This window comes from Lygodium microphyllum, chromosome 6 (genome assembly GCF_053477565.2).
Source record: "Lygodium microphyllum isolate KBCC chromosome 6, Lygodium_microphyllum_v1.1.10, whole genome shotgun sequence".
NCBI classification, from domain to species: domain Eukaryota; kingdom Viridiplantae; phylum Streptophyta; class Polypodiopsida; order Schizaeales; family Lygodiaceae; genus Lygodium; species Lygodium microphyllum.
In genome coordinates, this window is record NC_141140.1 from 4,382,478 (window position 1) to 4,454,566 (window position 72,089).

Consider the following 72,089-nt stretch of genomic DNA (forward strand, 5'->3'; position numbering starts at 1 on the left):
CATTCCTTATCCACTCAAATACTATCAGTAGCTTGTACAATGGTCTAGCAATCAGTGCATAATTCAGTACAAAGCGTCGATAGTATCCCATATGGCCTAAGAAACACTAAATGCCCTTGTAGTTAATGGGTGGTGGTAGGTCGATAATGACCCTGACTTTTGAGAAGTCACTGGCAATGCCATTCCTTGACACTATGTGCCCTAGGATACATCCGTGCTTCACCCAGAACTAGCACTTTAAGGGGTTCAACGAGAGGTTATATAACCAACACCGTTCAAAGACAGCTCTCAACTTTTCTAAGTGTTCGGCCCAACTAGATTGTACGCAAAAATTGTCTACGAACACCTCTAGCTCGCATCTAAGCATATCCTTGAAGATGGTGCACATTAATTGTTGAAAGATCGCAGGCATATTCATTAGCCCAAAGGGTATCTTAGTGAAGATGAAAATGGATTACACCTAGGAGTTGAGTGAGTGCATATATTTTTTCAAAGGACTAGCCTCCAACTACACATGGGCTCCGCTTGCATCACTAAGATTTGGAATCTATCACCATCATTAGAGGACACCTCACCCTAGCACACAAGTCAATATCCACATCATGGTGTCATTTGGATCTTACACAAAAGCTTACAAGCATGGACCCCTTCTGTCACATGCTTATATGTATTTATATATATATGGGGGACTAAAGTCAAAGTAGCTTTTGGAAGCCGTTTTTTATAATCTTGATAACCCCCAAGAAAAAGCGAATTTCAAGAAAATTCTCGCACTACTCGATCGATTTTGACCTGGTCTACAAAGTTGCAGAAGAAACTTTTTTCAAATTCTTCACAGAATTGAAGTTACGAAGGCGTAGACTGCTGGCTACATGCAATTTTCTTCTCTCTTTCACCACATCAACTTTCCACTCTATCCTTCTTGTAAATATATTATAATAATGTGCTTTGGGCACTCACCTCTTGTAATCTAGCTCCATTTCTCTATTTTGTCTACCACCACCCTTGGCTTCTTGCATGATGACCAAGGTGGGGACTTGTCCCATCCACTATTCTCCATATTTTCAAAGATGCCATACATCATCTAGGATTATGTTAATCAAGAAGATTAGCTTATACTAAACGCTCATGGAGGCTATATAAAGAGCCCATGGAGAATGAAGAGGGAGGGAGGGAGGACAATGACAAGCCCATGAGAGCACTCTAGAATACCCTCATACTAGTCCATCTCTTTGAGGTGAGCTATGAGTGAGTTCTTTTATTATGTAGCATAATGGCAAGCTTCCTCTATCTCTTCTCCTATTATCTCGCTCTCCTCTCATCTCTCTCTCATATTCTAATATGGTGTCTAGTACATATATTCTCTCTTGTAAATTTGTGTCTTGGTTCTCTTGATTCTCTTTGAGAAAAAGGATGTCCTAGCCCATCCTCCCTTTGGCTAGGTGGTGCCCCTCTTTAGTTCTCTTAGTGAGGATTGGAGGTTGGATGGGTAGGAGGCAACCCGTTCATCATTTCAGCCCTCATTTTTGGTGCCCCCGCTGAGGACATTCTCAACCACAATTCTCTACCTCCTTATGTGGGACGATACAATACATGGTGGTGCATCCTCTACAACAAGTTCCCCAAGTGGCTCTTCCTCAACGCCTTCAGCAACTGTTTTTGAAGCTGGTCGAAGTCCATGACTCCCACAATGGTCTCCCAAGGAAGCCCAAGAAAGGAAGTATGCCTATCGGATGACGGCATATATGCGGGTAAAAGCTGTTCACCTTAGAAATTCCATTCTCTCACAACGGAAAAAATCATGTTGCCATCAATTGCTAGGTTCTCATAATTGTGGTGAGTGTTTTGCAAACAAAGTGAAGGCCCTTCCGAGAGGTCCTCATCTCCAAATCATCAAATCCCTCTCTCTCTCTGGCCTAATCCACATCAAAGGAGGACAACTATGCATGAACGGTGTGGAGTTTTGTAGAAGTGCAAAGTATGGAGACTACCTTCAACTGTTGTTCGCTCAAAGGTGGGGTGTGGTTGAAAAGGTGGCCATCACACCTTATGAAATATATGTCGCCATGGATGGACACACTAAGGCAAGAACAATCACTGGTGAGCAAATTCTTTGTATAGTAAAGTTGGTGGGTTCCAGAAAGAAACACTCTGGGGAAAATCCTTCATAATTCAAGAAAGTGCATTCCCTCTACTCCCTTAAGTAGTCTCCACTCATGAATAATAATAATGGCCCAAATTTCTATACCTTCCACTCTGTACAAAATATCCGAGTTAATGTATGCATCAGTAGGAAGATTTTCTTCCAGCAGTGCCTTGTCACGTACTTTGGGGCTGAAAGATTAAGGGAGATTCTTGTATCACCAGAACCTATAATCTTCCCAATGCTAGACTACAATGAATCCTTCAATGCACATGTCTTTATCTTATTATAATAGTTTCTCATGAATCACCACGAGTTGTATGGACCTATCCGTCCACTTGCTATGCAAACTGTGCATATTGTAGCCAGCACAAAGCTTAGATTCCAAGGCATTATTAGAAGCATACTGGGGCCTAGACGTCTTGCTGAAATCAATGCATCTGTGAACCCATTCATCCTTCCCCTCATAAAATACAACTTAAGTCTAGATGTATTCATCTTCGTACTCTACTAAGGCAACATGGTATTTCCAAGTTTTTTTGGGCACAAAGGGGAGAAAGCTCTAGACTTTTTGGATGACTTAGAAATGGCCTTCCTAGTCACAGGTCAGGATGATGAAGCGACCAAAGTACGAGCCTTCCCTTTAGTTCTAAAGGGTGATGCTCGAGTGTGGTATCAAGCTCTCTCGGAGGCTACAAGGGGTAATTGGGAGGATCTCAAGACCGCATTCATGCACAAGTACCAAGACATAGAGCCACCTGAAGATATTTGGAGACAACTCTTAGATCTTCGCCAAAACTTACCAGGGGAGTACCAAGCATATGAAGGCATGTTTATAAAATTGTGGGATAAATGGACAGCCTCCTTAGCCGAGGAAGAAAGAGTACCTGGTTGCCTTAAGAAAGATTGTTTTCTAGCCGGACTCCATCCTCTACTAAGGGAGAAGGTCAAAGGAAAGTTTCCCACATCCTATGAAGAATCAATTACTTATGCCACGGAGAAATATAGAAAATTGAAGTATCAAGCCCAGTTGAAGGGGGGAGTTGAGCCCACGCAGGTTTTTCCAACCATGCCAAGGCCTAGAGAAATAGCAGAGGCCCCACCTGAACCGGAGATGCCACAGCAAGAGCTCCTACAATGCACTACTAATCAACTTGAAAGCCTTTCGTTAAATTTGGTGCAAGGAGTATGACCCCATCCCCTCATAAATGAAGGCAATCGAGGTCCAAAGAGACAAGAAAGAGAGTATGTTTGCTATAATTGTGGGGAGACTGGCCATGGTATGTACTTTTGCCCTCATCCTAGGCGTTTTCCAGGAAATGGTTTCCATCCAAGAAGGAGAGGACAACAAATGACACCACCTAGGGAAAGGTTTGTTCCACCGAATCCAGGGCCTCCACCACCGGTTCAAGTTCTCCAGCATCCTCGACCACTTGCAGAGGTGCCGCCCTTGCCTGTCCAACCGCCAGAGAATCATGATGTCAAGATAATTAGTTTAGATGAGAGTGATGTCAAAGGGAAGGCCAAAGTAGTAGAGGTTGAAGCAATGCCGGTGAAGAAAGCCCGTAGAATTGAGAGAATGGAGCCTACACCACGAAAGGAGGTTGAAAATATGGAAGAGGAGGCAGAGTCATCAATGGCTGCAAAGACACGCAACAGTAAAAAGAGGAGGGCTCGCTCACGTCGACACATTGAGCCAGATGATTTTTCCCTGGGTAAAGGTACTAGAGTTTATGATTTGCTTGCTGATGTGAGGAATCAAGGGCCAAAAATTTCATGGCCACAATTACTACATCTATCTCCAACAGTGCGACGATAATGGTCAAAGATGGTAAGCATTAGATCCATGAAGAATAGACATGTGAATGCAATCCAGACTAGAAAGATGAAAGATATTGTGCCTCTAGTGGAAGCCAAAATCAATGGGCAGAGAGTGTCAAAGACATATGTGGATGGAGGTGCAGAGATTTGTGTCATGACGAAAAAGTTGATGCATCATTTGGGATTAGAGGTAAATGAAACTACTAAATTTGGGGCCAAAATGGCTAACAATGTAGTAGTAAATTGTTTGGGAGTTATAAAGAAAGTCAAGGTAAAGGTGTGTGGAGTGCAATTGGAGCCTGACATGTATGTGATGCTAGTGAAGGGGGATGGCTATCCACTCATTCTTGGGTGACCATGGCTAATGGGAATGAAAGCCAGACAAGATTGGGAGACAGGGGCTTTAGAGCTAAGGCCACAAAAGGGGCTACAGAAAAAATGGAAGAGCACTATCTACAACATGAAGGAGGGCCGACAGGAGGATCTTGTGTTAGAGACCACCGCTGATGAATGGAGTTCCAGCGAGGGTTGGTCATCTATGACAGAGGGAGAGTCTTCTAATGAGGAGGAAGAAAGCTCTCTAGAACTAATGGGGATTACATTAAAATGGCCTTCTAGTAGTGAAATTCCGTAGCAGCTTCCAAAGGTCGAGAAGGAGGGGTTAGAAAAAATGTTGGCTAAGGATCTATCAGTTGAGGAGAAGGCAGCCTACATGAAAGCAATGATAAAACACTCTGTACTTTTTATTTCTGATTATGAACACATCACAGGTGTGACAGCAGTACGACATCACATTAATCTAAAAGAGGGAGCAAGGCCGGTGGTGCAGCGACTACGACGGTTGGGAGTAGTTCAACAAAACGCTCTACTCACTAAGGTGCAATGACTTTTGAAGGCAGGCTTCATCTATCCAATAGGGGACTCAGAGGGTTTCACCTGTGGTGGTGATACCCAAGAAGAATGGAAAATGGAGGATTTGTGTGGATTACAAGCCGCTAAATGCTGCAACTAAGAGAGATCACTTTCCTCTTCCCTTTCAGGATGAAATACTCAACGAGGTGGCCGGGCATGAGAGATACACTGTTTGTGATGGGTATTCAGGTTATTTCCAGATCCGAATAGCTGAGGAGGATCAACAAAAGACCACCTTCATTACACCTTGGGGTTGTTTTGCTTACAAAGTAATGCCATTTGGATTAACAAATGCCCCAGCTACCTTCCAACGATTCATGAATTATGTCTTCCAACCATATTTTGGGAAATCCATTAGGGTCTTTATTGATGATTTTTGTATTTATAGTTCTAAGGCTCTACATCTAGGGAAGGTGGATGAAGCTTTCAACCAACTCGCACAAATGGGGGGGCAATTAAACCATGAGAAGTGTCGCATTAGCGAAAGCAGTGTAACTTTATTAGGGCATGTCGTAAGTGAGAGGGGCATTGAAGCAGATCCAAACAAAGTTAAGGCTCTATTGGCGGTGCCATCACCATCTTCTGTGTTGATTGCTTTGGCAGTAGTCTAGGACAGTCAGGAAATAGGTGTGTGATTCCACACTCGGTGCATCAAAGGTTAGCTTTATCCTTGTTTCCTGTTCCCTTTCCGGGCAGCGTGATGAAATATGCCCTGGATGACCGCAAATCCAACATGAGATTGGATCTTGGCTTGGTCCTCCAAAGCCTCTGACTCTTCCTCTACCTAAGGCCATCACCGGTACTGGTTGGTAGTCCATCAGGACTGGATTGCCTTCCTCATCATAGGATATGTATGGGTTCACATAGGTCTCCTCTTCACTAGGTTCTTCCACATAGTGAACAGGAGCGTCACTCGGTGGATGGGTTACATAGGGCTCTGGTGGTCTAGATATACCTGTTGGGTTCATCTCTAGCCTAGGAATGGCCGGTCTTACATCATTTGGTGCTGGAAGCGCCAACTGGGCTCCCTTGCCAAAGAGGTTAGGTGGCCTGTTGCCTAAGTATAGAGGGTTGTATTGCTGCGCATATGGGAATCTCCTTGGCAGTCTACAATGTAATGCATCATGACCGAACCTACCGTAGTTCAAGCACGGCCTAGATCTAGAATCTTGGCACTCGACTGGGAGGTGGTTACCACCACAGTTTATACATTGCACATGTGACCGCACAGGTTTTCTCATTTGGTCTTGCAATCGTGCAAGCTCCATTCTCACCTCAGCCAGCTCCTGGCCTTGGTCAACACTCTTTCCCTTAGCATGTATGCTAGAGTTCTCTCTCTCTCTCCTGAAACTGTTGACCGCTCTGGAGCTCTCTGACTTGTATTATCCCAACTGGTGTTCCTCATGCTTCGCTCCCTAAGCTGATCGTCCACCCTTATTGCCTCTTCAAAGACTCTAGCCAACACGTCTTGGTGTAGAGTGGAGTTACTAGCCAAAGCCTTGTAGAGCTACTCACTTTGAATTCCATTTATAAATACCATAGACACAGCCTTCTCATTAGGTCGCTCATTTGCAGGGATCCTCTTAAAGAGGCTACGCATATGAGTGACATAGTCCCTTATGTCTTCCTTTTCCCTCTGACTAACATTCATCAACCGGACGATGAGATTGTTAGAGTACCCTGTCTCAGAGAATCTCTTGATAAAGAGGTCCTTAAGACGAGCAAAGTTATTGCGCTCAGCTGCATCTAGGCTAGTGTACCAAATTCTCCCCTTATCACCTAAGTACAGACCGAAAGCTTGAGAGCATTGTGCAAGGTCCGTAAGACTGTTTGCTTCGAAAACTTGTTCAAATTGCTCCACAAATCTATATGGGTCATTGCTAGGTTCATACTTGTCTAGCTGCTTTGCTACAATAGAAATTCTAGATTGCCCCTTTGCCTCTTGCGTGACCCTTAATCCTGAGAGGAATGCGGTGGCTAAGGCTGTTGCGCTTTGCTCAGGGAACGTATTGTCCATGAGCCGCTTGGCTACGAGTTCACTCAATGATAAGTCAGCCTCTGCTGCTCGTTCTCTCTCTGCATTTGGCCCTGCTTTGGCTACACCAACCAAGGCTATGTCGGGCCTCGTACATGTCTACATCTTGTTGGAGTTTCCTAGCCTTTTGCTCGTGGTTATAGGCAATTATGCCCTCTAGCGCCTTTCTAATCGCCTTTCTTTCCTTTTCTAGGCTTGCTACCACTTCCTCTACTGGTCTGCCCTGAACTACCATCCTAGTCAACAAGTCGTACTCATTGACTAACTCCTGCACTAAGACTGGAAATTCTCCCAAGTCCAGTCGGTCCTCTCCTTATCTGCCTCGTGATCCTGACATTGCTCCCACTTCCAACTCCACAAGGTCGTCGATCAATTTGAGTAGCTCTGGATCCTCTATGTTGTTGCCTTCTGGATCTTCGAGACCTCTTAAGGTCCTACTGATGGGGCTCTCAGGCACCCAACTATGTTTTGGGATCTTCTCCTAATAGTGGGTTCTTTGATGTTATTATATCTCCTGATGAGTTCCTTGTCATTGAAAGCAGTTGTCAATCTTATTCACAAGTTGTGCTTCGTGCTTTCTAGTGCTCATTGCGAAAACAAGCTTTTTCTTTTCTTGTAGTGCACCTTTGGTGATAAAATCAAAAGTGAGGTGCGGATGCAGGAAATGCTCAATGAAAACTCCACTCTTCCCCTCACGTTTGTAGCCTGATATGGCTCTAAGCGTAGGTTTTGGCTGATCTAAGGTCTTCCTGAAAGTCCATGCTACGTTCTCTATTCTGCTTCAGGGTTGGTTGGTTGGTTACCGAAAGTCAAGTCAAGTTCTAAATTCGGTCCGCTCAGTGTCTAGCTGTTTGGGGTCAATCCTCGGTTATCATGTCTGGTCTCTGGCTTCTAAGGGCTAAATTGGGTTTCCAAGGGGGGTCAGAGATGTGAACAGGGTGGCCAAGACTATTAGGTAGGTTCAAAAACCCTCTATTTTAAGTTCTGGTAAAGTGGTCCGATTCTCAGAATCGGACCGTCTGATTCTGGGAATTGGACCGGGCTGGTCTGATTTTGAGACTTGGACAAGGTGGTCAGATTTTGAGACTCAGACAGGGTGGTCCAACTCCTATGATAGGACGAGTGGTCCAATTTTGGCATTGGGTCCCCGACTACTAGAATTGGATCAGACAGGGTGGTCCGATTCTCGTAGTCGAACGGTCCGATTCTCACAATCGGACGGTCCGATTCTGGGAATCGGACCCAGAAAACTTGGTCCGACTACGCAGACGACATTCCGCAAGTTGCGCGCGATGACTCAAGCTCAGCGCCTACTCCATGGAATCATCGAGTGCCTTCCAGATAGGTGCAAAACACTACAAGGAAATGCCAAACATACCTGGAATCACTGTGGTGCTCGAATCGAACGACACTCTAGAATTTGTGCCCCTATTTCCCTGTTTCCAGTAGCAGTAGAACCCTTTCTATTTTCCTTCTTTTTCCTATCCTAATCTTAACCTAATGCAACAAAAATCAAAAACAGAGATGAAGATGGATAGTCCTACTCTAAAATTCAACAACAAATCAAAATACTTACTCGCTCCAAGGATTAAAACCTCCTAAATCTCATAACTATCTCGAGCACCAATTCGGGCTGCAAACCCTACTTCTATGCTCGATTCAATGCGCGTGGCACTCGAGGCTCGATTTCGTCAGTCTCGACAACGGAACCAAAATGAAGGGGAGCTACGGAGCTCTAACCCGAGACCTACGTACCGCTTATTGATCAAGCGTTTCAAGCCGAGCGGCCATGGCTACCTCTCACATAGCCGACGTGCAATGCCTACCTTACAGGTGTAGTGAGCTTACCTTGATGCTCGATCGAGTTCCCTCCTCTCTCTTCCACTCTGGTAGCTCCACGATCCTTGCGGCAAGCTCAAGCAACCTCAAGCCCTCTCACTCAAGCTCCATCCTCCATAGCCGTAAGAGAAAAGAGAGGAGAAGAGAATAAGAGAAGATGAAGAGGGAAGATGGGGAGCTTCTTCTCCACGATCCCTCACTCTCACACACTCACTCCCTCAGTCCCTCACACTCCCTCAATCCCTCACTCAAGCGCAAGCAAGAAGGCAAGAAACAAGAGAAGAAGAAGAATAAGCTTTGGCCACACACAAGAATGATCTGCTCATTTACTTTTGAACTTTATATACATGCCCTACTTTTTGGGCGGTCATCCCCACTTTTTACATGGATGGCCATTAGCCTAGGCCCTCTTTTCCTATTTCCCACCGTTCTAACTTATCCCATTCCCAACTAGTACATACAATTTGCACAGGAGTGAGCCTAGCACTCTTTTACAAGGATTTGGGAGCGCTTTCACAATTAATGGTGCGCTTTTACTCTTTTCTTTTCTTGAGGCGACATTGAGGCCTTGTGGAGAGGTTGTCATTCAAATTTTTCAGGGTCTTACTTCTATTCGGGGCGCCTTTTCCTTCCTTTGTCCTGTGCCCTTTTGGTTATCTCCTTTTTTCATTTTCTCGCTCCTCTGCTCCATTTTCCCGCTCCTCTGTGCTGCGATAAACACAAAGTCTATTTTTCCCTTGAAATTTAGATTTTTTGGTAAATTTTGAGCATGTTTCTCAGGAAAAATCCACCACTCACATGTATAGGTTTACATAAGGCTCATCGCCGCTACGCTCGTCCACATAGTGGACTGGGGCGTCACTCGATGGGTGGATTACGTAGGGTCCAAGTGATCTAGGGATACCTCTAGGATTTATTTCCATCCTAGGGATGGGTGGCTTAGCATCATTAGGCGCCGAGAGAGCCAATGGGGCTCCCCTTCCAAAGAATTTCAGTGGCCTATTCTCAAGGTAAGGTTGACCATAAGGCTATGGGTATGGGAGTCTCCGAAGTAGTCTACAACGCATGGTGTCATGGCCGAACCTACCACAATTAGCGCAAGGTCGTGACCTAGGTTTCTAGCACTTGTCTGGCAAGTGGTTTCCACCACAATGCATGCATTGGACATGTGGGCACATTGGCCATCTCATCATCTCCTGTAGTTTGGTTATGTCCATCCTTATCTTTGCTAGCTCTTATCCCGAATCAGTGCCCTTCCCTTTGTCCCTACGCGCTTGGGCTTGCTCTCTCACTTGGCATTGAGGCCCTTTTAGAATTCCTAGTACTAGACTCTTTTCAAGTCTCTGGAGCTTCTTTTCTTGAGGTGGTCATCCACTCTAATAGCTTCCTCAAAGACCCTTGCTAGTGCATCTCGCTGCAAGCTCAAGTTGCAAGCCAAGGCTTTGTAGAGCTCTTCACTTTGTATTCCACTGATGAATACCATGGATACCGGTCTTTCGGTTGGTCTCTCACCCATTGGAATTCCCTTGAAAAGGCTCCTCACATGGGTCATGTAATCTCGAATATCCTCTTTCTCTCTCTGCTTACATTCATGAGTCGCACTAGCAGATTATCGGAGTACCCAAGTTCAAAAAAATCTCTTAATGAAGAGATTTTTCAAGCCATTGAAATTGGCACGCTTTGCAACATCCAAACTTGTATACCAAGTCCTTGGACTTATCATCTAAGCACATTCCAAAATCTTGGAAGTGTTGAGTAGGATTGATAAGGCCATTGGCCTTGCAGACCTGCTCGAACTATTCCATAAAGCTGTACAGGTTGTTATTTGCTTGGTATTTATCCAAATACTTTGCCACCATAGGAATTTTTTATTGCCTCTTAGAGCCTTGGTTAACCCCTAACCTTGCTAGCAATGATGTTGCTAATGCTGCAGCGCTTAACTCTATTGCCGTGTTATCTAGCAGTCACTTCGTGCGCAGTGTGAGGTCTCCCTCTAGTGCTCTCTCACTCTCCGATCGATTTCTGCCTATACTAGGGCTAGCAATCTATGGATCTATTGCATTTCCATGCTCTGGTGCAAGCTCCTAGTTTGCTTATCCTGATTGTATGTAGCTAGGTCTTGCAGAGCTTTGCATGCCAGCTTTTTCTCCTCCTCAAGATCTATTATGATGTCCTCTACAAGTCTGCCTTGGTGTTCTAGCCGAGTTTGAATATCGTATTTGTGCACTAACTATTGGACAGCCTTAGGAAAATTGCCTAGGTCCAGCTCTTCATTGCTTCTATGGCCTAAGCTACCCTCTCCCATGTACAAAGCTTCATGTTCTGCCAAATTGTCAATCAAGTTGATAAGGCCGGGTAGATCCACTTCTACGATAGTGCCTATGCTTGTTGCTTTTTGGCTTTTTGGCTGTGTTCTTTACTTAGGCCTACCTTTGGGGATTCGATCACCCTTCTATGTCTTTGGGTCTTCTCTTACTGGTGGGTTCCTTCAAGGTCTTAAGTCTCGATTGTTGAGATATCGAGCTCCACTCGTGATATGCTAGGGTGACCGTTGTGCATTTATGTCACCGACTTGTTAGTTGCAGATGCGATTGGTACACCGCCCATGAATAATAGCTAGATGACAGCTATCCTTATCTACTCTAGTTCGTGGCTCAGTTAGTATGCCACCTTAGTTAGCTGTTTTTGGTTTGAGACCCATATATAGGGTTCTTCTATTTCTTTGTACTAGAGTTCTTTTGGCTTACACAAACTAAGAAGAGGAAAACTGTTTTCAGCCTCCACCTTTGTGTGTATTCCCCCATTGTGCAAGCAAGAAAGCTACAAGTGAGACTCCTTCCTTCTCTCCCACAATCTTGACATCGGTGAATTCCTTGTTAATTGCAACCAGTCCTCAACTTACCCTCACTCTGTGCTTGTGTGCATGTGTGTTCTTTTCCATACACTGTGCGAAATCAATCTTTTAGCTCTTTTCAAGTATGCTTTGAGGGATGGAAATCAAAATGAGTGAAAAAACAAAGTGTCTGGATGGCTCTAGCACTCTCGTCATGGGTTTGGCCTGATAGGCTTATATGCTCGTCCTCATTGCTTCATAGGATTCTCTGTTATGCCCTCCGCTCAGTCATGATTCATTAGCGCTCTACGACTCCACTTGATATGATTGATGGGCTAGATTGCTAGATGGTTGACTAATGTCACCTCTATGCCTACATCTCATTGATTCCTTTGTTGCTTGTGCCAAAAAGGTATCTCAAGCGTCTGTATGGTCTTCGGATGTTCATACGGCTAGTGTCTAGGTGGTTTGGTCCAAATTTCAAAAATTTTGGGAAAAATCAAACTCAGCCCAAGAGGTCCAAATTGCAGGGGCCGACTAACTAATTCGGACGGGCCAAGTGACTAATTTGGACGGGCTGAGTTCCTAATTCAGACGGTGGAGTCTAGTGTCCGAATGTTCCTAGGTTGAGTGATGGGCCATCCAAGTGTTTGATTCGGACGGGGCCGAGCAATGGGTTTCTGAGTTAAGTGGGCCGAGGGCCAAATACAAGAGCGGGCCAAATTTCCACATGTCCAAGTCGAGTGGGCCGAGGGCCGATTCTAGGGCTCGGTCCAAAATCGGTGTAATTTGGATGGGTCGAACACAGCATATTTTTTTCGAGTCGATGAAAAATTCGTCGCACCAAGCGATTGTGGGCTTCACACTAGCTGAGCACCTCCAAATCCTACCTATGCATGAAGGAGAAAGTATGGGTGTACCTGTAGTAGGCAACAAACTTTTCGACAACGCGATTGAAGTGGGTCCACATAATGGAGCTCACGCTCACTCTCACTCTCTTAAACAACCAGGGTTTCAAATGAGCTCCCCCTTGGTCTCCTGGCTATTAAACTCGTGTTTCACAAGGTTCTTGCCACTTCTACCCTCTCGCTTGTTGACCTTAACCCCCTTTAACACTCCTTTCCATTTTTCCCAGATCTGTGCCATGTTTTGTCTATTTTATGACAACAAACCCTATGCTTTTCCATCCAATCTCTTAATCTTAACCTACTCTAAATTCAACAATAATAGAAAGCCAAGTATTGGGATGATTTTTCCTACTCAAGAAATCATCAAAAACCAAAAATACTTACTTGTAGCATGGATTAAAAACCCAAAACCTCCTATCTATCTCAAGCTCTGGTTTGGGGATGAAACACTTACTTCGATGCGCGATTTGAAGCATGCAAGTGCTCAAGCTTGAATCCATTGGTCTCAGCAACAAACAGAACCAAAATGTAGAGGCGAGGTCAACAAGCTCAACCACCAAGACCCACAGACTGCTTATTGGTCAATCATTTCAAGTGAGCACTAATGGCTACCTCTCACATAGCCGACACACTATCCCTCTCTATGAGTGTAGTGAGCTTACCTTAATGCCCGATTGAATTGCTTCCTCTCTCAAGCACTCTGATAGCTCCACGATTCATGATGCACACTCAAGCATCCTCAAGCCTCTTCCTTCAAGCTCCATCCTCCATAGCCACGTGCGAGACAAGAGAAGAGAAGAGAAGAAGAGATGGTGGAGGGATTCACCTCCAAGATCTCTCACCCTCACACACTCTCTCCCTCCCTCACTCTCATTCCCTCCCTTTGTTGAGATGGAAGGCTCAACAGTGTGGACATTGATGATGGACCACCTAGCTAGATGAGTCCGCACGTCTATACTTAGCATATTGGTGGTCATTATGATACTCACATGGCCACTGACTTATCACTTATTATATTTAGTTTATTATACCTACCTACAGCTGGCAAAGATATAGCGCCAGTCGATTGGTATAGTCTGTTATGCACTGTTTGACTTAGTAGGCCACTTTCCTTTATGTTGTATCTTATCTATACTTTTGTACATTTTATAGTGTGTGGAGAAAGAAGAAGAAAAAATCAGCAAGGAAATGTTTTGGCCTCCATCTCTCTTCTTGTGTTCTTGAGTGAGCTTCCTCTTGTGTATACAGTGTGTGTTTGCCGCAGCAGCTATCAAGCAAGTCCCCCCACCACACGATTCTTGCCACCCTCAAGCACTCACAAGCAAGCAAGCAAGAGAAGAGAAGAGAAGAAGAGAAGAATAAGAGTCCACTTTTCCACACACCAAAGAATGAGCTCTCATTCACTTTTTAAACTTTATATACAAAACCCTCTTTCCCTTGGGCGGTCATCTCCTTTTTACATGACCAACCATGGCCTAGGCCCTTTTTTCCATTGTTCTTTTATCTTCCTAGCTTCCTTCCTACCGTTCTTCTAGCTTTACAATTTGCACGGCCGGTGCTCTTTTTTTACAAACATTTTGGTTGCACCTTTGTATTTAAAGATGTGCCTTCTTGCTTTTGGCTTCTTGCGGGTTCCATGGTTGTGTCTTGTACTCCTGGTGGTTGTTCCCATCCTTTTAGATTTCTTTCGAGCCCACTCTCTTATAGGGCCCCTTTTTCGTTTTTCCACCTTGCGCTTTTCCTCTTGATGCCTCGTTTTCCACTTCCTTCGCTTTGTAGTAAACAAGTTGCCTAGAAGCCAATCTACATGAACTCATCGTCCCAACACCTCACACCCTAGGCTTAGGAGACAAAGCTAGTGCTACGGGAGCCAACAAACGGTCCAAGCTGCAATGGGTGTCCAAAGCCCCATTGTGCGCTCAAGGCTACTACCACGAAGGCGACACATGGATTTGGTTGCTCAAGTCCACTAGTGGCACTTGTGTCCAACAACCTTCCAACCTACCTCCATGAGACTGTGAGCTAGCTAGGTATGAGAAATGAACTAACCCAAAAAGAACCAAACACATCGAGCCCCAATACTATCAATGAAAACCGCAATCTGTTGCATCTGAACCGACTAAACCTGACACTTCTCATGTTCCAGCTGCTCCACAAGTAGACACCAACACATCAACTGAGCCGCGAGAGCAATCCATTGTAAAAGTGGCCGACAGACACCCCACTGAATAGCCCATGAGCACGCATCAGTAATTAAATTATCCATCCGACCAAACCCCAACCTCCCACTACAGGCCTTAGACACTCCTATAAGTGAAGATCCATCCTTACTTTGGCCTCAAACCTAGCTAGGAACATGGGGACAACCTAGTTACCTACATCAAGCTCTTGGACACTAACTTCACCACATTTTCTAAAAGCCATTAGCAACAAAAGTACGCTCCTTCCCATGCACTTGGGAGAAATATGAGTTCACGTTTGTTAAGATTCCTAAGGTGGCCAAGGACTTGATTGCGAATGAGATTTCTTGAGAGCAAGCTCTCAAATAGCGGTTGCTCACTTCCTATAGCAAGAGCAATATCTTTGCAACAAACCAAGAACTAGAAGAGCTGAAACGGTTAGCCGACTCTGACTCTTCCTTTTGGCGAAAATGGTATACTCTCCATCTCCAATGGGAATAAGAGGGCTGCCAAATTATAATCAATGCCAAGCCTAACCTACATTACCCACATAGGCATTAGGCCTCAAAACATGGACCGTCATGCCCACTTAGAGTATAACCCATAGTTCTATGCTTGGCTCATGAAGCAATTAAGAAAATCAAGCAAGTGCTTTATGCCCTTAACCCTTCACCCTCCAATCCTAGGAAGGATTTTCATCATTCCCAGGGGGAAGGAGATAAGGTGGAAAAGAAAACACGACTTGAACTTCAGAACTTCAAATCAAACTTCAAAAGCAAATAAAGGACAAATAAAGGAAACTTATACTTGAATAAAACCTTTTATGGAATTCGTGCTTGGAATGTGTGGATTGCTTGAAGTATAAAAAGTTTCCATTCCTTACTAGAACATCGCACCATTCCATAGGGTTTGTTCTTAAACTTTTTCTTTTCTGCAAAAGGTACTCCCAAATGAGCTAATTGTAAGCTATTGTGTCATAACACGAACTCGAGATGGCAGGCCAGCTTTTGTTCTCATAGGAAGAGCGCAACAAGTACCGATTGGCCACCATTGAAACTTCTTTTTAAGCCTCCCCTTTCACACTTTTACTTTTTTGAACTAGTTTGGCTTAAAGACATGTTCACACCTACATCCTCAAATTGGTTTTTTTTCAATCTCATTTATATTGTCATGCTATCTCAAATCGGCCCAAACTATATAAATTGCATCTATGTAAATATGGCTCATTAATTCTTGTACTTTACACATGTAGCCATTGGGAAATCTTGATTTGTAAGGAGTTAGACATTGCTGTGGAAAATAACCTGGTAAGACATCTCCGTAAAAATCATGGCTTCAACTTCCAGCATCTCACTTGGCATTGAAAATTTTGAGGGTGGTGGGGAGAAGTATCATACTAGGGCAACTCAAATGCAGTTTCTACTCGTGCTTAAAAAATCAAACACTTATCCAAATGCAATCACTGCAAGAAGATTGGACATTATAAAGAGGCATATAGGATTTTAAAAAATCAAACTTCATGGAGGAAAAAAAGCAAGGCAAAAAGGTAGAAGGATACCTTTTCTGAAGACAAAGAGCCTGACCACCCACTAGCAGTAGCTATAGAATGCATCCAGTGGGGGGGTGGGGTGGTAATTGTTGTAAAATCAATCAATATAACCACTTGATCACCTTGTAGTAGCCAAATAAGGTAGGAAGGGGGGAGGCGAGTGTTGAAATATTTATACTAGTGGTGTCTTCTTTGTTTGCAAATGTAATATGAAGTAGACCTTAGAGTGTGGAGAGATGAGAATGATGAGTTGAATGGATAAGGATCTGAGGTGGCAACTCAAACTGGAATCAATACAATATATACAATGTACTTGTGTGCCTATTTAAGAGGCAAGCTCTATGCAATGATGTGTATGGTCTTCTTTGCTTTCTCATACTTATGGCCTATCTTGTCTATGAGCCTCGATGAACCTCTTTTTCTTTCAGGATGTTGCCTACTCACTAAAAATGGTGGATTTCTCATTGTGTATGGTGATGATACAAGCTACTTAATGGAGTTAGCACTTCTTTCCTTCAACAGATTATCAACTCATATAGCTTCTTTTAAAGACTTTAGCCAATACATCTCTTTTCAAACTCAAATTGTTGGGCTAGGGCTTTGTAAAGCTTTCATTCTTGATTCCATTTATGAACAATATTGACATACCTTTTTGCATGGTTCACTCAGCTATAGGGATCCTCGTGTAAAGACTTTATATGTATGTGATGTAATCATGGATTTTCTCCCTATCCTCCCCTGACTCACATTCATGAGTTTGACTATGAGATTGTCTGCATATCTTACCTCTGAGAATCTCTTGATAGAGGGGGTCCTTGAGTACATCAAAGTCATTACACTTGGCATTATCTAGGTTGGCAAACCAAGTTTTATATTTTTCTCTAAGACAACCTAAAAGCTTCAAATAGGTTGTTTACTGAAGTGTGCAATCAAGCTCTCTCATTCAATCACAAATTTCCCACTCATTTAGTGACCTTCTCTTACTCGATGATAGTGTATGAAATTTGTAGGAGTTATCTTGGGTCTAATGGGTTGAGGTCATGGTCTTGAGATCTCATTGGTTTCCCAACTTGACTTATGCATGTAATTGGGATACTTACCGTAACACATCTCATTGTTGATCTATTTACACAACGACCAAGTCAGTGTTAGAGTTGGTGCTAGCGTGCACAAGCTAACCATATATTAACTTCTCTCCTCATGATGTGAGATGGATTGTCGTTAAGAGTGGTCAAGCGATTAAAAGCAAAGGTTTCAAGAGCACCTTTGATTGAGAGATCAAGCTAGATAACTTTTACCCCATGTCTCAATGTTGGAATGGCAATTCTTTAGTTTGTCTATTGTGTAATTGCAAGTCTTGATGATGAGAATGGTTGCCCTTTAGGTGTTTTCGTAAGTTAATTTCAAGGTGATAATCTAAAGCAAGCTACAACTAGGGGTTAAGAGTTTCTTGATAGACCAAGTAATTGGGGTCTTGCTCTCTCCCTTCCTGATGGAGTGGTCAATGGACTCGAACACATGGTCTACTTGGAGCATAAGATTCGAGTGATTGATTCCGATGCAGTGCTTGAAAGCTAAGACGTTCGATGGAGTGGGAAGGAGTGTTTGGGATGCAGAACCCAAAGGCGTGAGTGTGAGAGTTAAGGGTTATGAAATCTGAGTGCTCTACCCTCAAAGTTGCATGGAGTCCTACAAAAGACTATGGAGACATTCCTTCATGGTGGGAATAAGCATTCCTTCATGGTGGGAGCGACCCCTTCTTCCTTTCTATGGAGACAATGCAGAGGCGGTTTCCTTGGAAGATGAGCTGACAGGTAGATGAGATTATGGGTTGGTGGGTTCACCATGGTGATTCAGAAGAAGAAGAAGCAGCAGAGGAAATTGCATGGATACCCCTTTCATGGTGATTCAGAAGAAGGCGTGCATGGTCTTGCTAAGCTTCCCATGTTAGGAGCGCGTGTGCGATTGCAGGTCTTGGGTGAGGCTATGGTCATCGTTGCAGCGCACCGCCATGTGTTTCTTACGATCTATGAAAGTCCTCGCCTCGCCGTGCTGCATTTGCATCAATGCTCCTTTGCTTCCAAGCAAGATCCTCAAAAGCTTGCTTTTATGCTTTCAAGGTGATGCTATGACCACATGCTAGTTCTAATGACCCAAATCTTTGATGATTTCAAGGTGATGCTTTTGAATGCAAGGGAGATGCTTTCAATATGATAGTTCAAAGCAAGCTTTTGAATGCCCACGATGACAACCTATGGTGATTGGGTCTATTCGAAGTTTTCAAATGAACTAGGCGCTCCATACCTAGATTCTCCTGATGCTTTGCACCAATGTTTTCCCAATCCTTTGCACTAGGGTTTGAAGGTACATCTCATATGGCAAGAGGATTCATGCACAGTTGATGTAAGGAGCATAATCTAAACTTTGAAAGCTTTGGCAACTTAGACTAATACAATGTTTAATGCACAAAAATACAAATATATGAGGATGTGGTACTCGTATATAGGGAGTGGAAGATTATCATCAATATGATCAAGCTTAAACTGTATCTCTAAAGAACCCTTATGATCGTTTGTCAAAGTTTTTCAAACACAAACATTTTAAACAGTAATTTCTATTCACATTGAGCCTATCATGGTGTATGCATATTATCCACGTACATTAAGTTTACAACATTATAGAAATTTGATTGCCGTAAACTATATTAAGTATTACTTCTTTCTCCTCCTCCTCCTTTTCATTCTATTATGCTGATCTTTATTTATTTGTGGAGGTGTTTGTGTGGGATTTTCAATATGTGCAAAGAATATGTGTAATCTATGTGTGTATACACACATGTCTACATGTGGGCACTTTGTTTCTTTCAATGATGTCCATTTGTACCTCACAAAAAACTTACAATCTCTCCAATAACCTTGTTAAATCAATACATGTCGAGACTTTCATCTCTCCCTCTCAACATTTATACATTGTTTATAATGCATCTCTCTCTCTCTCTCTCTCTCTCTCTCTCTCTCTCTCTCTCTCTCTCTCTCTCTCTCTCTCTCTCTCTCTCTCTCTCTCTCTCTCTCTCTCTCTCTCTCTCTCTCTCTCTCTCTCTCTCTCTCTCAAATGTAGACACTTTTACACACAATGTTAATCTCTCCATTTTCCTCTCTCTAATAGATAGGTGCATCAAAAAAAGGATCCTAGTGGTAAAACATTAAACTTGTATTTATAACAATAATGCAATAGAAGAACAACCAAATCAATAGTTTAAGTGTATACATTGTTTATAAAGGACACACATACACACAAAAGTAGCCACTTTTACATGCACAACATTAATCTCTCCCTCTTTCTCTCTCTAAGTGAATAGTTTAAAAGTATCTCTCAAATTTATGTATCTCTCAAATTTATGTATCTCTAAGTGAATAGTTTAAAAGTATCTCTCAAATTTATGTATGGGTAAACACTACTTTATAGAACCCTAAGTAGATGTGATTATTAGGTGCAAAAACCTACTTGTATGGTCACTAAATGAGATTTAAAAATGCTACATAGTATGGAATTTATGGATGTGATGTAGGATTTCTAAAGCCAAAGACATAAAATAATGACTATGAAATTGAAGTCTACCCAATGCAGAGCACTTAGCATTAAGCTCATAAGATTCCTTGTCTTTAGCATCTTTAAGCTCCTTTCCTACAAGTTTGGCTACTAACACTTTGCAAACATCAGCGTTTTAGCAATGTCATTGGCATGGTTGGGAGCATGTGATAATGTCCAATGCAATGGACATGACCACCCCTCTACCATGAATTGGTAGAGTGATAGCACTTGTCATCACCAAGTTATTGTGTAGTTGTCATATGATGTTGCGTAATAGCATCATGACACTATGCAAACTTGTGGTGCACAAAAGTTACTATAGGACCACAACACCATTCATCTGGATGTTTACATCCTGGGAGTTGGTCTTCATGGTGGCTTGTAAGAGGACATGCGTATTAGAAAGCCATAATTATGCTACTCCTTAGTGTATTAGAAGCCTAAAGATGGCAATGCTCTTCCTTCTGCTGTCTTTGGCCTTCACCTTGTTGCATTCCTCGTCCTCCTGCTTAGGCTCATGTTTGGCCATGAGACACAAAAATAATATATGAGAAGGAGTACTAGCTTCCATCTCCTCCTTAACACCATTGTGGAAGCTTATCGCTCAATCACCAAGACCTATGGACCACTTATTGCTTCAAGCATTTCAAGTCAAGTGCAATGGCTACCTCTCACATAGTTGTGCACACTCACATGTACGGGTGTAGTGAGCTTTCCTTCATGCCCGATCGAGTTGCCTCCTCCCACAAGCTTTCCAGTAGCTCCACGATCCAAGGTGCAAGCTCGATCCTCAAGCTCCAAGCTCCAAAATCCAATGTCACGTGTGAGACAAGATAAGAGAAGAGAAAAAGAAGAGAGGAAAAGATGGAGGGCTTCTCCACCAAGGTCCCTCACTCTCACACACTCACTCCCTCTGTCAAGCACAAGCACAAGCAAGAAGAAGAAGAAGAAGAAGAAGAAGAGAGCTATATTTTGGTCACACACAAGAATGAGCTTCTTCATTCAGTTTCCTTTTTATACATGCCCCACTCCTCTTGGGGGACCTATCCCTTTTTTACATGATCGGCCATTTTAGCCTAGGTCCTCTTTCCCTATTCCCTTCTATTTACATTGTTCCTTCACCCATGCGTGTCTACATTTACAAATTGCACAGGAGCGAGCCTGGCACTCTTTTACAAGGATTTAGGGTGTGCTTTTATAATTAAAATGTGCCTTTCCCCTTTTGCCCTTGCCTTAGACTTTTGAGTTTGCTTCTTGTGCTTTTGGCTCTTTTCCTCCTATTTTTTCATTGGGACACCTTTTTTCACTCTATCCTACATCTTTTTAATTTTCTTTGCACCCGAGTTAACACTACCCCATCCTAGCCAAGTGCTAGTTTGATGGCACTTGTTAGTGAGGGCTCATGTTATGGAAGGTTTGCCATGTGGGTCAATGATGGGATTTTGGGGAGATTGGATGTGAAGAAGAAACATAACAAGATGGATGAGAGGTTGTAGAGATCAAGGATAAATTGGGTGGGTAATGGGAGCCTCTGATGTCAGAGGTTGATCGCTTGTTGTCAAGTGTACCTGAAAAGGAAAAGGAAGTGCACTATCGGGGGGTGTGTCTACCTCATCGTGCAATGCATGGTGTCCATGCTAGTGGAATTGGGAGTTGGATTATGATGTTGTCCCACACTTAAGGACCTAGTTCGTGTACAATGGGAGGTGTTGTATGTGTGACTTAGGGAGACATGTCTCGAGTGGGAGCTCCCTAGGTGTATCTTACCCTTGTTGTGCCCCAAGTATGTGAAGTGGGGGAAGGGGCTAGGGATACAATTATCCCTCGGTGCAATGTCTATGGCACTCTGATGGTATATGACAATCCCATTTTCTCATTTTCTTGTATTTCAGCTCTATCGTTTCTTTGCCTTCTTTCTTTTCTTGTCTTGTCTTTTTTTTGACACTTAATACATGGGGAGAGAGCATGCTAGATGTCATCCCTATGCTCTTCAGGAGCTACACTATAAGGGGGGTCTAAGGGACTTGGTAAGAAAGGGTCCACTATGCAAGTAGCCCTTTATGTTAACACGTACATTTAGAGGTGTCCTTTGATAGAAAGGGGTGGCTACATTTGGTGAAGTGGCTATCATTCATATATTCCAGGATGGCCATGCAAAAAGAAGCCAGGAGCGTATGCCTCATCATTAGACAACGGGCTATCATGAAACTATCAATTCTTGCATTTAGATTAAAAAAAGGGTGGAAGGAGTCGGCCTCTTTCGTCGTGGACTTTTTCTTGAGTAAAATCTTAAGTACCCTAAGATAAATACATATAGTAATAAAGGCAAGATTAGGGCATGCTAAGAACTGGTCAAGGAAGTGCATGATGGATGGGTAGATGTCCCGTTCGATGAAGATTAGGCACTCCTCTAAACTTTGTAGATCCTTGGAAAGTCATACCTGCCATGCATATCTGGGTTATAATCTATCCCTATTCTCTATAGACTTAGCATGTAGGTGGGATTATTGCGCTCGTCTCTAGTGTGCTACTATAGAAGGCCATTCAAGCATCAAGGTTGGAGTCCCAGATGAGTCGCCGCTATTTCGATTGGGCTTCCTATCCACTAATGTTCTTTAGAATCTCCCAAACCGCGGGCTCTCTTTGCCACCTTGTGGGGTGTCTTACTCGTTCCTTTGTCCACCTATTCCCTAGACTTTGCGCGAGATTGATCACTTACTCCACCACCCTTAGAGATAGAACTTTTTCTAAGGAACAATGGTATTGGAAGAAGAACTCAAAGGGTTGGCCTTGGTTTTCCCATTGCTCCCAAAGAGCCAGTTCCTAGGCCCAATTTACAGGGTAGCATTCCTCTCTTTGTAGAATGTGGACCTCAGGAACTTGCTATGGCCTTGCTTGGAGTCTCCTTTGTGCTAGGTCCACTTGCTCTCTCTACTTGTGCTTCCTTTCTAGAACCTCTGGAGGGGTGGATTTCTCACCCTACTCTTCCGTTTGTGTTTGCACTTGCTGTACGGGGCTTGGCACTTGCAGCTATTCTTCATCTTGGCCTTGCTCAAGTCTGGCCCTTCTTTGCTTAGCAGTTTTGTCGAGACTATAGTGGGTGGTTGAGCTGGTTTTTTTGGCTCACCAAACCCTAATTCTTCCAACTCCATTATCGAGAGCCCAACCTACCTCATGTATTGTCATTGTTGCTCCGTGCTTAGGTTGGTGCTCTCTTTCAGTACTCTTTCATGGTGGCCACATCTCAGGTATCATCTTGTAAGTTCTAGCTTCCTCCACATCCCTTCTATCATATCTCACCCTCAGCTTGGGTCACAACTAGGGTCACATGCAGGACCGTGTTTAGGAAGGCCTGATGTTGGACCTCAAGACCTTCTCACCTGCTTCTGCCCTTGCTATTGCCATGACTTGGTCACTTTCTGCTAAGGCGAGGTGTTTAGCAAGGTCTTTGAGTCTTCCAGTGGTCTTTTTCTCCCAAGCCTTAGCCATTTCGCTCGTCCTCTCTATGCCCTCGTTCTGGCATTGAGACAGCATCGTGACCTTTTGTACTAGTATTCTCTCCACCTCTATCTCTCTCCAATCCCTCCTCCAATTGATTTGGATGAAATCTATTCTTGAATGCTTTTCCCTTTCGAGCATCTCTTCCCAATGTGAGTTCAAATGGTAATGTCTAAATGTGTGTCTGAATGAACCACTCGACTCACTTCATTCAATTCATATCTTGAGAGTCCCTCATTAAATGGCCATTTATATCTCTCTTTTTTGAGAAGTGCTAGCTCCAGTAGGTTCCCAAAGGCCTTTCTCTCTTGGACAAAAATTATGCCCTCCATTACTTCTAGGCAAGAGAATTTCTCTTTCTTCGAGTGGTTATAACAACATTCCTTTGCCAACTCAAAGCATATTTTTGACATTTAATTTCCATTGAGAGATATCTCTCTATTGTTTTTCTATTTTTTTGCTTTGTTTTATCCCTTTTTTGGGTTTATTAACTCTTTTTAACTTTTACAACTCATTTCCTCTTTCATTTGAGTGGCTTTAGGACTAGAATAAGTTGCACTTAGATGCAACTCCAAGGCTCTATCCAAAAGGAAATTATTGCCTTCTCTCATTTGCCTCTCAAGTCTATCAAGTGTGAGCAATAAAATGACATTAAATACTCTCTCCTAATTTAGTCATGCATTTTTTGGAAGCAAGTGATATGTTTAAAAAAATCTATCTTTTATCGATCTCTCACTCACAAACCTTAGCATGTCTCCTACTATTCCTATGCACAATACAGAAGCGAGTGCTTCAAATGCCAATTCTACCCTCCCAAAAACAAAACCAAAATTTTGAGCCAAAACCATGCTCAACGGTAAGATAAGTGTGGAGCTTTTATCGTTTCAAGGGTTGGACCATCCAATCTTGACTAACTCTTACCTAGTCACTCATCTCTCTCGTCCTAACCGTAGTCTACTCTCACAAACAAGTAACATCAAACCAGTAGTTTCAATATTTTAGTATAGACACATCTCAAACTTGCAAGCCATTATAGTCTCATTGTGAAGATGATGATGGTCCATTGATCCTTGTGCATCCATCTCAGTCACCAAGCTCTTGATCAAAATGTTCATTCGACCCCCAAACTCAAGTCGCCATCAGAGGAAAAATGCAAAGAAAGGGAAAGAGCACTTCACATATTGACCCTCATACTCTCACCATTGTACTCTCTTTCTCATTCCCTCTCCCACACTCTCTCTCAATAGCAAGCAAGAACCACAAACAGTAAGCATAGAAAAGAGAAGAATAACTTGTTCAAAATCTAGCACACACTGGAATGAGCTTTTCATTCACTTTTTCAAATTGTATACATGGGTACTCTTTGTAGAGTTCCATTTCCTAGTTGGGCCCCCTATTGCCCTTTTGACTCTTTGATTGGCCCTTTTACATAGGGATATTATAAGTTAAATTCTTATTACATGTCCAAACATTGGGACACCTCTTTTTCAACTAGCAGATTAATTCAATTTACATGTGAGTAAGCCCAAATATCTAAGATGGAAGCAATGGTGGGATAAAAGCTAGAAGCTATGGAGTGTAAGAGGGTTGAGAGAAAGAGCGTATCCAAGAGCACCTGCATCCTCCTTTTGAAACATATACACATAGACCTACTAATTTTTAAATATTGCATGATACTCTTTATTGTCTCCCAATACTTTTTGCTAGGGTTTGCTATATACTTGCTAACAACTTCCATTGCACAAGAAATATTTGGATATATAGTAATCATGGTGTATATCAAGCTACCAATTGTGCAGATGTGTAAGGAATCTTTGCCATTTCAATATTTTTCTCATCTAACTTGGTCCTATCCTCCTGGCTAAGTTCTATATATTAAGGCAATTGAATATCAATAGCCTCTCTCCTCTCCATATTGAAACACTCCCATATCTTCCCAATGGATGCCTTCTAAGATAAATCTGTTGGGAGTAAAGGAGCCTGTGCCTAGACACTAATGTATTACTACATTGATGATACCTACACACCTATACACTGTAGGTGGCAGACACCCATCATTGTCACTTCATTCTTTATTCTTTCAATGACATTTGAATAAAGGGAAGTCTAGTCACACATTGTGATTGTTGGAGTTTCCACATATTGTGTGTGTGTCTCTCTTACGCTTGCTCCTTCCACCATAGCTCTTGCTTCAACTTATGTACTTTCACTCTGAGCTCACTCCTTTCAATTGGTATCAAAGCCAACCATTTGGGGAGCTTCTTCATCTTTTGCTTCAACTCAAATTCAAAGCTTCAACTGAGGGTTTCATGTTAGCCATTGTTTCTTTCTCTCAAGGTATGCATTGAGTCTTATGGCTTGTTCCAGCTTGTTGCTCCGCGCTCGTTGAGGTGCTCCTAAAGCTTAATTGAGCCTTGTCAAGTGCTTATTGAGCTGAGGAGCTGTCATTTTATCCATTTTTAGTGGACACAAAGCATGTTATAGAAGCCGTGCATAACTATGACAACTTGATAGCAATGTCGTATTTTGGCCATAACTTTTGCATACATTATCAAATTTAGGCATTGTACAGCTAGAAATGAAGAGGGCAATGAGAGTTAATTTTGTGTAGTTTTCTATTCTCTATTTCAAATAGAATAGAATTGTTTTGGTTTGGGCAATAAGCAATAAATTCCATAATGCATGTTTGATGCTTTGGTGATGCTATTTTGGTGCTTGGATGGTGTGATATGCTTTTGCGATTGATTTGAGCTTGAAATAGCTCAGATTTCACTATCTATAATAATAGGACAACAAGCATTTACCAGTGAAAAGCTTATGGATAATGCTTATTGATATACTACTTTAGTGCTTATAGGATACTTAGTGGATATACTACTATTTTGATTGGATAATCAGTGGTTACATACCTTGGTTGCTTTAGTGGCTTATGTAGTTATGGGCTTGAAGAATCTATTGGGTTTTATACTCACGACTTATGCTTCATGTATCTTGGATACTCATATGTCATTTCAAATGATGTTTTGAGCTTTTCTTGCTCATTTGGCATTCGACTTTTGCTTCAATGGGAGCTACTCAGCTTTATATATTGAGCCACATTAGCACTTGGATGTATTGTAGAGAATTTGGTTTATGTAGTTGAACTTGAACTTATTACAATGACATAGTGGGACTCATTGTGACATGTACATGCTCTCTTGATATTTACAGATATAGTTACCCTATTGTGGGCTAATTTGATCCCTTGGCTTGGGCATGGTACTAATGTATATCAAGGTGTTGTCAGTGGTGTTTATATGCTTCTAGGTTATGTATTGAGCTTTACTTAGTGGGTTATGCATCTAGAAATTCTCTTCATTTACCCTTGAGACCTACCCTCTATATTGTCTTTATGCCTATTGTATACGTGGTTTCTGACACACTACAATTGTGATAGTCTTTAGTGACAATTTTTCTTGGCTTCTTCCCTATTGGTTGCTCTCAATTGGTTGTTGGCATATTGCTACAATTTATTACAGCAACCTATCATTTCAGTTTAATGCATTCTATTTGAGGGTGGTCACCTAGACTTGATAGTCTTTTGCTTACATGTTGTAGATAGCTCATCACTTTGGTAGTATCTCCTATCTCTTGCTTGATTTAGCAATGGTTTTGGAGCTAATTTGTAGGGTATTACAGTACCCTGCTATCTTGCTCTTCTTTGTACTTGCTTGATCTCATTATGGGTAGTGGTTCTCCTGACAATGCTATCTTTAATATTGAGAAATCGGATGGGACCAATTGTAGCTATTGGAAGACCCACATATGGTAGATTTTAGTAAAAAAAATAGCAAGTTAGGCTACTCAAAAATGGGGCAGCCAAAAACTCAAAAACATTGTGGCTAAGGATTCAAACGAACTAGATGAGTTATGCAAATCTACGATCATTTTATCACTCTTTAATATTTAATCAGGTTCACTATTATGTTGACTACATATGAGCTTTGGACACATATTAAGAATCTTAATGACAAGCAGAGTCATGCATCTCAAATGTATTTACTAAAATAGTTGATGGACCTTTGCATGAAGGAAGGGACTTGTATGTCTCCACACTTGAATAAGTTTCACTCCATCATCAACCATTTAGCTTCGTAGGAGATTGACTTCAAGGATACTTTGCATCCTTTATTTCTAATTGGTACTCTACCTGATTTGGGGGACACTTCTCGTATAACTCTCTATGTGCTAAAAAGGATGGGCTGAAATTGCAAGATATTGAGAGTGCCCTCTTGACAAAAGAGGTAAACAGAAAGAATGTGGATGCTTCCCGTATGTCCCATGCATTGACTGTGAGAGGTCACTAGAATGGAAATGGCCATTGGAATAGTCCATCTCTTCATTCCGTCTTCATTCTAGTCTTCTTGACCTCCATAGCCAGTAGCACTTGCCTCACTTGGAGGGATCTCACACTCTAGTCCATATCTCATTTACAATTTCTTCTAGGAATTTTTTTCCTACATTAGGGCATTTCAAGCTAGTACTACAAACATTGACATTGCTACTCTAATAACCAGGCATTGCAAAAACCGTTGCTTGCTGTCCTCTAGCTCTGCAGTTTTTTTTTTTATACAGCTAGTGTTGCTCATACACAGTATGATGTTTCCCATTACCTTAGGGATTTTGAAGATCATAGTCTAAGCTATCTCCAACTCAAATATTTTGGCAAATGATTCACTCTATCAACCACATAGAGCAAAAAACTAGGCCCCTATCAAAACCCTAATTGTGGTAGCCATAGCCATCAAGCTTCAAGCTCACTTTTCACTTCATTTTCTTACTCCATTTGGCTACTATTACCACTCTAATATGTTGCTACACTGAGTTTCCAGCAAGATTGCCACATTAAATTAGTAAGGAGCGGAGGATTCAACATCAATCATCAAAGCATCGTTTCTTTTCAACTCTGTGCTTATCTATTTTCAAAGATTTGTTGCTGCTCAAACCTCCAAAATGGGCAAGGATTCACCCTCTTGCTACTTCAAAGGAGCAGCTTCCACAACTGGCAAACAAGCAAGGATCAAGTTGATCCTTATGAAAAAAGGTCTATAGTCAATAATCAATGGCCAAGCCCACAAATGCTACTTTTGCAATTATATGGAAAAAGAGTGATGACAAAGCTCAGGCAATCATTAAGCTTAAGCTTGATGACAATTATATCCACTATGTAGACACGTGTGATATATCTCATGCTACTTGGGAATGGTTGGACATACTGTTTGGTGCCCAATCTAAATCTTCAAAATATGGATTTTTGATTGAGTTTTTTAGGTTGGATATGAAGGCTAATACATCCCTTGCAACTCACCTTAATTACATGGGAAGTCTGCTAACGCAATTGCTAGGGACTAACTTAAAAATGGAAGAAGATATATGCATTGGAGTCTTGCTCAAGAGTCTTCCTCTAGAATTTGGTAATGTCTCCACCACACTAATTAATATGACAAATCCAAAGTTGGTAGACATCAAAGCATCACTCCTTGACGAAGAGAAGAAGCTCAAAGGTAAAGAGGAAGCAAGCACTTCAAAAGAAGAACAAGTGCTCTATGTTAACAAGTACAAAGGGAAGAAAGACACTGTTTGTGACTTTGGTAAAAGAACTAGGCACATTGAAATTTTTTGTCATGCCAAGAAGAGATCATAGAAGGCATACCTTACAACTGTCAAAGGAGAAGATGGCCATGAAGAAGAAGAAGAAGAAGAAGAAGAAGAAGAAGAAGAAGAAGAAGAAGAAGAAGAAGAAGAAGAAGAAGAAGAAGAAGAAGAAGAAGACGACATTCAAGAGTAGAAGGACAAGCCTCATCAGCCCTTCTTTTCCCACTATTCAAACTGACTTTTTTAAGCCTTGTATGTACTTACATTAATGCTCCAATCATAAGCCTTGTACTCCTCTCCTCATGTAACCTATTGCACTACAGCCTCTATGCACTTAGTGAGGCCTTATGATAGCCTCTAGCTTTGCATGGTTGGTTTTTCCATGTCTACACTTAGCAAGGTTCTGCTCATGACAGCCTCTGTATACTCAGTGCTTTCATGATTGTGATTGAGGAGGGGTGTTGAGAAATATGCAATCACACTCCTATGATAGCCTCTTTGTATGGAGCAGTAAGGCAAGGAATATGCAATAGTCTAGAAGAGCTTCATTGTATCCCACAGGCACAATGAGGGAAAACTGGTCCCATCCTACAACTATAAAAGAGTGTAGTTGACAATCATCTAAATGCAATGTTATCGTACTTTGTACTTTCAGTCTATGTCTTTGTCTACTCAATATCGTGTTTATGAGTCTAAGTTAATTAATCTTGGAACCTACTTCACTTGAGTAAGAGTTTTGTCTAGTCTTAGCTATCATGCTTCTTCTTGTCTATGATTTCTGGCCTCCGTAGCTAACCTTGCTCTAGATCCATGTTTCTTAACAAAGGCAGTATGAATGAGATTGAAAGTAAGCCAGTTTGAGGATGTATGTGTGAACAGGTATTTAAGCCAAACCAGTTTGGAAGAATAAAAGTGTGAAAGGGGATTTATTAACCTTAAGGTTTAAAGCTTAAAAGGCTTAAAAAGAAAGCATTATCCTGTTGAAGTAGGGCATCATTTTTGACAAAAACGGTGTAGAATCTGGTAGGTCTCCTCCTACACGGATTTCTGATAATGATTCTGGCTTCAACACACTCATTCAACAAATGATGGAAAATAGAGCTCCAAGATCTTATGTAATCAATCTCCTCTTTCTCTTCTTCTCTATTCAAAGTAGGCTTCTTGCTTGATTGATAAGTAGGCCCTCAGCTTCTCGCAACAAGTAGGCCCTAAGCTTGGTGAAATCAACCCCCTTAAAAGTAGCCCCCTTACTTAACAGTAGCACTTGACAACCAATGAAGCAAAGCTTAATGAAATTGATGACTTGAATAAATCCAATTGAGAGGTGCGAGTAGGCACCAAGACTGAAGCAAAAAATGAAGCATTTGCAATAAAAATGAGGGGGTGTTAGAGTTTGCTAAGCAAAAGTAGGTGACCCGAAACTCATTGAAAGCATTCATTTGTCGATCAGAGTTCATTGAATGTCTCATTTAAAGAGGCGCAACTTTAGTGTTACAAAGTAGCTACCTAATCCATAGGCTGAAAATATCATCCAAGAGGCCAAGCTTAGTAGCAAACAACGCCATGAACACAGTTATTCTTTCAAATCTCAAATCTGAGTTCGTTTGGGCCTCTCATTTTAGCAAGTTATTTGGCAATAAGTAATTAACAGAGGCTTAATAGACTAAAAATCTCGCACAAGGAGAGGGGGGGATGCATTTTTTTGTACACCCCTTCAACCCCAATAAAATGGATTTTTGCAAGATGAGATGCCGAATTTTTTCGCTCTTGATCACCACAAAACTCGCCCAAAATGATTCATTCTATCCAAAGATTATTTTTTAGTCTTTCTCTCTCACCATAGTGTCTATTCATACGAGCTAAGAGAGAGAGGAAAAAGGGGTGCCGAAACGTGATATGATATGAGCAATGGAGCAAAGGAGAATGAAGATTATTGTTAGCGGCAATGTTGAGTGCTAGAGGGCTACCTAAATGATAAAAAATAAAGCAAATTTCTGAAATATCATATGGTAAGTCTTGTTTTATTTTAAAATGGCAAAGATTTGAATTGTGTTTGTGCATATAATGCAATTTTTCTAAGTGAAAATCAAAAATATTTTTTAAATGTTTGATTAGTATATTTTTTATTATAATTATTGGTTTTCAAAAAGCGTAGATATGTGAAAAATTGCAAAAAAGGGATCTTGAGGGAATTTGAATGATTAAATGGATCCTAATGTCACGAAATAATAAATATATGTTTGTAGAATGATTATACGGGTTCCATGGCATGGAGATTGCTTAAACATAGCCTCATATTGTGTGTTAAGATGTGTTTTTATGCAGTTTTTTCCATTTCAGTACCTAACAATATGATTACGCTTACAAAATCTGTCAATTAGGAGGTAGTGAGAAGGGGAAAATGAAATTGAATGTGCTAATTTTTTATCTTTCTCATATGCGTATAGGTCAATCTTTTAGTATAAGAAAGATAGTAGCATGGATTTGTCGGTGCTATCTTTTACATTACCGCAATATGTATGGTGAAAAGCATGAAAAGATATGACCATGCACATGGAACACAATGCTATTTTTCCTTTTTTTGTGTGCTTTAGAGCATTTCACCTTGCATGGAAAGAGCATAGAAGCATGGTACTAGAACAAACTTCCTAGGTACATAGCAATTGTTAGAAAAAAAACTTTTCATAACCTCATATAAATTTTTCCCAAAGAATAAACATGCTAACCTACAGCTCAAGAGAGAAATATGTTACAATGTTTTATATATTTCAAAGGGCACATCCTAAGGCCAATCCTCGGGATGTAGGAGAGCTATAGGGGCCACAATAGTCAGCTAGAAAGTTCCCCTTTACTTCGAGTTCAAAGGGATAATTAGTTGGACTACAATCCAAATTTGCATCTATAAACCCAACAATTAAAAGAATTATTTATAGTACCCAAATGTTCCCGACCACGAGGCCATGTGAGGTCTTGGGGTGATTAGGAGCCCGCCAACTAGAGCCATCAAACGGATCCATTTTAGGTCCTGATAGGTGGCGTGTTTGCTGGGAGTCCTTAGAAATTCCATAAGGGTCTAAGACTCGACTCCTTGATTCTATGACTCTTTGCTCAGATGTGGAGGCAAGAATATGAGCACATGCTAGAGATCTCTCAAATTCATTGAGAGAAACATGAAGAATGGCTAAGAAAATTTAAAAAAAAAATTCACTCATACTCCTTGGATCGTATAGTCCAATATCCCTTAAATTTAGGGGCCTTACAGTCCCTCGTAGTAAGAGTACCCCTTATACATACAAAAGTACTAGTTTACTCTTAACACCTAAAATTAAGTGGCAACTCCTTCTTGGACTTGCCGAAGTGGTGGATCAACATCACCATCTAGTAGTGCCATTAGCATCATTGTAGTCGTACCTCAAAATCCTATTTCTATATCCATGGGGATGGCACAAACACCCTTAATATCTCTCAAGCAATACAAATCCCAATGGGCACGGTGGCTCTACCCACTTTAGGGTATCCATTGCCAATCTTTAGTGAAAGTCCAAACAAAGATGTAGAATTACATATCAAGGACTTCCAAAAACTTGTGTTTAACTATCGTCGATGAGGAAGCACACCATTTAATGTTCTTCAACATGACTTTGAAGGGAAACGTAGCCCAATGGTACTATCAGATTGTGGCAAATTCTATTGCCACTATGCAAGCATCGTACAATGAATTTCATAGAGAGTTTTGCCTTGAAAAGGGCAGCAAATATTGGTCATGTGTCCTAAATGAGACTCGACAATAATTCAATGAGTGTAAAAGCACATTCCTACAAACTACATGAAGTCTTCCGATGTTTGGATAATACTATTCAATTACCCCTTGCCACTTAGTTGCAATTCTTTTTAAGAGGGTTGGAATTCACAATCCAATTGCACTTGAGAAACATTACACTAAATGATCTAGATGCAACTATAGTTATAGCAGAGGGAATTGAGTCAAGAATTCACGCTACCTATGCAGCAAGAGAGCAAGCCCTCTCAATGCTTGGGATGGTGCTGAATGCAATACTAACAGGATATAACTCAATATTTACACCACCCAATAATATCATTCAAAGTCAAGGGACTTTAAATCAAGGGTTTCTTCAATTACATGCACCTATAGGGCCAAACGTTGCTAAACCAAGACCCATGATGCCTATGAGCAATAGGCAAGGTGGCACCATAAACTAAGGGTCTATACAGCCACCAACCCCTTTTTGCAAATCATGAAACCTAGTGTGAGGAAGCTATTGATGCCACTGATTACGAGTCCTCTACATCAAATATTATTCAAGAAGTTAAGAATATGATGAAATATTACACCAACATGATTTTTGAATTATATCGACAAAAAATCATTGTGGATGTCAATTTCCTAAAGCATCAACAAAATCTAATGGGCACTAGGAAGTCGGATGATGCAGGTGCATCAAGATTTAGCTGTAATTGGTGTGATGATCATTTACTCAAAAATGTCCCAATGTTAAATGTGGCATATGCAAGAAGTCTGGCCACTTAACCAACACTTGTTGGAGCAAGATTAGTTTCCTTCAATAAGAAAAAAGATGTCTAGGTCCTAATAATAACTAAGGACAAGGAAACAATCTTCAGCAAGATAAGGAACCAAATCAAATTTTGCAAAGAGGAAAGGCTATTGTGGAAGAACTGCTTAGTGGTAGTGGCATAAGTTTGATTGTAGTGCGTATCAATGCCACTGATGCTTCTAATTTACAAGAAATTATGAGATATCAAAAGGCCAAAGAGGGAGATAAAGATAGTGTAAAACATGTTGAGGCAATCCCTAAACAGGATGATAAGGGCAAGCAAATCCTTAGCCCTAACATACAAGGTGGTCCTTTGAAGGCTAGTGATGGAAAAGTAGACCTAAATAAGGATCCAACAAAGAAGAAAGTGAAGGCCAAGAAAGAGGTACCTAATCCTATGAAGAGATTAAGAGAGCAAATGGTTTGGCAAGAGAAGAGAGCTACTACTAACTTTTAGGAATTTGATCTAGCGAGCTCTCTTTGTGAGGTCAAGCCTGATGTTAACCTCCTGCAATTAATTAAAATATCCCCAAAAGTGCTAAAGAGTTTAAGAAGATCCTTTTTCATTAGATATATTATCAAACCCTTGGGTATAGCCTGTATTCGTAATGACTAGTTTGAGCATGCCGAAAAACATTGCCCAAGAGTGCCAACTTATGTCGATGGTATATTGGTAGACCATGCCATTGTTAATATAGGATCCTCCATTAACATTAAGAGCTTAGAATTGATGGAGAGGCTAGGATTAGACATCCAAAAAGATACCTCCACAATTCTAAGGATGGTTGATGACAGTTTGAGACAAGTGGAAGTCTATACTACTAAATGTTAGAAGAGAGAGAGAGATAGTGTTGGAGCAACTGAGAGGAGTCATATGCTCTTCCCTCTCTATTATCTTCATATTCCATAATCCATATAACTAAGGTGAATACAACACTCTAAGGTCTAAGGTCTGAAAGACCATTCACACCAAGTACAAATCGACTTATTTAATGTCTGCATGTGGTAGAGCTGGACAACCTAAGTGTCAGGTACACACAACCTAAAGATAGTAAAGCTGAGCTTGAAGTCTTAACACTCCCCCTCAAGCTCAAGATAGCATCTGTACACCAAGCAGCTGTCTAAAAACACTGAACTTATCTTTACCCAAAGTCTTGGTAAATATATATGCAGCATGCTCATCCGTCTTCACATGCATAAGGTCTACTTTCCCTGCAACAACCATCTATCTCTAAAGTGGTAGTGTACCTCAATGTGTTTAGTCCTGGCATGATACATTGGATTTGATGCCAGTAGTATACTACTAAGATTGTTGCATAACAAGGTCACTCGAGTATCCACCTATATGTCCCAATCAACCATAAGCTTAGCCATAAGCTTATGGTTGAGCAGCCATGCAATCTCACATGATGCCAAAGCAACACCCCCTATACTCTGCCTCAGTGCTAGACAATGCAACCGTTGGTTGCTTCTTACCGCTCTTGTTGATCATTCCACTTCCAAATCCAAAGGCATAACCACTTGTAGATCTACGATCGTATGAGCATCCTGCCCAATCTACATTTTTGTATCCAACCAGTGTCAAAGGCTTATCTTTCACATAGAACAACCCATAATCTACAATGGACTTTACATATCGCACAATCCGTCTAACAACATCCAGGTGTGGCTTCCTAGGCTTCTGCATGAACTGACTTATGAGCCTAATTACATAACTGAAAGCAGGCCTTGTGATGGTTAAGTAGATCAAGCTTCCAACCATCTGCATGTACATAGCCACATCATCAATTTCAGCTCCAATGCTAATGTCCAACTTGACATTCTGATCAAGAGGTGTATCCAAGGTTTACATTCAGTCATGCCATATTTCTTCAGCATTTCCATGGCATAGTGTTTCTGCATCAACCATAAACCATTTTCAGCCTTAACCACCTGAGAGCGGAATTTTGGTGCCAGAAAGTGCTTAAAAATAGCAAAAAATTATGAATATCAAGGGAAAAATATTCACTGTCAAGGGCGACGGCTCGATCTAGGACGATTTTAAGCGCCAAAGTGCTTTAAAGGTGCCCGAGCGACACTTGTTGATTTTTCATAATTTTTCAAACAGTCGTGCAGGTTGGCAAGAGTTACTGGCCAATGCGGGATGCCAAGCCGGACGCCCAGGATTTTTCAGAGCTCAATTCGGAGTCCGGACGGGGAAATGGCCAAGGAAACGGTCAAGATATGAAAAGGTGGACACTTGGGAGGCCAAATTTGAGCATGCCTTTTGAGTTTGGACCCCCCCCAAAAATTTTATGCACCTTATGAAGCAAAAAACGTGGAGAGAGAATGAAGAGGGATGAAAAAACGTGGAGGAAGATGGCGCCCGAAAAATGCGCCATGGAGGATGGAGAGGCAACTTGCCTGCTGCAAACAACCCCCCCAATGGATTATGGGGCTTCATTCCCTCCTGAATGCTGACTCTATCGCCGCCCTTCGCCCGTCAATTGATGGCCTGAATGCTGAGATAGAAATCTAGTCTTTCTCTCTCCTCCCTCTCTCTCTTCTAAAGGCAAGTTCATGTGGGAAGAAGAAGGAAGAAGAAAGAATAATGGAGGCTTGTCCGGCATGGATCGGATTGCTCCACGGGCTGGAAATGGTGATTGGTGATTATGCTGGACATGAAGTGCTGCTGATTTCCAAATCTACAGCCATGGACATGAAACCCGAAACACGCAAATAAGCGGTAATTTAAAATTTTCAAAGGAAATTTGAGATTCTATAGCTTTTGATTGATGAAATGTTGTTCATGTGGGAAAAAAATTGTTCATGTTACTGTTTTCTATGAGTTCTTGCTGGTCACAATTAAAAAATCAGAAAAATATGCATTTTGTGGTTCAAGATAATATGCTAAAACACGAAAAACATGAAAAATCAAGGGAAAATGATGGGTTTTGGCATAAAAAGGGGGAAGTAAATAGGAACATCAACTAAACTTTCATTTTTCTGCAAGAACGAACTAAGGGCCACAGCCCATAACCTGTTTTGAATTTTTAGTAATTAAATAATGCAGGAAAATAAGGGAAAATACAAGAAAAGGATGGAAAAACCCTAAAAAATAGGGAAAAAATACATTTTGGGTTTCGAAAAATAAGGATAAATAAGAGCAATGTTTGTGAATGTTTGTGGGGACCGAAGCATGAGGATTTGCCTCAGTTCAACCCCACCTTCTTGTTCTAGTGTGGTTTTTTTCGCTTTCTACACATAAAATGATGTCAAAATACCCTATAAACCTATCCAATGATGCACTATTTAAACGGGGAAGGGTAGAGGAGTTGAAATATGTCTAAATGCCGTGTGAAATGATGGAAAAGTTGCTGATTTCTATGCATAGCATTTAGGACGGATGATAATTAAAATTAAGAGCTTAGTAGCACGAGGATCACCTCCGTGCTAGGCCCATGCAACGAAGCACGAACGGTAATTGGAAACCATTGAAAGAATGTTTTCGCACTTGTGCACGATACTGTTTTGCTAAATGTTTGAGCACTAGGCATCCACCAAATGCATGGAGCATGAAAAAGAATTTAAAAGTATCACTGATCAGCTCATGGACATGCATTGCAATTGGTTTATGAGGACATGACCTACGTTGAGAGGCAGTGAGATACCCATGCTGTAGGCTAGTCGTGGGATCCTAAAGGGGAAATCAAGTAAGGACAATTGTACATTCCTGGACACGCTTATTGGGTACCTTGAGCGACGTTTGTGCGAAATGTCTAAATGTTGAGCGACGCGTCGAGGGGCCAATCCCCAAGGTGTAGGAGAGTCGCAGAGGGTTGACGGCATTCAGCCGTAGGAGGAACCCCATGTGTATGTGATTCGAGCCTTTTGGCTATGTGAAAGGGACTCCCTCTGAGGAGTAGTGGGCTAGGATCAGTTGGACTACAACGTATTACAAACGCAATGTTTAGGAAGGCAGAGATTTTGATAGACGCTCCTGGCCGCGAGGCCGAGGGGTTGTCTTGTGCGTAGTGACGAGGTCCGGCTAGTGCATGAGCCAGTGCCGGCCCGTTTTTTGGTACATCAGTGGTGCGTCTGCCGGGAGCCGCTTAAAAGTGGCAGTTCTCGAATCCTGGTTGTTTAGGGACCAACTAGCAGTTTATGCCAAAGGATACTGAGATTGATCCGTTATTTATTGATAAGCATCGTCTAGCAAAAATCCAAAAGCAAGAAAGAGACGAAAGAGCTAGGCGACGTGCTGAAATTTTTAGGAGATATTCCCCTAAGCGTAGCGGTGCTGAACCCTTACGAGGGAGATCAAGGTCTTCTGCCATCACTGCCTGAAAGTGCTTAAAAATAGCAAAAAATTATGAATATCAAGGGAAAAATATTCATTGTCAAAGGCGACGGCTCGATCTAGGACGATTTTAAGCGCCAAAGTGCTTTAAAGGTGCCCGAGCGACACTTGTTGATTTTTCATAATTTTTCAAACAGTCGTGCGGGTTGGCAAGAGTTACTGGCCAATGCGGGATGCCAAGCCGGACGCCCGGGATTTTTTAGAGCTCAATTCGGAGTCCGGACGGGGAAATGGCCAAGGAAACGGTCAAGATATGAAAAGGTGGACACTTGGGAGGCCAAATTTGAGCATGCCTTTTGAGTTTGGACCCCCCCCAAAAAATTTATGCACCTTATGAAGCAAAAAACGTGGAGAGAGAATGAAGAGGGATGAAAAAACGTGGAGGAAGATGGCGCCCGAAAAATGCGCCATGGAGGATGGAGAGGCAACTTGCCTGCTGCAAACAATCCCCCCAATGGATTATGGGGCTTCATTCCCTCCTGAATGATGACTCTATCGCTGCCCTTCGCCCGTCAATTGATGGCCTGAATGCTGAGATAGAAATCTAGTCTTTCTCTCTCCTCCCTCTCTCTCTTCTAAAGGCAAGTTCATGTGGGAAGAAGAAGGAAGAAGAGAGAATGATGGAGAATTGTCCGGCATGGATCAGATTGCTCCACGGGCTGGAAATGGTGATTGGTGATTATGCTGGACATGAAGTGCTACTGATTTCCAAATCTACAGCCATGGACATGAAACCCGAAACACGCAAATAAGCGGTAATTTAAAATTTTCAAAGGAAATTTGAGATTCTATAGCTTTTGATTGATGAAATGTTGTTCATGTGGGAAAAAAATTGTTCATGTTACTGTTTTCTATGAGTTCTTGCTGGTCACAATTAAAAAATCAGAAAAATATGCATTTTGTGGTTCAAGATAATATGCTAAAACACGAAAAACATGAAAAATCAAGGGAAAATGATGGGTTTTGGCATAAAAAGGGGGAAGTAAATAGGAACATCAACTAAACTTTCATTTTTCTACAAGAAGGAACTAAGGGCCACAGCCCATAACCTGTTTTGAATTTTTAGTAATTAAATAATGCAGAAAAATAAGGAAAATACAAGAAAAGGGTGGAAAAACCCTAAAAAATAGGGGAAAAATACATTTTGGGTTTCGAAAAATAAGGATAAATAAGAGCAATGGAGGAACCCCATGTGTATGTGATTCGAGCCTTTTGGCTATGTGAAAAGGACTCCCTCTGAGGAGTAGTGGGCTAGGATCAGTTGGACTACAACGTATTACAAACGCAATGTTTAGGAAGGCAGAGATTTTGATAGACGCTCCTGGCCGCGAGGCCGAGGGGTTGTCTTGTGCGTAGTGACGAGGTCCGGCTAGTGCATGAGCCAGTGCCGGCCCGTTTTTTGGTCCATCAGTGGTGCGTCTGTCGGGAGCCGCTTAAAAGTGGCGGTTCTCGAATCCTGGTTGTTTAGGGACCAACTAGCAGTTTATGCCAAAGGATACTGAGATTGATCCATTATTTATTGATAAGCATCGTCTAGCAGAAATCCAAAAGCAAGAAAGAGACGAAAGAGCTAGGCAACGTGCTGAAATTTTTAGCAGATATTCCCCTAAGCGTAGCGGTGCTGAACCCTTACGAGGGAGTGGATCTAGTGGTCTTAGTACCACAAGTAGTAAGTTAGGAGAAGGTGGAAGCTCTAGTGCTCCCCTTCCTTCGATAAGCCAGTCCACGTCAAGTACGGGAGGTGTAACCCCACCGTCCCCTATTCCTAGTGCAAATCCAATCCTCGTCATGGCGCAGCCTATTGCAATTCCAGCAGGAACGATGGATTTTCCGGCTCTAGGTTACCCGCTACCCATTTTTAATGGGCTAGTTGAGGAAGATGCGGAACTCCACATTAGGGAGTTTCCAAAACTGATGTTTAATTGTCGCATCCAAGAAGAAGGACATTTAATGATGTTCTTCAATATGACTCTCAAAGGAAGAGCCGCTATATGGTATCATGGTTTAGAAGCCGGAACCATATTGAACATTGATGCATTTTATGGAGCTTTTCGAAGGGAGTTTGCCCCTGAAAGGGGTGGGCAATATTGGTTGCGTGTACTCAACGTGACCTGCCAAGAACCACACGAAGATATTCGTGCTTATGCGAAGAAGATAAAAGAGGTTTTCCGTAAGTTGGACACCTCTATTCCTATCCCCGTAGCTGCCCAATTGCAATATTTCCTACATGGTTTGGACTTTAATATCCAATTGCAGTTGAGTAGTGTCCCCTTGGGGGATATAGATACTGCCATTACACGAGCACAAGAGGTGGAATCCCGACTACAAGCAGCCTATGCTTCTCGAGGCAATTCGAACATGGGTTTAGTATTGGGAAATAATGTGTCAATGGCCAATGGCAGTAGTAGCCAAGGGATAGCAATGGCTAACCCTAATGGGAGAGGGAACATGATACAGAATGTCCCTTTATTACCAGCTCCCCCTAGCATGTCGATGCCTACGGGCAGTCAAATGACTTCAAGTGGTGGAGGCCAGGCGGTCAATTCTAACACCATGCCTGTGGCTCAACAACCAGTGCCTAATCGAATTGTTAGGCCGATGGAACAACATGGTAATGACCAAGTCTATGAGTCGAGTTCTTCCAATGTTCTTGGCGAGGTTAAGGACATGATGAAGCATTATACTGACATGATTACGGAGCAGTATCGGCAAATAGCCGTTGATGTCAACTTCCTTAAAAAACAACAAAATTTGATAGGAAGTAGATACCCAGAGGAGGGTGTACCTTCGAGGTTTAGTTGCAAATGGTGTGGTGGGCAGCACTATCCAAGGAATTGCCCGAATGTTAAGTGCGATATCTGTGGAAAATCCGGCCATTTAGCAGCTACTTGTTGGAGTAAGATCAGTTCCCTCCAGCGAGGAAGTCGGCAACCAGGGCCTGTTAATCATCGTGCCCAAGGAAATGATTCCCAGCGAGAGGACGGGCCTAAACAAATACTTCAACGACCAAAGACTACAGTGGAGGAGCTACCAAGTGGTAGTGGGGTTAGTTTGATTGAGGCTGTACGTGTTAACGATGCTGAAACCTCTAGTTTACGAGCTGTTCTTACAAGAGGTCAAAAGGGTAGAGAAGCCGACAAGGATAAGCCTGTCGACGGAAACCCTAAACAAGGCGACAAAGGAACGCAAGTTTTGGATCCTGCCATGGAAGGGGGACCTTTGAAGCCCGTAGAGAGTAAAGCCAATAAGGAACCATCAAAGAAGAAGGTGAAAGTTAAGAAAGAGGCAATAAAGCCAGTTCAGCGACCTAAAGAGCGGATGGTTTGGCGTGAAAAGCGAGCTCTATCAAACTATCATGAATTTGATTTGGCGAGCTCTCTTTGTGAAGTCAAGCCGGATGTGAATCTTTTACAGCTTATTAAGCTTTCCCCAGGAGTACGCAAGGAATTTAGAAAGATCCTGCGTATCGGTTATATCGTAGAACCTTTGAGCATTGCGGGAGTCGGTGATGACTGGTTCGAGCATGCTGAGAAGCATTGCCCAAGGGTTGCAGCCTATGTCGATGGGATATTAGTAGATTATGCCATTGTTGACAGGGATCATCTGTTAACATTATGAGTTCTGAACTGATGGAAAGGTTGGGTCTTGCGATCCAGAAAGATACCTCCACAATTCTCAGAATGGCAGATGATAGTTTGAGACATCCGAAAGGCTGCATTACTAAGGTCCATGTCACTGTTGCAAATGTAGAATGCCTGTTGGACTTTAGGGTGATTCGTTTTGCAGGCCGTCCAAGTTACCAAGTATTACTCAGACAACCTTGGATCTTGCAAGCGGACTGCCAAGTGGATATACCCGCCGGTTGGCTAATATTCGGCAGAGGTGCCCAGCGTGTGGTGGTTGATGCTTATCCTGAGTCCCCGCAGAGTGAGAGAGCTCCTCTATCTTCTACAGAATTGGAGACACTAGAAGATTTATCTGCCAGTGAGACATCATCGAGTGATGAGTCCAAAGAGGGATCCACCACGGAGGACATCTATCAGATCACTTTGAACGAGCCGATAGAGGCCCAAGTTCGTATAAGAGATGCAGATGTTATCGAGCTAGACCTTGGTATGCCTGATGATTCGCGGCCAATCAAATTAGGTTCTATGCTCAGCACAACAGAAAGGGAGGACTATGTGGCCTTGATTCAGGAATTCCGCGATATCTTTGCCTGGAGTTATGATGAGTTAAGAGGCATTCCTCCTAGTCTTGTTGTTCATACAATTCCGTTGAAAGAGGGCAGTCATCCTGTACGGCAGAAAGTAAGGCGTATGCCTTTCGAACTAAGGGACGGGCTGTTTGAAGAGTTACAGAAGCTTCGAAAAGCGGGTTTGATTTTTCCTGTGCAACACACGGAATGGTGTTCGCCAGTTGTGATCAAAAAGAAGAAGAATAATCAAATCCGATTATGTGTAGACTTTAGAGAGCTGAATAAGCAGACAGTTAAGGACTACTACCCGTTGCCATTTATTGACCAGATTTTGGATCAATTAGCGGGTAGGGAAATATATTCATTCATGGATTGCTTTGCAGGATATAACCAGATGGCAATTGCAGAAGAGGACAAGTTGAAAACAACTTTTATTACTGTATTTGGTACTTTTGCGTACCATGTGATGGCCTTTGGTTTATGCAATGTGCCTGGTTCGTGGCAACGAACAGCAAATAAGACATTCGGTGACATATCCCCTGAAGAGTTGAAGGTGTTTATTGATGACTTAGGGACTGCCACCGTGAGAGAAAGGCAGTTGATCATTCTAAGAAAATGCTTTGAGCGCTGTAGACAATTTTGCATCGCCCTAAACCACGGAAGTGTGTTTTTGGAGTACCTTATGGGCTATTGCTGGGTCATGTGGTCAGTTCGGTAGGAATTGCGACAGACCCCGAGAAGGTCAAAGTTATAGTTGCCATGGGTCCACCACGCACTCCGAAGGAAGTTCATAGCTTTCTGTCTTCGGTTGGTTACTACCGTAGATTCATCAACGCCTTAGCAGAAAGAACGTTGCCGCTTACAAATTTATTGTCCTTTAGCTGTTCGTTTGTATGGGGTGACCCTTGTAAGGTAGCATTCGAGGATGTGAAACAAGAGCTAGCAAGAGCGCCCGTTTTAAAAGCACCTAAAAGAGGTGAGGTGTTTTATATATTTTCAGCAGCCACGATGTATAGTATCAGCTGCTGTTTAGCCCAAATTTGGGAGGAGAAGTGGTACCACCCGATTGCTTTTGCTAGTCGGAAGCTGGGGGTATCCGAAATCAATTACACCTACATGGAGAAGCTGTGTCTAGCGATGGTCTTTGGGACCAAGAAGTTCAGGCATTACATTCTCTATGAGAAAGTCGTGCTTTATACGAAGGCGGAGGGACTTCGACTATTGATGAATAAGTTACAACCACCTGATCGTTTAGCGAAGTGGTTAATCACTTTGCAGGAATTTGATTATGAAATCAAGAGTAAGCCACCAAGGTTGCAAGGCATCGTGGAATGTCTTGTGGACTTTAGGGAGCCGAAAGAATCTGTGGCTGAAGGTAGTGACATGGAGTTGTTAATTAAGATAGATACGGCATCTATTCCCTCCTGGTATGCTGCAATAACGCATTACTTATCAACAGGAGAGGCGGGATCCGAATTATCTAAAGCTGAGAGAAGGAAAATTAAGCAGCAAGCGTTAAAGTTTGCCTTGATCGCAGGTACATTATATCGGCAAGGGGTTGATGATATCTATCGCCGGTGTGTGATGCCTGACAAGGTGCCATTCATTTTGGAAGAGTGCCATGATTCTGCTTGCGGTGGCCATTTTGCTGGACGGCTCACAGCACAAAAGGCTTTAAGAGCAGGTTATTGGTGGCCTGACATCTTCCAGGATACGTTTGCGTATGTTAAGCGATGCGATATTTGCCAACGGCATGATAGTCGAGAGAATAGGAAACGACCACTCACCCCTATTATGGCGATACTTCCATTTGAGAAGTGGGGAATAGACTTTGTGGGTCCTATTACTCCGTCGTCGACTACGCAAAAGAGGTACATCATTGTCGCAACTGACTACTTCACAAAGTGGTCAGAAGCACGTGCAACAAGGAAAGATGATGCTAAAGAAACTGCTAGTTTCCTTTTAGAGCAGATAATATGCCGGTTTGGTCCGCCGAAAGAATTAGTGTCGGACCGCGGAACCCATTTTCTGAATAAGGTGATCAAAGGTTTGACAGAGATGTGGCAAATCAAGCATAACAAGACAACCCCATATAATCCGCAAGCCAATGGTCAGGTTGAAAGTACCAACAAGCAGCTTGTGGGCATCCTGTCCAAAATCGTGTCGGAAAAGAAACGAGATTGGAATAAAAAGTTATCCGTGGCAGTGTGGGCCTATAATACGACTTTCAAACGAGCCACTGGCCATACCCTGTTCAAGTTAGTATATGGGGAGGAGTGTGTCTTGCCTTTAGAGATTGAGCTGCCAACTATTCGGTTTGCCATCAATCATTCTTTGAGCGATAAAGACGCACTTTTTGAGCGCTTGACGACACTGGCACATTTAGATGAGCTTAAGCTGCAGAGCTTATTGCACCAAGAAGTGGCGAAGTGCCGAATGAAGCAGCTACACGATCTCAAAGCCAAGAAATACACCTTCAAGAAAGGACAGCTTGTTCTGTATTATGACGCACGACGAGAATTATTTCCAGGCAAGCTAGAACCCAAATGGGATGGGCCCTATAGGATCGTTAGAATAGGAAAGAATAAATCTACAGTGTTGTTAGCTGACCTTGAGGGGATAGAATTTAAAAATAAGGTTAATCTTAATAAGATTAAACCTTATTATTTCTGACTGCACTAATGCTATGACTGCCTTGCAGGTCTAGGCGAGATCGATCAAACATCTGCAAGGAAATCGTGATAGAGGTTGATGGGTCGTCTGATCCCTTATTTAGAACACCCATATTTAGAATAGAGGTATCATCAGGGAAAGCTCATTTGGTGGAGCAAAGGATACAAGGTGATTGAGCAAGAAGGCGGGACATTTATTTGGGAGATCAAGGTCTTCTGCCATCACTGCCTGAAAGTGCTTAAAAATAGCAAAAAATTATGAATATCAAGGGAAAAAAATTATGAATATCAAGGGAAAAATATTCACTGTCAAGGGCGACGGCTCGATCTAGGACGATTTTAAGCGCCAAAGTGCTTTAAAGGTGCCCGAGCGACACTTGTTGATTTTTCATAATTTTTCAAACAGTCGTGCGGGTTGGCAAGAGTTACTGGCCAATGCGGGATGCCAAGCCGGACGCCCAGGATTTTTCAGAGCTCAATTCGGAGTCCGGACGGGGAAATGGCCAAGGAAACGGTCAAGATATGAAAAGGTGGACACTTGGGAGGCCAAATTTGAGCATGCCTTTTGAGTTTGGACCCCCCCCAAAAATTTTATGCACCTTATGAAGCAAAAAACGTGGAGAGAGAATGAAGAGGGATGAAAAAACGTGGAGGAAGATGGCGCCCGAAAAATGCGCCATGGAGGATGGAGAGGCAACTTGCCTGCTGCAAACAACCCCCCCAATGGATTATGGGGCTTCATTCCCTCCTGAATGATGACTCTATCGCTGCCCTTCGCCCGTCAATTGATGGCCTGAATGCTGAGATAGAAATCTAGTCTTTCTCTCTCCTCCCTCTCTCTCTTCTAAAGGCAAGTTCATGTGGGAAGAAGAAGGAAGAAGAAAGAATGATGGAGGCTTGTCCGGCATGGATCGGATTGCTCCACGGGCTGGAAATGGTGATTGGTGATTATGCTGGACATGAAGTGCTGCTGATTTCCAAATCTACAGCCATGGACATGAAACCCGAAACACGCAAATAAGCGGTAATTTAAAATTTTCAAAGGAAATTTGAGATTCTATAGCTTTTGATTGATGAAATGTTGTTCATGTGGGAAAAAAATTGTTCATGTTACTGTTTTCTATGAGTTCTTGCTGGTCACAATTAAAAAATCAGAAAAATATGCATTTTGTGGTTCAAGATAATATGCTAAAACACGAAAAACATGAAAAATCAAGGGAAAATGATGGGTTTTGGCATAAAAAGGGGGAAGTAAATAGGAACATCAACTAAACTTTCATTTTTCTGCAAGAACGAACTAAGGGCCACAGCCCATAACCTGTTTTGAATTTTTAGTAATTAAATAATGCAGGAAAATAAGGGAAAATACAAGAAAAGGATGGAAAACCCCTAAAAAATAGGAAAAAAATACATTTTGGGTTTCGAAAAATAAGGATAAATAAGAGCAATGTTTGTGAATGTTTGTGGGGACCGAAGCATGAGGATTTGCCTCAGTTCAACCCCACCTTCTTGTTCTAGTGTGGTTTTTTCCGCTTTCTACACATAAAATGATGTCAAAATACCCTATAAACCTATCCAATGATGCACTATTTAAACGGGGAAGGGTAGAGGAGTTGAAATATGTCTAAATGCCGTGTGAAATGATGGAAAAGTTGCTGATTTCTATGCATAGCATTTAGGACGGATGATAATTAAAATTAAGAGCTTAGTAGCACGAGGATCACCTCCGTGCTAGGCCCATGCAACGAAGCACGAATGGTAGTTGGAAACCATTGAAAGAATGTTTTCGCACTTGTGCACGATACTGTTTTGCTAAATGTTTGAGCACTAGGCATCCACCAAATGCATGGAGCATGAAAAAGAATTTAAAAGTATCACTGATCAGCTCCTGGACATGCATTGCAATTGGTTTATGAGGACATGACCTACGTTGAGAGGCAGTGAGATACCCATGCTGTAGGCTAGTCGTGGGATCCTAAAGGGGAAATCAAGTAAGGACAATGGTACATTCCTGGACACGCTTATTGGGTACCTTGAGCGACGTTTGTGCGAAATGTCTAAATGTTGAGCGACGCATCGAGGGGCCAATCCCCAAGGTGTAGAAGAGTCGCAGAGGGTTGACGGCATTCAGCCGTAGGAGGAACCCCATGTGTATGTGATTCGAGCCTTTTGGCTATGTGAAAGGGACTCCCTCTGAGGAGTAGTGGGCTAGGATCAGTTGGACTACAACGTATTACAAACGCAATGTTTAGGAAGGCAGAGATTTTGATAGACGCTCCTGGCCGCGAGGCCGAGGGGTTGTCTTATGCGTAGTGACGAGGTCCGGCTAGTGCATGAGCCAGTGCCGGCCCGTTTTTTGGTCCATCACCACCTGAATACCCAAGAAATAGTTCAATTCACCTAAGTCTTTCATGTCAAATTCAGATTTCAACATTTGCATAACATGTTGTATCCCAAAGTCGTCATTACCTATGCTTATCAAGTCATCAGCATAAATGACTAGGACTACCAAACCTTTATCTGTCTTTTTCATAAACAAACTATGATCAGCCCTGCCAACAGTAAATCCCAAACTCTGCAAGTAACTACAAATCCTTGCATGCTGGGCTCTCGAAGCCTGCTTCAGCCCATACAATGCTTTTTTCAATTTTCATACATAATGTTGGAAATCAAGGTGTACATACCCTTCAGGTTGATCCATATAAACATCCTCTGCTAAATCACCATTGAGGAAAGCATTCTTCACGTCCATCTACTGCAATTTCCAGCCTTTAGCAGCAACCAATGCAATCATTGTTCGTATGCTTGCCATCTTGGCAACAGGGCTGAATGTTTCCTCATAGTCTATAACCCATACCGTTGAGCATATCCTTTAGCCACTAGCCTAGCTTTATATCTCTCTACACTGCCATTCGACTTGCATTTAATTTTGTAGACCCATTTTCAGTCAATGGTCTTCTTTCCTTTTGGCAGTGCTACAAGATCCCATGTTCTATTTTCAGCCAAAGCATCTATTTCCTCATCCATAGCTGTGCACCAATTTTTATCCATCACTACTTCAGAAAATGTAGCAGGCTCTTTGACCTCTGTCACCTTTGTCATATAAGAAAAACGCTTTGAAGAGTAACCATTGTAAGTCAACCTATCCGCAGGGTACCTGACTCTCTACAATCGTCTAGGCTGTGGTGCACTACTTGATTTCCCTCTCTCATGAGGCGCAATGTACCTGTTATGCCTAGTACCAGGCGTATACACTGTCAGAATACCAACCTCACTGTCCAGACTATCAGCTGAGTCATAACCTAAAGTCATCCTGCCATGTGTCATCACACCAGATGTATCATCAATAACTTTTTATTTTCCTTTTTTGTCCACCACATCATATCTCCCCCTCACTGACATAGTGGTGTCAGTGGATGGTGAGCCAGAGCTCCTCAATCTCCCTATCTATGGAGATACCGTCATACCACTAGGGCCTGTCAATGCAGTACTCTACTGCGAATCAACTGTAGAAACATGTGTAGAAGGCATATCCGATGGCACTGTAGTCGATGATGCATAGCAAGAGGCCATCTCATCAAAGATGACATCTCTGCTCACTAATGTATCTCGAGTAGAGGGATCATAACCTTCTTCTCCTGTGAATATCCAATAAAGACACACTTATGTGCTTTCGGATCTAGCTTTTTCCTTTTCTCATCAGGTATGTGCACATAAGCAAGACAGCCAAATACTTTCATGTGACTGACATCAGGCTTGTAGCCATACAACTTCTCAAATGGTGTCATCTCATGAATACTTGCAGTGGGAGTCCTGTTCAAGATATACATGGCTGTCATAATAGCCTCAACCCAATAATAGAGTGGCATACTCTTCTCATTCATCATTGCCCGAGCAGCTTCCATCAATACCCTGTTCTTCCGTTTAGCTACCCCATTCTGCTGTGGAGTGTAGCTGCATGTAAGCTGCCTATATATGCCATTTTCAGCCAAAAAACTATCAAACTCATTTGACACATACTCCCCACCGCTATTAGATCTCAAACAAGAGATGTAACAATCAAATTTCTTTTCAATGTGCTTTTTAAACTACTGAAAAATAGCAAACACCTCATCCTTTGTTTTTAGTATATAAACCCAAGTATAGCGACTAAAGTCATCAATGAATGTCACATAGTACCTAGAGCCTCCCATAGATGCATTATGGGCTGGCCCCCACACATCAAAGTGAACTAACTGCAATCGTCACGTGCTATTTCTTACATGCCTGTGACAAATGGCAACCTTGACTATTTACCAAACTGACAAGCATCATAGACATGACCAATATCTGTATACTGAAACTTGGGTAAACCTATCACAGGCTGTTTCTTCTACATCATGTTGAGATATCGAGCTCCACTCGTGATATGCCAGGGTGACCGTTGTGCATTTATGTCACCGACTTGTCAGTTGCAGATGCAGTTGGTACACCACCCATGAATAATAGTTAGATGACAGCTATCCTTATCTACTCTAGTTCGTGGCTCAGTTAGTATGCCACCTTAGTTAGTTGAGTTTGGTTTGAGACCCATATATAGGGTTCTTCTATTTCTTTGTAAGAGAGTTCTTTTGGCTTACACAACCAAGAAGAGGAAAAATGTTTTCAGCCTCCACCTTTGTGTGTATTCCCCCATTGTGCAAGCAAGAAAGCTACAAGTGAGACTCCTTCCTTCTCTCCCACAATCTTGACATGGTATCAAAGCCTTGTTCGTGGTAAGGAGCTCAAGAAAGCAAGCCAAGCTCACGGTGTTCTAGTAAGAGGACCAGTGTTGCTTTCATTTTTCTGTTTTGGGAGCAAGTCTCTGCAGGTAGCACAGCCGGGAAGTGCAAGAGTGCATTGTCTCAGGTTGAGACGCCCTTCGCGGTGAAGCAAGAGGGCAGTATATGCTGCGGGATAGGGCTTTAGGCCTCGGTGACCCTGTTTTTTTGATTTGAGGCCATTTCGGGGCCTGTTTTGGAGGCGGAAGTTTTCTGCATGCACTCAAGAAAAGGCCCAGTTTTATGCTGTGCGACCACTGTTCTACAGGTCGGTGAAAAGTTACTGTAGAAATTGCATCGTATGCTTGTGTGCAGAGACATTGGGAGTTACCGAATCATTCTTGTTGCCTATTGATGCAAAATCGTCACTAGGAAGTGACTGTGTGGTCAAATACCACTTTCGTCAGTTTTGCATATTAGCCCTTGTGAGGGTGAAGCTGTGTTCTTTGCAGTGACAGAATTTTTTGCAGTGTTCTGTAATGGCGTCTGATTCTCTCTCACAGATTGTCACTGAAAAGCTTGACAAGAACAACTTCCAAGCATGGAAGTTTAGAATGACGAATTTCCTTATGAGAAAAGGATATTGGGAATTTGTTGCAGAAAATGAAGAAGAACCAGTTCTTCCTGATGTTCCCAATCAACAGCAAATGTAGGCATTTAAAGCATGGCATGAGAGAGCCAGGAAAGTTATGTACCGGCTGTCTATCAGCATTTCAGACTCTATGATTGTGCATATTCAAGATACAAGTATGCCAAAGGAGGCATGGGATACTTTGTCAAAAATGTATAGCACAAATACGCAAGCCAGGAAAATGCAGCTCAAGCAAGAGTTGCATAATGTGCAAAGAGAAAATATGAGCATCAATGACTACCACATGAAGGTGAAGAAGATTGCAGATGCACTTGCTTCCATTGGGTTGCCAGTGGAAGATGACGATTTAGTTTATGTGACCTTGAATGGTCTAGGAAAGGATAATGCACAGTTCCGAACATCAATTTCTGTCCGTGAACGATTTCCTGATTTTGAGGAGTTGATTGCTCTTCTAATTTCTGAGGAGCAGAGAAATGGTGGTGCATCTTCTTCTGGAGGAACTTTAAAAGAAGTTGTCTTCTACTCAAATGCTGGAAGAGGTAGAGGAGGCCGATCTGGAGGCCGTGGTAGAAATCAGAATATGCAGCAAACTCAAGAAAACCAGTCCTATGGAGGAGGACGTGGTAACTCTAGAGGCAGGGGGAGCCAAAGAGGTCGTGGTGGATGGCAAAGAGACCAAAATGCAAACAGCAATGTTGAATGCTACTACTGTGGTAAAATGGGTCATATGGCTAAAGACTGCTACAAAAAGCAGAATGACATCATGAATGGAAAATTGCAACAAGGGAATTACGCATCTTCTAGTAGACAGGGTTGGTGATGACAGAAATGAGCATTTGTTTATGGTGCAGTAGATGACAAATTAGCGGATTGCCAAGTGGATATACCCGCCGGTCGGCTGATATTCGGCAGAGGTGCTCAGTGCGTGGTGATTGATGCCTATCCTGAGTCCCCGGAGAGTGAGAGAGCTCCTCTATCTTCTACAGAATTGGAGACATTAGAAGATTTGTCCGCCAGTGAGACATCATCGAGTGATGAGTCCAAAGAGGGATCCACCACGGAAGACATCTATCAGCTCACTTTGAACGAGCCGATAGAGGCCTAAGATCGTATAAGAGATGCAGATGTTATCGAGCTAGACCTTGGTACGCCTGATGAGTCGCGACTAATCAAATTAGGTTCTATGCTCAGCACATCAGAAAGGGACTCAACGATGTGTGGTATGTTGACTCAGGTGCATCAAACCACATGACAGGTCATGCAGAATGGATGGAGGATGCAAGGAAAATGGAAAAACCAGGATTTGTGGAGACTGGTGATGATACTGCACATCCTATTGTGCAGATTCGAAAAATTCCTTTGTCTATGCAGGATGGGAAAAAGAAATACATGTCCGATGTATTTCATGTCCCAAATATCACCAAGAATCTGGGTTCTGTTGGTCAAATGGTTGAGCAGGGCTTGCAGGTCAGATTTAATCCTCATGGATGCTTTGTTGAGGATATGAAAAATAAAGGTCGCTTGATAGCAAAAGGAAAGAAGAAGGACAGAATGTTTACGTTGGATGCAGACATACTTGAATTGAGTGCAGCAATGTTTGCACATGGGACCGGTGTAGTTGCAGATATTGATATCTGGCATAAACGCATTGGTCATGTTAATGTACAGCGACTTAAATCAATGTAGGCCCAAAATATTGTTGCAGGATTGCCTAAATTCAAGGTTGCAGAAATGCATAAGGTATGTGAAGCTTGTCAATTTGGAAAACAGGCAAGGAAACCATTTCCTAGACATGTTCAAGAGAGTAAGAAGCCATTGGAATTAATCCACTCTGATGTGTGGACTACTAAAGCTGCATCTCTTGGAGGCTATCATTATTTTGTCACTTTTATTGATGACTATAGCAGAAAAGTTTGGGTGTATTTTATGAAAAAGAAAAGTGAAGTTTTTGGGCATTTCAAAACTCTTAAAGCTATGGTTGAAAAAGAAACAGGCCTGCAAATAAAATGCCTAAGGTCTGATGGAGGGGGAGAGTACCTCTCAAATGAGTTTGCAAGGTTCCTGCAGGAGCATGGCATAAAGCAACAATATTCATGCAGCCATACCCCACAACAAAATGGAATTGCAGAAAGGAAAAACAGGAATATTAGAGAGGTATCTCGTGCCATGCTCAATGAAAAAGACCTGCCAAATTTTTATTGGGCTGAGGCAGTTGCTACAGCAGTCTACATAATGAGCAGGACTCCCACTGCAGCAATACATGGCATGACTCCAGAGGAGAGGTATACTAGTAGGAAACCATATATTTCTCATTTGAAGATTTTTGTTGCATTGCCTATGTTCATGTGCCAGATGAGTTGAGATCCAAGTTGGATCCAAAAGCTGAGAAGTGCATCTTTATTGGTTACTCTCTACAGCAGAAAGGGTATAGATGCTATAACCCTTCTACTCGTAAGTTTACAGTGAGCAGAGATGTTGTTTTTTATGAGATAAGTAGCTAGTATAAACCAGTAAATGTGATTGATGATGTAGATGCACAAAATGGTAATGCTGCACAGAATTCATAGCAGCAGTCATAAAATATTAGTGGACCTGGAGCGTCCTCTAGTAGTGGTTCACATTCTTCGCCATGGACAGGCAGATTGAAATCAGGAGAAGCTTCTCAAAGAAATGCAGATAGTGGTATGCAGGTATCACGAAAATGAAAAGAGAAGGTAGATCAGCCCATGTTTGATGTGAATGCAGGTCACTCTTATGTGGATGGTGAATTCAGTGGCTCAGAACAGAGCATTGATGATGAGTTGGGTATTCCTTCTATTGTTACACCTGGAGTAAGGAAGACCAGGGATGTTTTGAGAGCACCTGGGAGTGAACCTACTTTGCGCAGGTCTACCAGAGATAGGTATCCTATGGATAGGCTGAAATATGATGAATTTACAGCCATTCGCTATGCCTATATGGTCAAAGTGATACAAGAACCAGAATCCACTTCTTCTCAGCAAGCCATGGGAAAAGAAAAATGGGAGAAAGCCATGGATGAAGAAATGGATGCCTTGGAAGCAAATGTTACATGGGAATTGGTACCTTTGCCTAAAGGTAAGAATGTGATTGGCTGTAAGTGGGTTTATAAGGTGAAGCACAATGCAGATGGTTCTGTGAACAGATACAAGGCAAGATTAGTAGTGAAGGGGTATGCACAAACATATGGCATTGATTATGAAGAAACATTCAGTTCGGTTGCAAGGATGGCAACCGTAAGAGCAGTCATTGCTATGGCTGCATCAAAGGAATGGTCTTTACATCAGATGGATGTAAAGAATGCCTTCTTGCATGGTGATTTGCAAGAAGAGGTATATATGGAGCAGCCACCAGGTTATATGCATGCTGTTCATCCTGAGTTTGTTTGCAGGTTGAAGAAAGCATTGTATGGCTTGAAGCAAGCACCTAGAGCATGGTCTGACAAGATAGGACAGTATCTTGTCACTATTGGCTTTCAGATTTCCAAGGCAGATTTCTCACTTTATGTGAGAAAAACAGAGAAAGGTATTATGCTACTTGTCATTTATGTTGATGATTTGATTATGACAAGCGACAGTGATGAAGATATCCTTCATGTGAAAATGCTATTGAAGCAAAAGTTTGAGATGAAGGATTTGGAAGAGCTGCATTATTTCTTGGGCATTGAGGTGATTAGATCATCAAGTGGGATATAGCTCTTGTAGAGGCAGTATGGATTGGACATGCTGTCCAAATATGGGATGACAGGCTGTAAGCCTATTTCAGTTTCTTTGGAGCAGAATGTGAAGCTGAGCACAGATGCAGGTGAGCTTCTGGAAGACCCTACTATGTACAGACGCATAGGAGGAAGCTTGATTTATATGACTATTACCAGACTAGATTTGAGCTATGCTGTTGGATTGGTAAGTCAGTTTATGCAGGCTCCAAGGAAACCACATTTGGATGCGGCTAGACGCATACTCAGGCATGTGAAGTCCACATTGCAGTATGGACTATTTTATGAGACTGGGGTTCAGATACAGTTGCATGGATACACTGATGCTGATTGGGCTGGTAGTATTTCTGATAGACGATCTACCAGTGGATATGTGTTCTCTTTTGGGAGTGCTGCAGTCACTTGGAGCAGCAAGAAACAACCTACAGTTGCCTTGTCGAGAACAGAGGCTGAGTACAGGGGTGCAGCAATGGCTGCATGTGAGGTAGCTTGGTTGCATAAGCTACTTTATGATATGCATCAGTCTACAGATGGGCCAGTTGTCATTTATTGTGACAACATGAGCAGTATACACTTGGCAAATAACCCAGTCTATCATGTTAGAACAAAGCACATTGAGGTGCAGTATCACTATGTGCGGGAGAGGGTTTTACTAGGTCTTATTGATCTAGTTTATGTCAGCACAGAGGATCAGGTAGCTGACATATTTATGAAGGCATTGGGCGCAGAGAAGCTGCGCAAGTTCAGAGATCTGCTTGGTGTGTAGGAATTGGGATTGAGCTCGAGGGGGAGTGTTGAGATATCGAGCTCCACTCGTGATATGCCAGGGTGACCGTTGTGCATTTATGTCACCGACTTGTCAGTTGCAGATGCGATTGGTGCACCGCCCATGAATAATAGCTAGATGACAGCTATCCTTATCTGCTCTAGTTCGTGGCTCAGTTAGTATGCCACCTTAGTTAGTTGAGTTTGGTTTGAGACCCATATATAGGGTTCTTCTATTTCTTTTGTAAGAGAGTTCTTTTGGCTTACACAACTAAGAAGAGGAAAACTGTTTTCAACCTCCACTTTTGTGTGTATTTCCCCATTGTGCAAGCAAGAAAGCTACAAGTGAGACTCCTTCCTTCTCTCCCACAATCTTGACACATCATTTGCAGCTGTTGGTTATTATGACCATGGGATACATTTTGCTAGCCTCCTCTACCACAACGATAACCTCTACCACGGCTACCACAGCCGCGTTGATTCGAATAAAGTATAGCATCCTTATTCTTGGAGCTGCTAGAACCTCTAGCCAATCCAAGTTTAACCTCTTCATGAATAAACAATGCAACCAGCTCATTGAAATCCGGAATTTCAGCCCGCACAAAGATGGAAGTTTCAAATGACTTATATTTAGATCCCAAACCATTTAATGTCACTGCAACCATGTCTTCATCCTCACCCTGTGTGCCAATGGATGCTGCCTAATCCGCAATAGTCTTAATATTTATGACATGATCCTATATAGATCTGCCTTTTCTCTCCATGTTGTTGAATTTCTGCTTCAACTATATCTTCATGGCATTGGTAGTTGTGCCATAGTACTTGATCAATATGTTCCATGCATCTGCCTGGTGACTTGGAGTTCATGATCTGCATTACCATAGCATTTGAGATACACAAAGATAACTAGTGTAGCACCCTGTGAGCTCTTTCCAACCAAGCTCGGTGCGCTTGTCTTTGATTAGCTGTAGGATTCCTCTCTAGGATTTCAGATTCAACTTCAACACCTATCACCAAGTCCGAATATCCTTTTCCTATCAGGAAATTCTCCATGTGGAACTTCCATATGGTATAATTATTGTTATCAAGATTTTCCCCACTATCTGGTTTATATTGTCAAATTCTGTCTGCATTTGCCATGTTGCAAATAATGCCTGACTACCTGCAAGCCAACAAGTAACTGACTAACTGCAGTCTTTAACTATTTATGACAGTTTTTTGCAACAAATTCACTACTGAAACCAGAGTATTTCACCCCTTTAACATCTCAATTCCATCCACAAACATGTGGCATAACTAGTAGGTACATCAATCAACACATAGACCATGTAGGTGCTTTAACTCTGTCTCATGCAACCTTACTATCAGAGTACATACATGCAGTCTAAAATTTGTAAACTATCAATGACCAAAGCTAAAATTGAGATGTATGCATGTCATACATGCTCGAAAGATTCCCAGATATCTGCTAATATATGTAGCAATCCAAATATGACCAAATGGGCACAAATCAGTGCATATATATCAAGTACAAGTGTTACAAATCTACTCACTAGTTGCAAACAGCCAAGATACTGACTACCAAGGTGTACTTTGGCTCAAGAATATCCTCAGATCACTTCATGCATTTACTACTGTGTGTAGGGGTTAATACATAACCATACATGCATCCATAAACTCTGTCTTCAAGAAGCAATATCATATAATGCATTTATTGTATGTAACCAGCCAAGTAGATGTCAATACAGTTGTTTCCAACTTCAACCTTCAACAATCAATAGCCTTCAATGCTCTTCTTAATCCATCAGACATTCAACAAACATAAGCCAGGTTGTACAAAATGACAAAGGCCTTCTAATGTCATGTATTTCTTGAGTAAAAACAATGCTTGCTGTCCACAATAAATTACAATTTTCAGCCTATAAAAACTTTCTAGATCTGAGTATTTTAGAGAAAAAATTCCAGCTCCAAGGCAGAAAATCAAATCCATATGCATACAGACAACGTATGGTAGACAGTCTTCAATTTCAAACATGTAACCAGTTGTTCTAGCTCATATATCATCTCTAGACCAAGAATTTGCATGTTAGGACCTTCAAGTACCTTCCAAACTGAGTTGCAAGCTATAGTTTACTTGAGCAATGACTACTTTACTGATTTGCAGTCATGAGGAGCAATTTGAATAGTAGGCGCGATCATGCAGTTTCGGCCAATAGCTTCTTCTTGTTGTTCTTGATGATGATGATGGTCATGAGCAAAACTATAGTGCTCAAATAGGCCTTGGAAAACCCCCCAACAAGCTTTAATCAACTATTGCACGAATGGAAGCCGGACAAGTTTGGTACATACCTTCATAGAAGTTGAAGAGAGAGAGATATATAGTGTTGGAGCAACTGAGAGGAGCTATATGCTCTTTCCTCTCTATTATCTTCATATTCCATAATCCATATAACTAAGGTGAATACAACACTCTAAGGTCTAAGGTCTGTAAGACCATTCACACCAAGTACAGACCGACTTATTTAATATCCGCATGTGGTACAGCTAGATAAGCGAAGTGTCAGGTACACACAACTTAAAGATAGTAAAGTTGAGCTTTTAGTCTTGACACTAAATTCCATAAAACCATTGCTAATGTCGAATGTATCATGTACTTGTTGAGATATCGAGCTCCACTCGTGATATGCTAGGGTGACCATTGTGCATTTATGTCACCGACATGTTAGTTGCAGATGCGGTTGGTACACCGCCCATGAATAATAGCTACATGATAGCTATCCTTATCTACTCTATTTCGTGGCTCAGTTAGTATGACACCTTAGTTAGTTGAGTTTGGTTTGAGACCCATATATAGGGTTCTTCTATTTCTTTGTATGAGACTTCTTTTTGGCTTACACAACTAAGAAGAGGAAAACTGTTTTCAGCCTCCACCCTTGTGTGTATTCCCCCATTGTGCAAGCAAGAAAGCTACAAGTGAGACTCCTTCCTTCTCTCCCACAATCTTGACATGGTATCAGAGCCTTGTTCGTGGTAAGGAGCTTAAGAAAGCAAGCCAAGCTCGTGGCGTTCTAGTAAGAGGAGCAGTGTTGCTTTCATTTTCTGTTTTGGGAGCAGATCTCTGCAGGTAGCACAACCGAAAATTGCAAGAGTGCATTGTCTCAGGTTGAGATGCCCTTCGCGGTGAAGCAAGAGGACAGTATATGCTGCGGGAAAGGGCTTTAGCCCTTAGGCGACCCTGTTTTTTTTATTTGAGGCCATTTCGGGGCCTGTTTTGGAGGCGGAACTCTTTTGCACGCACTCAGGAAAAGGCCCAGTTTTATGCTGTGCAGCCACTGTTCTACAAGTCGGTGAAAAGTTACTGTAGAAATTGCATCGTATGCCTGTGCGCAGAGACATTGGGAGTTACAGAATCATCCTTGTTGCCTGTTGATGCAAAATCGTCACTAGAAAGTGACTGTGTGGTCAAATACCACTTTCGCCAGTTTTGCAGATTTGCCCTTGTGAGGGTAAAGTTGTGTTTTTTGCAGTGACAGAATTTTTTGCAGTGTTCTGTAATGGCGTTTGATTCTCTTTCACAGATTGTAACTGAAAAGCTTGACAAGAATAACTTCCAGGCATGGAAGTTTAGAATGACGAATTTCCTTATGGGAAAAGGATATTGGGAATTTGTTGCAGGAAATGAAAAAGAACGAGTTCTTCCTTATGTTCGCAATCAACAGCAAATGCAGGCATTTAAAGCATGGCATGAGAGAGCCAAGAAAGTTATGTACTGGCTATCTATCAGTATTTCAGACTCTATGATTGTGCATATTCAGGATGCAAGTACGCCAAAGGAGGCATGGGATACTTTGTCAAAAATGTATAGCACAAATACGCAAGCCAGGAAAATGCAGCTCAAGCAAGAGTTGCACAATGTGCAAAGAGAAAGTATGAGCATCAATGACTACCACATGAAGGTGAAGAAGATTGCAGATGCACTTGCTTCCATTGGGTCGCCAGTGGAAAATGATGATTTAGTTTCTGTGACCTTGAATGGTCTAGGAAAGGATTATGCACAGTTTCGTACATCCATTGCAGTTCGTGAAAGATTTTCTGATTTTGAGGAGTTGATTGCTCTTCTAATTTCTGAGGAGCAGAGAAATGGTGGTGCATCTTCTTCAGGAGGAACTTCAAAAGAAACTGTCTTCTACTCAAATGCTGGAAGAGGTAGAGGCAGAGGTAGAGGAGGCCGATATGGAGGCCGTGGTGGCAGAAATCAGAATATGCAGCAAACTCAAGAAAACCAGTCCTATGGAGGAGGACGTGGTAACTCTAGAGGCAGGGGGAGCCAAAGAGGTCGTGGTGGATGGCAAAGAGACCAAAATGCAAACAGTAATGTTGAATGCTACTATTGTGGTAAAATGGATCATATGGCTAAAGACTGCTATAAAAAGCAGAATGACATCGTGAATGGGAAATTGCAACAAGGGAATTATGCATCTTCTAGTAGACAGGGTGATGACAGAAATGAGCATTTGTTTATGGTGCAGCACATGAACAATTCTGTGACAAGTGCAGAAGAAAGCAACGATGTATGGTATGTTGACTCAGGTGCATCAAACCACATGACAGGTCATGCAGAATGGATGGAGGATGCAAGGAAAATGGAAAAACCACGATTTGTGGAGACTGGTGATGATACTGCACATCCTATTGTGCAGATTGGAAAATTTCCTTTGTCTATGCAGGATGGGAAAAAGAAATACATGTCCGATGTATTTCATGTCCCGAATATCACCAAGAATCTAGTTTCTGTTAGTCAAATGGTTGAACAGGGCTTGCAGGTCAGATTTAATCCTCATGGATACTTTGTTGAGGATATGAAAAATAAAGATCGCTTGATAGCAAAAGGAAAGAAGAAGGGCAGAATGTTTACATTGGATGCAGACATGCCTGAATTGAGTGCAGCAATGTTTGCACATGGGACCGGTGTAGTTGCAGATATTGATATCTGGCATAAACGCATTGGTCATGTTAATGTACAGCGACTTAAATCAATGCAGGCCCAAAATATTGTTGCAGGATTGCCCAAATTCAAGGTTGCAGAAATGTATAAGATATGTGAAGCCTGTCAATTTGGAAAACAGGCAAGGAAACCATTTCCTAGACATGTTCAAGAGAGTAAGAAGCCATTGGAATTAATCCACTCTGATGTGTGGACTACTAAAGCTGCATCTCTTGGAGGTTGTCATTATTTTGTCAGTTTTATTGATGACTATAGCAGAAAAGTTTGGGTGTATTTTATGAAAAAGAAAAGTGAAGTTTTTGAGCATTTCAAAACTCTTAAAGCTATGGTTGAAAAAGAAACAGGTCTGCAAATAAAATGCCTAAGGTCAGATGGAGGGGGAGAGTACCTCTCAAATGAGTTTGCAAGGTTCCTGCAGGAGCATGGCATAAAGCAGCAATATTCATGCAGTCATACCCCACAACAAAATGGAGTTGCAAAAAGGAAAAACAGGCATATTGGAGAGGTATCTCGTGCCATGCTCAATGAAAAAGACTTGCCAGTTTTTTATTGGGCTGAAGCAGTTGCTACAGCAGTCTATATAATGAATAGGACTCCCACTGCAGCAATACATGGGATGACTCCTGAGGAGAGGTATACTGGTAGGAAACCAGATATTTCTCATTTGAAAATTTTTGGTTGCATTGCCTATGTACATGTGCCAGATGAGTTGAGATCCAAGTTGGATCCAAAAGCTGAGAAGTGCATCTTTATTGGTTACTCTCTGTAGCAAAAAGGGTATAGATGCTATAACCCTTCTATTCGTAAGTTTACAGTGAGCAGAGATATTGTTTTTGATGAGATGAGTAGCTGGTATAAACCAGTAAATGTGATTGATGATGTAGATGCACAAAACAGTAATGCTGCACAGAATTCACAGCAGCAATCACAAAATATTAGTGGACCTGGAGCGTCCTCTAGCAGTGGTTCACATTCTTCGCCATGGACAGGCAGATTAAGATCAAGAGAATCTTCTCAAAGCAATGCAAATAGTGGTATGCAGGTGTCACGAAAAGGAAAAGAGAAGGTAGATCAGCCCATGTTTGATGTGAATGCAGGTCACTCTTATGTGGATGGTGAATCCAGTGGCTCAGAACAGAGCATTGATGATGAGTTGGGTATTCCTTCTATTGTTACACCTGGAGTAAGGAAGACCAGGGATGTTTTGAGAGCACCTGGGAGTGAACCTACTTTACCAGGTCAACCAGAGTTAGGTATCCTGTGGATAAGCTGAAATATGATGGATTTACAGCCATTCACTATGCATATATGGTCAAAGTGATACAGGAACCAGAACCCACTTCTTTTGAGCAAGCCATGGGGAAAGAAAAATGGGAGAAAGCCATGGATGAAGAAATGGATGCCTTGGAAGAAAATGCTACATGGGAATTGGTACCTTTGCCTAAAGGTAAGAATGCAATTGGCTGTAAGTGGGTTTATAAGGTGAAGCACAATGCAGATGGTTCTGTGAACAGATACAAGGCAAGATTAGTAGTGAAGGGGTATGCACAAACATATGGCATTGATTATGAAGAAACATTCAGTTCGGTTGCAAGGATGGCAACCGTAAGAGCAGTCATTGCTATGGCTGCATCAAAGGAATGGTCTTTACATCAGATGGATGTAAAGAATGCCTTCTTGCATGGTGATTTGCAAGAAGAGGTATATATGGAGCAGCCACCAGGTTATATGCATGCTGTTCATCCTGAGTTTGTTTGCAGGTTGAAGAAAGCATTGTATGGCATGAAGCAAGCACCTAGAGCATGGTCTGACAAGATAGGACAGTATCTTGTCACTATTGGCTTTCAGATTTCCAAGGCAGATTTCTCACTTTATGTGAGAAAAACAGAGAAAGGTATTATGCTACTTGTCATTTATGTTGATGATTTGATTATGACAAGCGACAGTGATGAAGATATCCTTCATGTGAAAATGCTATTGAAGCAAAAGTTTGAGATGAAGGATTTGGAAGAGCTGCATTATTTCTTGGGCATTGAGGTGATTAGATCATCAAGTGGGATACAGCTCTTGTAGAGGCAGTATGGATTGGACATGCTGTCCAAATATGGGATGACAGGCTGTAAGCCTATTTCAGTTTCTTTGGAGCAGAATGTGAAGCTGAGCACAGATGCAGGTGAGCTTTTGGAAGACCCTACTATGTACAGACGCATAGGAGGAAGCTTGATTTATATGACTTTTACCAGACTAGATTTGAGCTATGCTGTTGGATTGGTAAGTCAGTTTATGCAGGCTCCAAGGAAACCACATTTGGATGCGGCTAGACGCATACTCAGGCATGTGAAGTCCACATTGCAGTATGGACTATTTTATGAGACTGGGGTTCAGATACAGTTGCATGGATACACTGATGCTGATTGGGCTGGTAGTATTTCTGATAGACGATCTACCAGTGGATATGTGTTCTCCTTTGGGAGTGCTGCAGTCACTTGGAGCAGCAAGAAACAACCTACAGTTGCCTTGTCGAGCACAGAGGCTGAGTACAGGGGTGCAGCAATGGCTGCATGTGAGGTAGCTTGGTTGCATAAGCTACTTTATGATATGCATCAGTCTACAGATGGGCCAGTTGTCATTTATTGTGACAACATGAGCAGTATACACTTGGCAAATAACCCAGTCTATCATGTTAGAACAAAGCACATTGAGGTGCAGTATCACTATGTGCGGGAGAGGGTTTTACTAGGTCTTATTGATCTAGTTTATGTCAGCACAGAGGATCAGGTAGCTGACATATTTATGAAGGCATTGGGCGCAGAGAAGCTGCGCAAGTTCAGAGATCTGCTTGGTGTGCAAGAATTGGGATTGAGCTCGAGGGGGAGTGTTGAGATATCGAGCTCCACTCGTGATATGCCAGGGTGACCGTTGTGCATTTATGTCACCGACTTGTCAGTTGCAGATGCGATTGGTGCACCGCCCATGAATAATAGCTAGATGACAGCTATCCTTATCTACTCTAGTTCGTGGCTCAGTTAGTATGCCACCTTAGTTAGTTGAGTTTGGTTTGAGACCCATATATAGGGTTCTTCTATTTCTTTTGTAAGAGAGTTCTTTTGGCTTACACAACTAAGAAGAGGAAAACTGTTTTCAACCTCCATTTTTGTGTGTATTCCCCCATTGTGCAAGCAAGAAAGCTACAAGTGAGACTCCTTCCTTCTCTCCCACAATCTTGACAGTACTTTAGGGTCATTAGGTTTACATGGCAGCCAAGCTACCAAGTGCTATTGGAAGGATGTGGATCTGGCAATCTAACTCTCAAGTCGACATACTAGCTAATCATTTGATCTTTATTAGAGGTACTAGACAGGTTACTCGAAATCACCTCAAAGCAAGAGAGCACCTATATCATCAACGGAATTGGATGCGCTAGAGGGGACTTTTAATAGTGAGACTTCATCAAGTGATGACTCAAGAGAAGAGTCTACTATGGAAGATGTTTACCAGGTAACTCTAAACAAGCATATAGAAGCTCTACATAAAATTAAATATGCAAATGTGATAGAGATAGACCTTGGTTCATTGAATGATTCACAGTCAATCAAAAAGGGTTTATGCTCAACATAGAAGAAAGGAAGGACTATATGTCCTTAATCCAGGAATTCTATGATATGTTTACATAGAGTTATGATGAATGGAGGGGTATTCCCCCTAGTTTAGCCATGCATACTATTCCCCTAAAAGAGAAAAGTCGACCTATCTCACAAAAGTGAGAAATGAGTCTTTTAAGTTAAGGGATGAGCTATTCGAACAATTACAAAAATTATGTAAGACTAGCATGATATTTCCCATGCAACACACAGAGCAGTGTTCACTTGTGGTTATCAAGAAGAATAATAATAATCAAATGGAGTCTACTCTCTCAATCTTTATTTCCATCCATTTGTTTAGCTTATCCACTCATCGCTAAAAAGAGGGATTAAGAGGCATCCATATAATCAAATTTTACATCAATAGCAAATATGCCCTCTCCTAGGATTGATTGTGATTATGCTTGCATTCATCCAATCAGTAATGCCTTGATTGTCATAATCAAAATTTGAGACGTTATCGATGAGACCTACATGAGTAAAACAAGAATAACAACAAAGGCGAGGTGCATTATTTGATGAACTCACACGCGTCATTGGTAGAGAAAATGTGTTAGATTATTATATGGTTAAGATCATCGAGTTCTCTCCACCAGAAACATCTTTCAATGCACTAGTTGTATATCAAACATCTTATAAGCAACCTATGATATTGGATAATCGACAATGTCATGTACCCATGATGAAATCTACTGATGTGCTAGTTAGCAAGCCTAATAGGGTTCAAACAACTTATGTGCTTAACTCAAAAATTGAGACAACACATTTTGAAGTGGCACCTAGTAAGTTTTTATTATTAGGTGGTCAAGTACAAGGTGTTGCTTTTGGAGAAGCTACAAATGTTCATAATAAATATCCTCATGTGTTTTCATGGAGCTATCCAAATTTGAAAGGCATGAAACTTTAATTGTGTCAGCATTACATTGATATTGAACCTAGTGTAAGACCTATATGCCAAAGTCAATGGCATACAAATCCCAATTATGCAAAAAAAGTGCGTGTTAAAATTACTAAGCTATCTGATGTGAATGTTATCTATCCTATTACATACAGTAAATGCTTTTCACTTATAGTTGTTGTTCCTAAGAAGATTTCTAATAAAATTCAAATATATGTGGATTATCGAGCATTGAATGAACACACTCAAAAATATCATTTACCCTTTCCTTTCTCAGATCAACTGTAAACAGAGTGGGGGAACACCAATTATGTTCTCTTATAGATGGATTTAGTAGCTATAATCAAATCCTAATTAATCTAAATGATTTTTCCAAAATCACTTTTACCACAAAGAGTGGGAAACCTTTGCTAACAAGGTAATGCCATTTGAGTTATGTAATGCACCAACTACTTTTCAAATAGCAATGATGGTAATCTTTCAAGATTTTCTAATTAAATGGATGGAGGTCTTCTTGGATGACTTCTGTGTGCTTGATGACAATGATAATATGGCTAATCATATAGAAGAGGTATTCCGACATTGTGAGAATACATGAGTTTTGTGTCAAGATTGTGGGAGTGAAGGAAGGAGTCTCACTCTTCTTAGTTGTGTAAGCCAAAAAGAACTCTAGTACATAGAAATAGAAGAACCCTATATATGGGTCTCAAACCAAACTCAACTAACTAAGGTGGCATACTAACTGAGCCACGAACTAGAGTAGATAAGGATAGCTATCATCTAGCTATTATTCATGGGCAGTGTACCAATCGTATCTGCAACTGACAAGTCGGTGACATAAATGCACAACGGTCACCCTGGCATATCACGAGTGGAGCTCGATATCTCAACACTCCCCCTCGAGCTCAATCCCAATTCCTGCACACCAAGCAGGTCTCTGAACTTGCGCAGCTTCTCTGCGCCCAATGCCTTCATAAATATGTCAGCTACCTGATCCTCTGTGCTGACATAAACTAGATCAATAAGACCTAGTAAAACCCTCTCCCGCACATAATGATAATGCACCTCAATGTGCCTTGTTCTAGCATGATAGACTGGGTTATTTGCCAAGTGTATACTGCTCATGTTGTCACAATAAATGACAACTGGCCCATCTGTAGACTGATGCATATCATAAAGTAGCTTATGCAACCAAGCTACCTCACATGCAGCCATTGTTGCACCCCTGTACTCAGCCTCTGTGCTCGACAAGGCAACTGTAGGTTGTTTCTTGCTGCTCCAAGTGACTGCAGCACTCCCAAAAGAGAACACATATCCACTGGTAGATCGTCTATCAGAAATACTACCAGCCCAATCAGCATCAGTGTATCCATGCAACTGTATCTGAACCCCAGTCTCATAAAATAGTCCATACTGCAATGTGGACTTCACATACCTGAGTATCGTCTAGCCGCATCCAAATGTGGTTTCCTTGGAGCCTGCATAAACTGACTTACCAATCCAATAGCATAGCTCAAATCTAGTCTGGTAATAGTCATATAAATCAAGCTTCCTCCTATGCGTCTGTACATAGTAGGGTCTTCCAAAAGCTCACCTGCATCTGTGCTCAGCTTCACATTCTGCTCCAAAGAAACTGAAATAGGCTTACAGCCTGTCATCCCATATTTGGATAGCATGTCCAATCCATACTGCCTCTGCAAGAGCTGTATCCCACTTGGTGATCTAATCACCTCAATGCCCAAGAAATAATGCAACTCTTCTAAATCCTTCATCTCAAACTTTTGCTTCAATAGCATTTTCACATGAAGGATATCTTCATCACTGTCGCCTGTCATAATCAAATCATCAACATAAATGACAAGTAGCATAATACCTTTCTTTGTTTTTCTCACATAAAGTGCAAAATCTGCCTTGGAAATCTAAAAGCCAATAGTGACAAGATACTGTCCTATCTTGTCAGACCATGCTCTAGGTACTTGCTTCAAGCCATACAAGGCTTTCTTCAACCTGCAAACAAACTCAGGATGAACAGCATGCACATAACCTGGTGGCTGCTCCATATAGACCTCTTCTTGCAAATCACCATGCAAGAAGGCATTCTTTACATCCATCTGATGTGAAGACCATCCCTTTGATGCAGCCATAACAATGACTGCTCTTACGGTTGCCATCCTTGCAACCGGACTGAATGTTTCTTCATAATCAATGCCATATGTTTGTGCATACCCCTTGACTACTAATCTTGCCTTGTATCTATTCACAGAACCATCTGCATTGTGTTTCACCTTATAAACCCACTTACAGCCAATTGCATTCTTACCTTTAGGCAAAGGTACCAATTCCCATGTAGCATTTGCTTCCAAGGCATCCATTTCTTCATCCATGGCTTTCTCCCATTTTTCTTTTCCCATGGCTTACTCAAAAGAAGTGGGTTCGAGTTCCTGTATCACTTTGACCATATATGTATAGTGAATGGCTGTAAATCCATCATATTTCATCCTATCCACAGGATACCTAGCTCTGGTAGACCTGCGCAAAGTAGGTTCACTCCCAGGTGCTCTCAAAACATCCCTGGTCTTCCTTACTCCAGGTGTAACAATAGAAGGAATACCCAACTCATCATCAATGCTCTGTTCTGAGCCACTGGATTCACCATCCACATAAGAATGACCTGCATTCACATCAAACCTGGGCTGATCTACCTTCTCTTTTCCTTTTCGTGACACTTGAATACCACTATCTGCATTGCTCTGAGAATTAAATCTGACTTGCAAGCCCTGCTCGACCATTTGACCAACAGAAACCAGGTTCTTGGTGATATTCGGAACATGAAATACATCCGACGGGTATTTCTTTTTCCCATCCTGCATAGACAAATGAATTTTTCCAATCTGCACAATAGGATGTGCAGGATCATCACCAGTCTCCACAAATCCTGGTTTTTCCATTTTCCTTGCATCCTGCATCCATTCTGCATGACCTGTCATGTGGTTTGATGCACCTGAGTCAACATACCACACATCGTTACTTTCTTCTGCACTTGTCATAGAATTGGTCATGTGCTGCACCATAAACAAATGCTCATTTCTGTCATCACCCTCTCTACTAGAAGATGCATAATTCCCTTGTTGCAGTTTTCCATTCATAATGTCATTCTGATTTTTATAGTAGTATTTAGCCATATGACCCATTTTACCACAGTAGTAGCAATCAACATTGTTGTTTGCATTTTGCCCTCTTTGCCATCCACCACAACCTCTTTGGCTCCCCCTGCCTCTAGAGTTACCACGTCCTCCTCCATAGGACTGGTTTTCTTGAGTTTGCTGCATATTCTGATTTCTACCACGGCCTCCAGATCGGCCTCCTCTACCTCTGCCTCTACCTCTTCCAGCATTTGAGTAGAAGACAGCTTCTTTTGAAGTTTCTCCTGAAGAAGATGCACCACCATTTCTCTGCTCCTCAGAAATTAGAAAAGTAATCAACTCCTCAAAATCAGAAAATCTTTCACGGACGGAAATGGATGTTCGGAACTGTGCATAATCCTTTCCTAGACCATTCAAGGTCACAGAAACTCAATCATCATCTTCCACTGGCAACCCAATGGAAGCAAGTGCATCTGCAATCTTCTTCACCTTCATGTGGTAGTCATTGATGCTCATATTTTCTATTTGCACATTATGCAACTCTTGCTTGAGCTGCATTTTCCTGGCTTGCGTATTTGTGCTATACATTTTTAACAAAGTATCCCATGCCTCCTTTGGCGTACTTGCATCCTGAATATGCACAATCATAGAGTTTGAAATACTGATAGACAGCCAGTACATAACTTTCATGCCTCTCTCATGCCATGCTTTAAATGCCTGCATTTGCTGTTGATTGGGAACATCAGGAAGAACTGGTTCTTCTTCATTTCCTGCAACAAATTCCTAATATCCTTTTCCCATAAGGAAATTCGTCATTCTAAACTTCCATGCTTGGAAGTTGTTCTTGTCAAGCTTTTCAGTGACAATCTGTGAAAGAGAATCAGACGCCATTATAGAACACTGTAAAAAATTCTGTCATTGCAAAGAACACAGCTTCAGCCTCACAAGGGCAAATCTGCAAAACTGACGAAAGTGGTATTTGACCACAGAGTCACTTCCTAGTGACGATTTTGCATCAACAGGCAACAGGGATGATTCTGTAACTCCCAATGTCTCTGCGCACAGGTATACGATGCAATTTCTACAGTAACTTTTCACCGACCTGTAGAACAGTGGTCGCAGAGCATAAAATAGGGCCTTTTCCTGAGTGCGTGCAGAAAACTTTCGCCTCCAAAACAGGCCCCGAAATGGCCTCAAATCAAAAAAACAGGGTCACCAAGGGCTAAAGCTCTATCCCGCAGCATATACTGCCCTCTTGCTTCACCGCGAAGGGCGTCTCAACCTCAGACAATGCACTCTTGCAATTTCCGGCTGTGCTACCTGCAGAGATCTGCTCCCAAAACAGAAAATGAAAGCAACACTACTCCTCTTGCCAGAACACCGCGAACTTGGTTTGCTTTCTTGAGCTCCTTACCATGAACAAGGCTCTGATACCATGTCAAGATTGTGGGAGAGAAGGAAGGAGTCTCACTTGTAGCTTTCTTGCTTGCACAATGGGGGAATACACACAAAGGTGGAGGCTGAAAACAGTTTTCCTCTTCTTAGTTGTGTAAGCCAAAAAGAACTCTAGTACATAGAAATAGAAGAACCCTATATATGGGTCTCAAACCAAACTCAACTAACTAAGGTGGCATACTAACTGAGCCACGAACTAGAGTAGATAAGGATAGCTATCATCTAGCTATTATTCATAGGCGGTGTACCAACCGCATCTGCAACTGACAAGTCGGTGACATAAATGCACAACGGTCACCCTGGCTTATCACGAGTGGAGCTCGATATCTCAACATTTTGTTGAATCTTGAGAAATGTATATTTGGACACATGGTATACTATTAAGGCATGTAGGTTCTGGTGATGGCGTTGCAATGGATATTGCCAAAGTTCAAAAATTTGTTGATCTTCCTCCATCCCAAACCTTGAAGTAATTATTACGAGGGTTTCTTGGTCATCTAAATTTTATCGATGCTTTATTGAATCATTTGCAGTAGTAGCTTCACCTTTAATTGCCCTTCTTAAAAACAACCAAGCTTATAATTGGGATTCAATGTGCCAAGCTACATTTAAGAAATTAAAAGCTAAGTTGATTCAAGGCCATTTTGGTTTCACTTGATTGAACTAAAGAGTTTCATATTCATGCCGATGCTTCTACAGATACAGCGAGTGTTGTTATGTGCCAAGCAAACAATAAGAACATAGATCATCCAACTTATTATGCTAGTTGGAATCTAAGTGATGTGGAGAAAAATTATACCACAACTAAGAAAGAGTGCTTATTGTCGATTATGTTTTCCATTACCAAGTTTCGATATTATTCATTGAATACTATATTAGGGATTTTAGAAATTCTCATATAGTTTGGGAATTCCCAATATAGTTAATATTTGGCCACATGATCAAATCTTGTCTCCTTACTTGAAAGTGGAGTCTACCCTAATTACTATAGGTTGTCTTTTCAAATCCCACTTTGATGCATGGATTAATATTTAGCCACATGGCCAAATCTTTACCCCTTATTTGAAAGTGGGACTTGGGAGATTCCCAAATTCTCTAATATGGTGTTATTGGGCAACAAGTTTATATTCTCTAATATGGCTGAGTTACGAGATGGATGCTACTTTTTTAATATTTGATTTTGAAGTAATTACTCGTTCCATCCGATTGCATGTTCTCATAGATCATATGTCTTGATTAATCATCAATGATATCGAGAAGGATGTAGATGATGAATTGCCTAATGCTCAATTGTTTAAAGTTTCTATCACAATGCCATGGTCTGTTGATATTGCTAATTTTCTTAATACGGCTAAATACCCACCAACTACAAATAAGCATGAATGCCATCATATTTTATTGTTTTGATATCAAGATATCTATATAGGTATTTTCCTAGTGAGGAAATTTACTGAAGGTGTATTCGAGAAGATGAGGTACCACAAATGTTAACTACATTACATGATGAACCCTATCATGGCCATTTTGTAGGAGATTTGATAGCAAATAAAGTTCTTTTTTGCTGAGTATTGGTGGCCTATGTTATATAAGGATGCATATGAACATTGTAGGAAGTGTGATAAATGTCAACGTACTAGGAGACTGAATAAATGCTCTACAATGCCATTAACCCCTATATTAGCACATGTACCTTTTGAGAAGTGGGGTATAGATTTTATCGGTCCCATTGATCCACCTACATGATATCGTTCTAATAGATATATTTTGGTACTGATTATGTAACTAAATGGGTGGAAGCTAAAGCACTTAAGACTATTCGAGGTGAAAAGATGTCCCTCTATTTCTGTATGAGAATATTATTACTCACTTTGGCTATCCATTGGAATTGGTTAGTTATCATGGATCTCATTTTTTGAATAATTTGATTTCAAAATTGATCGATCTCTATAAGATTAAACATCGAAAGTGTACACCCTATTATTCTCAAGAAAATGGTGCTATAGAAGTTACCAAGCATATTGTGATGACCATTTTAACTAAAACAGTAGTAGAGAATAGGAGTGATTGGGATGAACGATTACCAAAGGCACTCTAGGCATATTGAACTGCCTATAGGGTGATGACTAACAATACACCTTTTAATTTATTTTATGGGACTGAATCCATATTTTCTATTGAGTTGGAAGTTCCTACTTTGCACATTGCATTATATAATCACCTTGTGGAGAGTGGAAATCTCTTGCTACTTGATCGCATAAATTATTTAAACTTGACAAAGATCATATGTTTGCCTTGCAGCGTATATAGAAACACGTCATAAAGAATGAAAAGCCTAGTATCATAGATACTTGAAGCTTAAGAACTTCCAAATGAATGATTTAGTTTTGTTGTACGATAGTCATTACTATAAATTTCCAAGAAAACTTCATATCCAATGGTTAGGTCCATTTCAAGTTATAGAAGTTTATGATAATGGTTCAATGGATATTCAAGGCTCAAGGGCACCACATGAATCCTTTCAAGTTAATGATCTTCTGTTGAAACCTTTTGTGACTTAATTGAGAAGCATGAGTCAAATAGTCTGGGTAAATAGCTAGTATGTTTCTTTTTCTTGCTCATGTTGGTGTTTAATTTTGTTCTGTGTGGGGAGGGAAATTCTTAATAAGATACAAGTATGGAGATTCTATGGATGGATGCTCTTACCCCTCACCTTGACGCTAATAGTTCTAATCCTGCTCCTGTGCTAGACCTTATAATATTCCACAATTTCAGATGCATGACAGGTTTTTATATGCTCTGAGGGGTGAGCAATTTTGCCCTAGAGACTCTTAGATCTTGTGGTGCATCCTAGATCAGCTTTGTTGAGGACTAGTGTTGGTCTTGCAAGCGTAAGAAACATCTTTGTCATGGATATCCAAAAGGAGAGTAGCGCTACATTTCTTTACTTCTTCGAGAGGGTTTTTGTTACCTAGCAACTCTTATAGCTTTCTTTTTTGTTAGACTCTTACTTGGGAATTACAACATCATGCGAATCATTGGGCAGGGTGGTTCGTGATCTAGTTTAATTGTCACATTAAGTTAGTTTTTAATTGTAGAAGGAAGATCCTATTATTTGTTAGGATATACTAGTTTTCAAGGTGTTCCTTGCACAATGGATAAAGATGTTGTTGTGCTCACACAGGGATGCTCGCGGCTTAGAGAGGGGGAGTATGATTATTTTTTCAACTCAATGGCTTGATGGATGTTGTAATTATTAAACTAGCTTTTGAAGCAAGAAGCTATTTCCTATTTTCTAGTTTGTGGAAGCTCACTAACAGCTAGTGGGGAAGGAATGA